We start from the raw sequence: 72,089 nt of genomic DNA, 5'->3' as shown, positions 1-72,089 counted from the left end.
TTTTTTTTTTTCATTATATATTTCTTTTTATATATATACCACCCCTCTTCCCAGAAAGGGTATCAGCAGGAAAGTCCATGTCATTTCAGTAAAATAGCCTTTTGTGAGGAATAAAGCTTCAGATATTTCAAGCTTTCAGTGACTCACTGGAAGCACCTAGGCGTCTGGTCTTGTCCCCCATTCCAATTCAAATGGAAATTTAAAATGTGTCATTCAAAGATTCATGGATCTTTCTGGTAAGGGTTAAACATATTTGGACATTTTTTAGTACAGAACACAAGAATTCAATCTGTTAGGTAAGAAAGATGCATTTTACTGAATGTAATGCTTTTGAAAGTCCTGCAAAAAATGATGCATTTGCAAATTAAGATTCTGTAGTTTTTAAAGTAGTATTACATCAAATTGGTTTGTTTAAAAATGATATAGTTATCTTGTTGTTTTTTTCTAAGAATTGTGACACAGAACAACAGTAAGTTCTTATAATTAGTGCACTTTAACTACTTGTTCTTAAGTGAACACAGACTTTTTCTCTCCCTCTCTCTCTTTGGGTTTCTTTTAATAATGTAAGAGTCCCTTCTAAATTAGTTATGAGATTGGAATCAATAAATTAAAATAAAATGTACAAAGAACAAAGTCCATCAATTCACAAAATTCCAAACCTTTTTTTTGTTCTGAAAAACTTGGCAGTTAAAAAAATAAGAGGTGTTCTTTGTTCTCTAATCTCTTCTCCTCCTGCTTTATCACTGTGTATGCTGGCTAAAATGCCATCTTTCCTATGATTATCTGAAAGATGTTTTAATTTAATCTAATTGTTTCATTGGCATCCGTTCGTCCTGAGATGCTTTTGCATACTTACCATTGAAAAAAACTATTCTTGTGTAAGATGTTCTCAGAATATGTGGCAACATTTTGTCCTGCGTGTGTGCATGTGTTAAAAGAACACTCCCAAATCGTGTTAAATAAATAAAAATGGAGAAATAAAATGTCCAGAAATTACTGTGATGTAAACAATTACAGGGTGTTTTTTTTTTTGATGAACGATAGTTTAAAGCAAGAGTTGAGATTAGTTTTTAAACTGGTAACGTCTAACTAAACTATGCAGATAATTTAATAAATTTAGCAAACTTTGCACTGTAATTGGATTATTATGTAATCAAAATTAGATAATAATGTTAATACTTTTTAGGTGTTCATTTTCCGTTTTGTTTTTTAAAGCCAAGTAAAAAACAAACAAAAAAAACATTGAAGCATGATAGACGTATGAAAGAAACTTGAGCAAGCAGGGGTTTTTAAAAAGTGTATTCAAATTTGCCTCACTTTTATTGATGGCTTTAAGTGAAATAGGTTATTTGACTAAAATTCAGATGTCACAGGTGCTTTAAATCTCTAAAATACATTTAGTTTAACATTCTTTAACTCAGAATCAAGCATTTATTATTTTTAAATTAGATGAAGTCCTTTTCATTACAGTCTTTGTTAGCGTCTTTGAATTATCATAACTTCATTTATATTGTTGGCATAGTAGTATATAAATAATTTTTACTTGATGTTATTCTTTTTTTAAGAGTGCTGTAAAACCTTGAAAAGCCACATTTTCATTTTGCCTTGCAAAGAGCATGAAGAGAGTGTGTGTTTTTAAAAAGAATTATTAGTTACGTCAGCTTGTAAGCCTTTAAAAAATATCCCTGGACAATTGATGCAAATGATTTTAATAAGCTCTAATTATTCATTTTTGGTAAAATGTGAAATTTCACTTTTGGAAATGCATTCCCTCTTTTTCATGTAAAGTGTGTGTTGGTTATATGAGTTTAAGAGTTTGAACATATAATTGCATATTAAACACTTCAAATTAATACAATCTTAATGCTTAAAAATGAAAATATAGGTTGATTTATCTGTAATGTTTTCTTTAAGCTATTCTGCATAAATATTTAGATCACAGCTTTAAAACCAGTTTTTCGTTTGTGCATCACAAAGACAAACTAAATATCTAACTGTAAATTTTTTTGCAGTCTTTTGTATTAATTTGCATCTGACTAATTTTTCTGAAAGTACTTTTCTCACACTCTTCTTTTAATGCTTTTCTTGTTTAGATCTTTGCCATCAGAACAGACTTTGCAATCCGAGAGATTCCTCAGGAATTCTTGCCCGTCTTTCTGTAAGTGTTGTGACGAATAAAAGTGCTTTCAAGGTTATTAGTAATAGCACGAATATGTCACTGTTTGACAGTGATGCATAGTTTTAAATTCAGAGCTTCCACTTTTAAAAAAACTGCTTTATTATGGAATCGGCGTGAAGGACTGTTGTTCTTTTTGTGTGTTAGATTTTACTTAGAGAAAAAAGTAATCATCATTGTTTTAAAATGAAAGACTTGAGTGTTTTTTTTTTCTTCATTCTTTCCTAGACCTACAAGATCTTTTTGTATATTTCAGATCTCATATCTATGTTGTGGATCACCTCTGGACATTTTCCCAAACCCTTTGTGGAATTTATTTTCAGTGCTATGAGAAAAACAATGATGAAGACACGCACTGAGGTGAGTAAAAATGTTACTTAAAAACAGCAGTAAAGTGATGATGATGCTTGAGTAGAGAACAATATATGATTTTGTATGTGCAGGTTGAAAGTTGTGTGCGTTCACGCTCTTAATTCTGTGTATTTGGACTTTTATGTATCTGATTCATATTCACAATAATCACTTAACAAGAAGCTAACAATAAAGAATTTGAATAAGCAGTTTCCGTTATACAGACTTTTTAAAACAAATGTGCGAAGATAACATGCACAGTTAATTAATTTAATGCAAATACAAATATAGTTTTAAAAAATAGTATGTACAAAAATGCATGCAAAATGTACAATATGTTTCCACATGTAGCCTATGGATATAAAAAAAAATGTATACATATGTATATAACCGTGAATATAAAATATTCACCTTTTTATATCTATATTTGTATATTACAAAAGCAACCGTTTCCATAACTTCATATTTGTTGAGTTTAGATGCCAGTAGGAGCATTCAGATCAACTGAACTCTAAAGTAAAATCAGAGGCGGCCATTTTGTGTTTTATCTGCCTCCATTTTGTGAAAGTTGCAGCTGTAGCCTCTCGATTGAGACGCCCTAACATTCATTCCATACTCAGATGTATTAAATTATGATGGAAATGGTCCAAATATGCTGTAACGCATACTTTCAGTAGTTATTCTTCATCTTTGCAGAGTGATGTAGTGTAGGTTTAGGAAGTCAGAAGCACTTTTAATAGGTTTCATACAGACTATACCTTTTTTAAACCGCACCAATGCATTTCAAATGTATTTCTGTATTTATAAGAGTATATAAGTAGGCTACCTGCACAGTAAATGGCTATAGATCAAATGGAAAAAAAAATATTAATTTAACCTCTTTGCGTTCTTAATGAGGAAGTGGGCCTGTAAAATACAGTATGAACAGAAATGATTTGTCTAGTAATTTCCGCAGAGTTTATTCACAAACTGTTAACATAACCGTTATGACAGCTGACAAAACACTCATAGTGAAAATGAAAAAAAAAAAATACAGCCTTCGTATCTGCGTTTGAAATCAACTCGCACAGTGATGAATAGACATACTCTTACATACACAAATGAAATTAATCACAATTGAATATGTTTAATATACGTAATACGTAAAATAAGTTTTAATGTTGTTTCTTTGCTGGAATGAAATGCCCAGTGAAAGCACAATCCTTTTATTCCCTTATACTTCTGCAGGAATGTATGTAATATACACAGTTATTTTCCTAAAGAAAAATGTACAGAAATTGTATACAAAAATCATATTTTCTCAAACCGTATAATATTAAATTCATAAATGTCTCACAACTATATTCAATTTTCTAAACTGTGCATTTAGAACAACAGCAACAAAAACAATGCCCTCATAAGGAATAGTTTTGAGCAGTTTGGACTGTTACTGTCGTGTGTGTGTGTGTGTGTGTGTGTGTGTGTGTGTGTGAGGATTAGGCAGCAGAAACTGACAGTGTGCGTATTTAAATGGATAAAAAGAAATTGAGAGAGCTTGTAAACTTGTGGGTGAGCTAGAAATGGATCAAATAAAAGATAAGAGAGAAAGTGTATGCATCTAGGCAAGGGTGAGAGGGACAGAAAATGTGTGATGGTGTCATTGTTAGTCAGACATCTACAGTGTCTGAATGGCCTCACCTGTGGATCTGGTGTCATACAATATGGTTTTACAGATAACATGACACACTCGTCTCAAATGTTCTCTTTTATTTCATTGGGATTAACCCTATTGTGGCAGTCTCTTACTGAAATCTGCTGCTCTCCTCGTGTTTTATTATTAGCATGTTTTGCAGATTATGCTCTTTTAGTGTTTCGTAATGAAAAAAATAAATGTGTATACAGATGCACTATAACATGACTGTATATATCATGTCTTTAACTTTTATTTCTGTCATTAAGTTGTTAATTACTATTGTTTTTGTCATTAAGTGATCCGTATTGTTTGTTTCCATTTTATTTATATTTATATATATATTTCATATAGTTTGTTTTCATATGAGGTGTGTGTGTGTGTTACATGTAAGAATATCTGCATAATAAATAAATGACACAACAAATTGAAAAAACCTTGAAATAAAAATCATTATTGATGATGGAACAATGGAAAGAAAGAAACCGTTACATACAATTAAACATTGTCTTTATAAAAAGTTATTAAACAAATTGTTACAAATAACAAGATTAGCTAGTAGTTCTGCTAAGCACATCAAAAAAAAGTGGGGAGAGGGGGGGTTGTTATATGCATATAACACATACTAAATTTAACTGTAGAGATGATGACACACAAACACTAAAAATGAAACGGCTAATTGAAAGTACGTCCAGATGTGATCATGCAGGCTCCAGACGTTAAGGAGTATGTTTATGCGACTCAGCCATGACGGCCGTGACAAACACTGAAGCAGAAAAACATAGTGAGTAAGTCCCGACTGATTGAGTTGCACCAGGCACCAGCCAGCAAACCCCGACCCCCAACACCCACGCCGCCCATCCTGCCTTTTATCATTGCTGAACTTGTGAGTCAGCAGGATCTAGACTGGACAGGAGCCATCTTTGATCCTTCCAGTCAGATTTTCAGACATGTTTTTGTTTCTTTTCTTTCTTTTTTTTTTTCACCGTCCCCCTCCCTCGAGTGTATTAGCTGTAGCCCTGGGCCTTGTGAGGCTCACGCCATCTGTATAAGGCCTTTTCCATGTCGGCCTGCACAAAGATGTGTCATATTGTGTTTTAACCTCCGATCACAGGAAAAAAAAAAACTTTCTGCTGACCACTGCCTACTCATTTGCTGTGTTAGGGGGTCCATGGGGGGCATGTGATGTGGTTACGAGTGTATCACCCAGTGGATAACTGTCTTCCTCTCTTACAGAAAGTCTTTGTGATACCTTCAGCAAGCACATATAGTGGAGCAGATGGTGGCCCTTATTGGGTGAGTAATTCAAGACATTGACTTATATCTGGGGGCCCATGAGCAAATGGAAAGGCAAAATGGTGTGTGCACATGGGCATATGTGTGAGTGTGTGTGTGGTTTTGGTGTGTCAGAGAGGGTGGGCGGACTGCTTAGATGTATAGCGGAAAATGAAAGAGTTAAATGAAAATAAGGAGAGAAAGTCACAGACAAATGTGCCATTGAGCTCCTTTGTTGTGTACGCTGGGGAAACCCTGTACATCGTCTGCAAGGTGTCTACCTACAGTTCCCATAAAACATCAAATTGACAGTTTGACTGTGGAAATTAGTATGGAGACCGTAAATTACAGGCCGAAATGAGATCATGGGGTCCAGACTTTGTCCGTTGCTCTGAAATTCCCATCATCTTGTTTTCAGAGCTAAATGGCCTAGATAGACGGGAGCTGTTGATGCTTTACGCCCACGTTGCTTGTTGTTGTTATACTTTCTGCAAGATCACTTTCGCAAACATAGACTAAGCTTAGTAGTGTGCTTAATGTGTTTTAAAACCATATATGCTTTCTTGAAGGCATGAAGTGGCTTGCGGATGTAACTTTAGGATTAAGGCGAGACATTACAGGTGAATGGAGTCAATTTTTTGTAATCGATATCACCATACTTTTATCTGTTGATTAATCAGAGTACATTACAACAATTGCATTCGGAAATGTTGCAAAACAGACATTATCTAATTAAATGCATGCACTTATCTCAATACATTTCCAGAACATAAATCTTATCATTTTCAAATTCAAAATTCTAGTTTCACAATGTTGTTATTTTATAGTTTAAGGTTTATACAGAGGTCATTCGGACGTTTATCTCTCCATAAATCAGAAATACTGAAATATGTTTACTAGAAGTAATATGACAAAATATGTTTACCGTGTGTTAGAAGTAAAAAGCTATTTAAAATGCGCAAATTTTTTATTAACAACATCCTCTGTTGACAAAAGCAAAAAAAAAAAAAACTCAAGTGATCAGTGATCAAAGATGCTTCTGCTAAAATATCTTAAAATATGAAGGAATTAAAATAAAGAGACTTCATGCTTAAAGTTACTTAATTTTGATGCATTTTTCATAAAATAAGACCTAATATCATTTTCATTCTCAAATAGAGTCTTAATTTATGAATGTTTAGATATTAGAAAAACAGTGTTTTTTGCAGTGTAAAGTAGAGATTTCTTACTTATTTTGTGAAACTGACTTTTAAACATTTCAATTTCAATCTACAGATACAAATAGATGAAGTATGATGAATTAAACATTTAAATGTATGTTTATCTTTTCATTAGTCAAAAAGACGACAAACAAATCTGCTTTCAAAATCTGAATTCTGCTTAGTGCCTGCCTACACTGTCTTACCTTAATGCAACCTAAATGCTTAATATGTCTTGTATAAGTTATTATTTTCCCATTCACAGGAATGATCAGTTGTGCCTCAAATCTGGTGACATTGCTCAGGTCGGGCTTGGTTTGTGGATGGAGTTTTGTTGACAGTGCAGGATGGTGATTTGGCTCAGTCATGTAATGGATCTGACGTCGTCTCTGTCATTGGCCTGTGGCCTGTGGTCCTTCTAATCTGAAGATATGACGCCCACCCAGAGTGTTTCATACGAACCGCCACTTCACATAAAGATCCCATAATGGTTAAAAGAACTGTTTGGAATACTGTGAGTGGGTGTGTGTGAGAAAGAAAGAGAGAGACAGATAAATACAATCTAACGCATCTTATGACAACTTCTAGACACTAGACCCCAAAAAAGTATTTTGACAATGATCCACAGAATAGTGCTTCTCTTTAAAATAAATTTTTCACTAAATTGGCCTCTAGGTCATTTTTTTATGGATGTACAAAATCAATTTGACACAGATGCAACCATCAATAGTTGATCATATTAACTATGAACATGTTCCACAAAGTTTGACAACCAGAGTGTCCAAGATTTTTGCCATTTTTGAACAATATATCCGTTGCTTCCTATTTTGTGAACTTAACGTTCTTCATTTGTGAAATGTTTTCATTAAAAAGTGCGCTTTTGTACTGCAGTTGAAAAGTCTGGAGTCCGTAAGATTTTTAATATTTGTGAATGAAATCCCTTATGCTCACCAAGGCTGCTTATTTGATTAAAATGAACAATGATGTAGCAAAATATTATTATAATTTAAATTTTATATTTTCAGAAACCTCTCATCCCTGAAGCATGTTTGTGTTATATTGTGTTGGTTTTAGCCCTGTGAGAAAACCTTTTTATTCTGTTAACTCTTCTGAAGACACTTTTAACATAGTTAAGATAAAAAAAAAACCCTGATGTAATTTAGCAATAAATTTATTTCACCATGAAAATAGCCAGAGAAGCTGACATGGTGTTTAACACAAACTAACAAACAATTTTACATCTTAATATATTTTAAAATATATTTTTTTTCTGTATTGGCAAAGCTAAAATTTCAGCGGCTGAATTTCTACAGCCTTTAGGGTCATGTGATCTTTCTCAAATCAATATTTATAAATATTTGTTTTATATATGTTTGGTATTTTGTAGACTGTATTTTTTAGTAAGACTTTGACCTTGACCTATATGTCTTACTAATTTATGCAGCTTTATATTTTTGTGGAAACTGTGATATAATACTTTTTTGTGACAAAGCAAAGTCTTTACTGTCACTTTGATTTTTTTTTCATTCTTTTAGAGTAAATGTTCCATGTACATCAGTAAATAATTTTCTTTACAGTATGATGTAAATTGAAAAAATGTTCCACTAGGATTCAAAATTAGGATTCTGTATTCGTACACTGTTTAGTTGTCAACTATTATAATTTTAATAATTAACTAGGACGCCTGTGTGAACTGGAAGGGAAATGACTTCATTCATCCACTAAAAGTCAACTTAAGGCGAGATACTGCTGGTAAATGGGGTAAAAAAAAATAGTTACTGATTACATGATAATTGCAACAACAAAAAATCTGTATCTAAGTTTGTATAAGTTTTCAAAAAAATTATTTTAATGTGAAATTTAATTAAATATTCACTGATTTGCATGGATTTGGGGAACAAAAATCTAAAAGCTGAATGAAGTCAGTTTCAAAATTTCAATTTTTTTTTTTTTTTTTACATATTAGAGTCAGACGTTTTTATAGAGGGAACACCATTTAGTTGCTCCATAATTTAGAAGATACTTAGAACAGACAGAAAACAATACATAGCTTTTTGGGGAAATAAAATGTATATTATCAAGCAAATTGTATATGAATAAATTCCTCTGTAAAAACTTCAGGATGTAGACAAGGATTAAAACTGTAAAGTTTGGTGTGTGTACGTACCTCCGAAGTGGAGATATACGGCTCGGTGTAGGAGAAAAAAAACTGCCTCTTAATATATGTATTGTAATTCAGATGTACATATACAAATAGAGAATGTTTTTTGTAGCACAATTAAGTGTCTTTTGGATGTTTTCTTTCTTGGATGTCCACTAGTATGAAAAAAACTATGAACAACCAAAAAGGCCATAATCTCAAATTTGACAGGTGCATGACAAAACCTCTCTCCTTAAGTATATATAAAAAGTTTATATATATTAGTGTTGCTTAAGTAGTTTAAGTAGTACGTATTTGAGCATTTATACTACATACAGACTTTTGTACTATAATGCGTATACTGTTTGTGTTTTTTGTTGTTGTTGTTGTTGTTGTTGTTGTTGTAGAGGCTGTCCACAAAATGACAGGAAGTAGGGTTATATGAATTGAGCTGTTAAGATCCACATTAATACCATCTGCTGTATGTTGAATTACAAACACATGCTGTATTGTGTTAAACCCCTGACTCTTTAAGCACCTGTGCTATGGCCTGTAGTGTTGCAACAGGGTAATAGGATGCTATAGGTGGGGATCAGCACTGCTGTTTTTGGCTTGTGAACACCTGTCTTTGGGGCAGCCCCATCTGACAATGCAACGCGTCAATCATCCCTGCCATAACTGCAACGGCACATGTAGATTGCATCAGCCTTTCACTTTGAAAACAGCTTGTTGCCTTCTTACTTTCCAAAAATTGCTGATGCTATAGGGAATTTCTTACAAATCTGTTTCCAATGAAGAACAAAAAAAAACAAAAAACACAGCATTATTTTCCTCACTTTTTGTCCACATGATGTTTTTGACCCAAAATTAAGTGGAGGGAATATCAGCAGATTTGGGTTATTTATGGACTTGTTTTTCTCTAGATGTAGTACATAGAAAATGAAGATGCATTCAAAGAACTGGATGTGATTTGAAGACCTGCTTTTACTGTGTCATTACTGTTTATCTCTCGATGTCCTTTTGTGGTTTTAACAAGTACACGCACAGATATGATGCAACTTCAATCCATCTAAACGTGCGTACTTGTGTGTGTGTGTGTGTGTGTGTGTGTGTGTGTGTGTGTGTGTAGAGGGGCAAATAGGGTTGTTGTGGTACTGTGTGTGTATGTGTAAAAAAAAAAAAGTGTAGGTAAAACTGCAGACATTTGAAAGTTTACCACAGCTCAGAGAGTTTGCTTGTTCAAGTCTTTTGTGCACGTATGTGTGCCTAGGTCAGGTTTTGTCTATTTTGTGAAAAGTGAAACACTTACATAATGGCCAGCAAACAGCTTAACATACATATTAAATATCACATAAAAAATTGAATGCAGAATGGTGTGTGTGAGGTTTAGGTTTAAGGTTGGATGATGGAAAATTATTAAATAAATGGAAATTCCCCACCTTGATAGAAATTCTAGGTGTGTGTGAGTGTGTGTGAGTGTGTGTGTGTGTGTGTGTGTGTGTGTGTGTGTGCGCGCTTATGAAGTAACATGCGAATAGATTTTAAGATAAAAAAAAAACTGTCAAAGCTCTACAAGCGAAGTGAATTTCTTTGATAAATATCTAGATTTCTAAGAAACACCTTCACTTTTCTTTTTTTTTCTTTTCTTTTTTTTTTATAGAAAAAAGGACTGCTTATGTGCCCTTTTTACTATGTGTGATAGTCTGTAGGTTTGTACCCAGAATTCCCTATTAAAGATCTTTCCTCCCTCGTTCATTTTTCCTTAAAGCATCAAAAGATTAATTTTATTTACTGCCATTTGAAGTCGTTTTTCTCTGACGGTGAAGCAAGTTAAATGATTTTTCTCTGTCCTCCTTGTTCCAGATTTCACATTTTTGGCAGAACGTTGCAAGCTATACATTCAGCTCTCTTACACGAGAGTTTACGTTTACTGGTTTTTACACTCAGCTCATAAATATCCCTTAGAGTGCATTTAGATTTACGCTACAATTATCCAAGCATCACAGAATCAAAAAGAAATAAAATGCTGTTATTTCTGGAATATGCAAGTCGTCGCTGTAAACTTTCTGGAGCAATACATTTTTTGTATTTAGTCGTAAGCCGGTGAAAAGTCATGCAGGCCTTCCTGTTGCAAGCCTGGATGGTGCGCTGCACCGTATGGCTTTATGACACAAATGTTAATGTTTACCTCTTTTACTACCTTCCACTTATGAACTCTTCTTCCTCTACGTTTATGGTCCTGCCTTGCTCCTGTTATGGCCTCCTCTTTGATTTTATAGGTGTGAAAAGATCCATCAATAATCACTGAACTTCGCTCGACTTAATTGCATCAGTTAATGTGTTTTTTCATTGCTCAGTAATGTGATTTTAAGAGCTGTGGAAATGCATCCATCCGTTGAGGAAAAGCAGTGTATCTCTTGAACAGTAGGAAAATCATATCACTGAATTGGGCAAATTTGAGACCCATACAAAATGTAAAGGTATGGCTCTGGATTGTGTTTTCCTTTTGTGTGTAGTTGATTTATAAATCAAGTTGAATTAACAGACTCTTGCATATGATTTTAAAGTATGTTCTCGTGCTGCTTGACAAGCGGGGTGTGTAAGTATTGTTTTTTGTTCACACGCAACTGTTTGTGCTGTTATATAAAATAAACTTTATTTACTGTATTTTATTGGTTTGCATTCTTGCTACAATAAACGCATCTTGTTATTGGCATCGTGTGAGCATTTTATGAAAGTTAATTGTGCGTTTGGCCTGTGAAATAGTGTTAATATTGCCTTGGTTGCTCTTTATTGTGAGAGTTGCAAATAGGTTGTATTTTAGTCTTTAGTTCATGTTTACTTATCGCATGTAGACACGGTGGCCATGTCATTTTTTCAAAAAGTATGTAGACGTTAAGTGATGTGAAATCTAAAAGGACTTTCTGATTATTTTTTTTTTTTACGTTAGCAGGACTGATGCAAGTATGGGAAGTGCTTTCACTTCTCTTTCCCTCACAAAAATGAAACTGGGTAAATTCTTTATTTCATTTTTTGAGGTTAGGCAAATGTGACTTCATTCACACGTGCGAGACGCCGCTGAACGTTAAGTTTAAATATATAACGGACTGGATGTTGACCTTGAATTGTGTGGGAAAAACATTTTTAAGCAATGTACAGCAACAAATAATGTAACCTTATTATACCTTATTTGCGTTTTTGTGTTTTGTATAATTTTTAGTTTATATTTTGAGTGAATTTGCTTGATCAGGATCAGCTCTGATTAACTCGCTGGCAATCTCTTGAAAATACTGTTAATTTACTATTTTCAAAGCAAAGTTCTATGAGACAATATTACAGATAGGAAAATAGCATAAAACATTTGTCTAAAGAAAAAAAGGGAGTGAGAAAAACTGCATCCTATCTGTGAGACGTAAAGGAGACGGAGACATTACCATTTTAAGATTAAATGCCTTTTCGCGTTATCTGCCAAGAATTTTAAATATACATGTAGGTCTACGGTTCTGTATGTATTGTATTTCACGACCAGGTCAATGGCCTTGGCCAGGGTGGCCTTAAAGAATTGTTTAAATGAAGAGCAAACATACGATGAGATGATGAATGTCTGTTTTCAGTCCGGTCAGTGTGTGTTCTGTTATTGCTGTATGGATCTTCCTGTCTTAAAGTGGGACGTCTATAAAGTACAACTGTTGATAATGGAAAATCTTTTATCTTTGCAGTTCAGAGTTATTTTATGCATTATGTTTTGGCAAAGTCTCTGACAAGTTTAGCTGATTTGTGCGGGCTTAATAACCGTGACGTCAGTTAGTTCAGGTCTTGCCTTATTTTGTGGAAGTACACTTAACCAAATTATCCATTGTGAGGCGTTATCGGGGGTCCTGAAGCGGCTTTTTGCTGCATGCGAGAGGAGAAACAGAATTTAAAAGTCGGAACAAAACGTGAAAACAAGCAATTACTGGAATGGAAGCGTGTCCTTGTTCACTCAGTGCAAATTATCTTCAGACTATGCATGATTTGACATTACTGTAGTCTAGTAGTACTGATAGGCTTTGATTTCCTGTTTAAGACTTTTCCTTTGTCTCAGATGGAGTGTGGCTTATTGTTCTGTCTTATATTAATGCTACTTATTGTTGTTATTTCCTGATTTGCAGCCTAATCGTAAGTGAGATCTGAGAACTAATGCCTTGCCCAGGGCAGGCTTGCTTGTAGATATTAAACCTCTCCATCTATGTAGGATTACTTTCAGATTTTGTTAACCAAAAGGATAAAGTTAATAGTTCACCCCCCAAAATTTTTTTTTATTCTGTGCAACACAAAATTAGATATTTAGCAGATTGTGCAAGCTGCTCTCTTCCATACAATAAAAGTGAATGGTGACCAAAGCTGCAAAGTAACATTTTCAGAAAATAACATCCCGTGGCTTCAAATGACCTTAAATATACCACATACGTGCTACTTTTATGGTGTTTTTACCTTCTTAAAGCTCGACAGCCTCTGGACCTCATCTACTTTCATTGTATAGAAGAAAACAGATGAGATAATCTGCTAAACATTTTTGGAAAAAGAAAGTCAAATAGGTTTAGGGTATTGTGTAGTTAGTTAAATCATACTGAAACAGTCTGTGGTCTCACCTCATTTAACCCCTCCCATTGATGATATCATCACTGCTGATTGGTGAAGACAGGTGGCTGTTTTCATTCAAAAAATGCTTTTGTGTGTGTCTTATTTTGTGCCTATTCAAATACGGTCTTGCTGCTGTATTGATAGTCATGGACTCAGTATATGAGTTTAAAATGATCGCCAGCTAACTGATCAACAGAGGATGCGTCCTTTCTCCTTGCATTTCCATTTGACAGTATCTCCCGCTGTTCCTTAAGAACATTTGTGAATGGTCACATTATCAAAACAAAGAATATGCAGATGACTCTGTTTTTAATTAAAGTACTTTAACCCATTTAATCCCAAATTTTTCGCAAGACATGAAAATATCCAAATGATGTGTCATTAGTCACACTTTGAAATAATAATTATTTTTGCTAAATCTATTGGAAAAGTGTATGAAGTGTTTTATGCTCGGTCACAATTGTGACCGGTGGGTTACGGTGACTAATGAAATCACATGTTTCTGCAGTTTTAAAAATTGTTACAATCTTACAAGAGCCATTTTAAACTCTTTGATCACATTCTAGGTTTACTATTATACATAAAAAGAACCTTTAGATTGGACATTGGTAAGAACACTGAGATAAAAAAAAAACAACTCCTCTATCAACGCATTTCAAAATTGTTACTTTTTTGTAATTTTTTTCAAAATGTTCAAATAAAATTTTTAAATCAATGCTATGAGTATCACAACATCATTACTGTGCAAAATTTGTAACATTTGAAGTTTTAATTTAGCGCAATATTTTGGCAGTGCAACATTTTATTGACATTTTATTTGTTTTACTAGCAGCTGCAACTGGATTATATTGCAAAAAAAACCAAACAGTTCAGCGTTATCCCCCCGGTCACTATTGTGACCATCAAGATGTTTGCTCACTCTATGAACACACTCAACAAAAATAAATATATGTGAATGCATATATTAATACTAGAGACCCTAAAGATAATGTGTACCAAAAATCTTTGTCACATTTGTTAACATACTTTACTAGTCCTTCGTTTTGGAGCTTTGATGCATCTTTTCAAGGTGCAAACAGAAAATAAACAGCTCTAGTCATGTGGCAGTTTGCACTAATGATGTGAAGCTTCACATATTTAAATGAGACCCTTTATGCACTAAAATGTCAGTCAGTAAGGTTTTTTGGAGCTTTATGAATGAAAAACCTTTTTATGGTCGCTATTGTGGGATAAAATGGGTTAAATGGGTGACAAGAAAGAAAAGAGAAGTACGCCTAGAGAAAATAGTGGATGAATGGCAAAGATACTCCTGACCGGAGAAATGAAATCAAAGCTCTGAACTCATTCCAGTGCTAATAGGAGACATTTCTAACTGACCACCCTTGCTATTTCTAGGCTGCTGATGGGCTTAAAATTGTTGTCATAAATAACTAATTTGGTGTTGAATTCCTGGTATGGAGGAGTTAAATTATTTCCCATTTCTGGAAAGCATGGAAGGCAAAGTCACCTGTTCTCAAGGCATCACTGGACAAAGACACCATTGAGTTGAAGGTCTCAGGGTTGAGTCCCCATGGAGGGTGACTGGGTGGTGACCAAGCTTTTCACTGGAATGTTAGTATGAGTTATCTTACTAATACTGACCGTAATAATACGCAAGAAAATAATCGGCCCTTTATTCTCAGTATTTGCGAGTAGACAGATACCGGATCAGAGTCACAAGAGGGTGAATAAACTGATTGCAAATCAAGTTACGCCATAGTGTACTACAGAAACTAGGCTTTTTAAGTGTTGAACAGTGAACAAAAGGTCTTTAATTGTCTTACTAAGGCTTATGCAGCAAGACAGAACAGAATCGATCAATGACTTATTTCATTAGATGTGAGCGAGGTGACAGCTTTATCTGCAGCTACTGTTTCTCTGACCTGCCCAAGGCCTCGTGTTGAGCGGTAAGCTGAGCGAGTCATTGCAGCCCCATCCAGCCGGGAATCTGAGTCATGGGGCCTTTTTACTGCCTTTTTTCAGGTAGACATGTTTAAACTGCACAGGGGGGCAACTGTAGTGAAACTGGTCAATGTTAGTTTGGAAAGGGGGATTTTTATTTTATTTTTTATTTTTTCAGTTCAAAAGAGTGCCACATTTACAGCATTTGCATAGCGGCATATGGTGCTTTTGCAGGAGTTTTTCTTAAAGCCTGAGATAATTCAGAACCAAACGTGAATCACCTGATTGTATATTTTATGCATTTAGGGGAAAATGAGGGGCATTTTGTTGTATTTTGTTCAGATCTCTACATAAATGCGAATATCGGAGTGAGCTCTGTTTATGAAGTACATAGTTTTAAACTAAGGTTTTTTTTTTTTAATAAACCCTTTTTTTTTTCTTTTTTTTTGCATGACCCTACAACAGGTGTAAATCCCTTTTCTTGTATGCAAGATGATTTATATCAGAAATGTTAGATTTTAGAAGTATTTTAAAAGTTATTACCACTTTTAGAAACATTTAAATGTATTGATTTTTACACAATAAACTGTGTATATTAAACTATCTTCCTATTTATTTATTGTGATTATCAGAATGACAGGAATTTGTGGAGAGGGAATTGATTCAAAGAATGTGTTTTTTTTTTTTCTCTAATATCTTGATGCAAGCATATTAAAGTTTCTATGCACCTGCATATTTAATGTTCGCATTAATGATAATGATTTAATGCCTCTGAAATTACAAAATAAACGTGAATAACTAAATAAAATAACAAAGCAAATTACTGTAATAACTTTCAAGAAATTAATAGTATAAATGAAATAATGCAAGTATAAATGCTAATGTAAGCTATATTCAAATTGCACTGAACTGTTTTGAAAAATGCCAATAGGACTAGGAATAATACCGTTGTAATGTAAAACATTTTTAACGATAGTTATTAGCTTTGATTTCTGTTTGTCTGTTCGGCTTTGACTCTTTGGGTCACGGGTGATTGGTTAGGTGACATCCTGTTGAAGGTGAGCACGGTTTACCCGCAGACCTAGAACTCGCAGGATAACTCAGCCTACAGCTGCTTCACTGTATGACTGTACAGAAAGCATCGTTTCTGTGCGGTTACAGCTCTGTAGGTGTGTGAAGGAATCAGAGTTGTATAGCTCTTCTGCATGTAGCAAAAGAAAAATTGGGATTTTGCATGTACAGGTGAAATGTTCATTTATGACATCCTTAAAATCTTTATTATTGCTCATATTTTAGCATTTTCTCAATTTAGTGCAGTTCGTCTGTGCATATTTATTATTAAAATGTGTCGGCATGCTTACATGTTTGTATTGATATATTTATACGTAAGCGGAGCTCTGCTGCTGCCGTGTGTGTTTCCGTTTCAAAACTCTTGTTCTTAATCATCACTCCCGACAAAACGAGTCTCGTTGCACGAACCTATTTTTCATGCTTGTTAGTGAGCCGCAAGTGCGTCAATATTGGATGCCATTGTGAGGTTTAAATATCCTGTTTACTTGTTTGCACACTTTTCATTATCACAAAATTGATCTTTATTGAGCTTAACTGTTATTTATCGCTTATTTATTAGTCAGTGTAGTCTTATTGACATCTAACTAGAGTGCGTTTGCAGTTATGCAGAGGGTCACCAGAACAGGTGGATTGCAGACTCATCAGCCAATGTATCTCAGAGCCATGCCAAAGCACCAGTGTTTCGTGATTAAGAGGAAGGGAAGGGCATTATAGGGTGGGCTGTGGCAACACCAGCTTTCTCCCTCACATCCTCCTGAACCAGACACCCCAGCTTTCCTTGCACCTCTAGCCCAGCTGTAAGCAGCCCTGCCTGGCCTTGCCCGCACAGTCATCCTGGGCATGTTTGGTCCTCCAGTGAGTCAGTAAGCAGTCCACCCATGGTGATTGTGTGAATTGTGTTGATGTGTAATCAGAGCTCGCTTTGAGGATGGCTGACGTCTGACTGGTCTCTCGTGCCTAAGCTTGTTGCATGGGCACATCGGAATGATTTGTTTATGTGAAGTGGAGTTTTCAGCTGATATTTTAGCAGAAGTGTCTTTGATCAATGCTGCTCTGCTCCAAGACCAAGTGAGCGGCAGCTTTTTAGGCAGCGTTTGAGGCCCCATTGGGACATCGCCGAAGCAAAAGCTGGTCCATAATGTTTCAAAACAATGTTCTGTGAAACATGTTTTTGATTTAAATTTGATCTGTCTATCTTTATTATTTATTGTAGTATAAATAGCAGTTTTATAGTTATGCAGAGCGTTTGTTTGATTGATTGATTCTTAACATTTCTTTTGTCTTTTTGTTTTTTAATTTGTAGCGCTTTGGGATTCTGTTTGAATACAAAGTGCATTATAAATCATTTTTATTATTATTATTTTTATTATTATTGTCAGGGCTTCTACAGTATTTATGTACTTCATTTAGCATTTGATTTGTCTGTCTATCTGTACATGTATGCATCAGTATTATCTATATACATGTTTGAATACACACTAAAACACAGACACACACACACACACACTCTTTTATATCTGTCTATCTATCTGTCTCTTCATTCGCCTGTCTGTCCATTGACAAATAAAAATTGGACTCTGTCCTATGATGTGACTTAGCAAAAATTTAGAAAAAAAACTTGAGACAAATAACAAATAACAAAATAACATGAGAAAAATTATTATTAGTTACAAATAGCATGAGAGTTTTAACTTTTAGAGTTTTAAGTTTTATTTTGTTTTGGGTTTTTTTGTACAACATAGGACACAATGATATGTCAACTACCCACATACATACATCAGTATTATATATGAATTTTTTTTTGTTTTTTTTGCAAAAGCACATAACTTTCATGTCATTCTGTTTTTGTGTTAGTTAACTGCATTTTTTTTCCTAATCAAAATAACCCAATTACAGTTTGATTGAGGCTAATTGGAATGCACAATGTAAAAACATGATTTTTGAAAGCTGTCAAAAATAGTGCTATTATATCTATTTTTGCAATTGGATTTTTTTGGTATACATGTTAACACACACACACACACACTAGTGTGTCAGTGTTTCTGTCTATATGTATTTATAATACTGTTTTATTATTATTAAAAATAGAATTGTTAAATGAATGTTTAGGATTTAAATAGGATTTAAAAGAATGAACATTTTACTCAGTATTTTAATGTGGACTGTGTTTATTCTTATTATGGTATAATGTATTTAGCTTGGCAGCTTGTTATTGGCAATCTTTTGAGTTGAGTCTCAGACTGCCATTTTGTGTGGTGCGTACAATTGCTGCATATGTACACTGAAAAAATACTCAGAAATTGCTAGTACATTTCACTCATAATTACAAAGATACTCCAACACGTTTAAATATATGTGAAATTCGAAGGTAGAGAACTGAAATAGTGTTCTAAAAAATATATATTTTTACATTGATTGCTCTCATGAGGTTGTAATGAGGTTTCATGACTGCAGATAGAAAGGTGGCATTGGATGTTTCATCTGATTTTGATTGTAAATGTTTTGGCTCTCTAGTGGAGGTGTAAGCATGTTTGTGCGTTCAAGGTGACAAGTGTCTAGCCGGTGTGGTGGGAAGTGACACTTGTATGAGTGTGCTATAATTACTCTCGTCTGAGCTAGCATTGAGACCCAGAGGGGAAGAGATCAGTATTCCCTGTCTCCCAGTCCCGTGCTGATAAGTCTTTTCCAAAATAGGAGTGATCTCACCCCTCTCTTTCTGTCTTCCTCTTCTCCTTTGTTTAGTCTGTTTTTTTTTACTTCATTCTTACTGTTTAAACATGGGACTGGCACAGCTGGCGGAGAAAACAGGAATGAATGTGAGCACGTAAAGCTGTGTGTGTGTGTGTGATTAATACCCTGAGTTCGGGGATCTCCATTCAGGACACGTCCTCATGGTTTGCTCATGAGGTCATTGGGAAAGATCCTCATGTAACATGGAGCTAGTTTTAACTGACACTAAGAATCAGAGGTGAACGGCAGTGCAGTTATCAGTTCCTCCACAGAGCGTTGCCTTCTTTGTTTTAAAATACCTACACTGTAAATGATTAGAAGAAACTCATCAAGACCTTTTTTAAGCCTCTCGCATCATTAGTGTGTACAGATGTGTCACCATGTGTGAGAAGCGGTAGATGTACCCTGGTGTATGGCCTCCACCCTTTATTTAAAGATGGCTGTCCTCATCAGCTGGAGGCAATGTTCCCTCTAATTTTTGTTCCTGCTGAGCGCAACGTATTTTTATTGGGCGTGTCCTTCATCCACCTGAACAGAGAAATATATAACATAGAGATTAAGATTAAAATCATTTAGATTATTAAAAGGGCATATAATATAAATGTGTAATTGTTAATAATGTGCATTCATAGACTTACACATTTGTACGAATACATTTCTGTGTGTTTGTGTGTTAAATACACAATTCATTAATTTATCTTATTAATGAGGCTTTAATATGAATGAATAAATTTGCACGTATTATAGTTTTGAAAATTTACATGATTAAATGCATAAAGCCTGATATGCATTATGAATTTAGATTTTGACTTAATTTTGTTATTAATTATTGCTAATTTGGATTTATAAAATGTGATTATTTAAAAAACAAAATTTCTTGTTTTTCCTCGAGGAAACTCAGTTTATCAAGATAAGTTTTGTCAGGCTCATAAAACACACAAAATAGAAATGATGCATTGCCTCTCTGGATGACTGAAATTCTCTCTAGTAATGCAGTTTTTATCTTGTGAATTAGTCAGCCCTGAATATTTACTTTTCCGCACTAAAAATTAGTGGGTTCGAGTTTGAAATACCATCTTTCTTTTTTTTTTTACTCTATGTAATCTCAAAGGCATTTATATTTTTTAAGTCTACAATCTACAATCTGTTGGAAATGTTTTTTTTTCTTTGCATTTGTGCGGGAGCGACATCAGAAGTGTGTGACCGTGCACATGCACAGCTCAGAGGGAGCATTGGCTGGCAGCTTTAGAGGGGACCTGAGGTCAGAGGTCACCTGTGACTCAAGGCTTGAGGAATTCAGTCTCAAGGAAATGAATAGCATGGGGAAAAAAATAAGAGACAGAAATTGTAACAGCTACAGGAAATGATAGCTCATTAGAATGTTGTCAGATGGTGACTGAGAATTATTAACTGTTTTATAGAGGGACTAGAAGTAAAGGGAAGCTGGAACCTGTTTACCTCCAAAAATCCCCATGTTGTTCGCTGGGGAACACAGAGCCATGAATGTTTTCACCTTCCTGCATGCTGATCCCATGGTTCTTCTTGCATGATGTTGCTTCTGGGTAAGGTTTAGTCACCTCTCCAAAGATTACAGTTTGTAAAACACAAGTGTTGACAGGTAATTCAGTTAATGGTGTTACAAGGCCTCATTCTGTTCTTTGCGTCCATTATACTGCTTCAGCTTACACACACACAAATGCATCTTGCTCCGTTTATTTAGATAAAATGAGCTAACGCAACACAACTTTTAAAGTAAATTTTAATACATTTCTATACATTTATTTAATGCATTTGCAACAGGATCACGTGAATCATTTTCATGCACTCAGACAGGGGATTTCCGCTTCCCAGCATGCTTTGCATGGGACCGAATGGGAAAATGAAATGTTATAATTCTGTGTTTAGCCTATTAGGCGTTTTCGAGCAAGATAAAGCAATGAGGGAAACTTTGTTTGTTTATTTTTTTTAAGTTTTGAGATTTAAATGAACTTTTATTGCAGTATGTTTTAGTTTCAGGGCTTACTTTAGTTTGTTGCATTCACAAAGCTTCGTTTATTAAGAAAACCGATTTCCTACTGTCCACATTTGAATTAATATTAGCTAAAGTGTTGTTTTGAGTGTACTCGCGTACTAATGTGTGTAGCTAATCACACGGTCTTCCTCTTCGCCGCCATGCCTCACTCCTCAAGTGCGCAAGCCTGTCATCTGTCCTTGGTGGGATAGCTTCTGTTGCTCTTTTCGTCTTTTTCATTTTTCCCACTGGATCTTGTTGACGTTAGCAAAGACATGAAGCACGCTGAGTCAGAAGCTTGCACGGTCAAACAGGCCTTGAGCCGAGCTAGCCTGCACTGTCATTATATCTAGATTTTATATCGTCGATGACCGGCATCTTCATCATCCTGTTCTTGAGTATCATCATCCTTCCCTGCATGTGTTTGAATCATTTTCCATTTCCTGTTGCTGATGTCACTCAGCAGGGAGATGGACAGACACAAAGGAGCCAGCGTACTAATGAAATGACCTCAGATACCCCGGTCCGCTCACCTGTGCTTTATCGCTGGACATAACATACCCTTAACTTCACTTAAATGTGACTAATCAATACTAATCAATATGGCAAACCTTGATAACTTTGTTAGCTTGCTGCACTTATTCTAGCTTGAGTTAAACAGGCATTGTGTGAAGACTTGGTCTTGATCTGCTGACATATGCAGAATGTATAGAAGTGTAAATTATATTTGTCACTTTTGTTTTGATTTTATTGTACTGATTTCAATTGATACAATAAAAAGAAATGATACCATATGATATGTAATAAATAAATAACTTAAATTTAAAGTGCGTTTAAATTTAAACTTTAAAGAGAGATTGACATGTCGAGTATACTAATATAATCCTAATTCAATCTAGATTTTATTTGATTTAATATGATTTGAATTTAATTGCTATGTTGAAGATAACATGTTCTAAAAAACAAACAAACAAAAAAGCTTTACTTCTCCTTGTTGCAAGAAAGCCGTTACATGATCAAATTTGATAATACAATGATGTATGGCTTTCCTGTAAATCCTGCTTAACCGAAATAACTGATATCACAAAGAAAATCTTTTATTGATTAATTGACTCATCAGTTGACTCCTGAGTTGTAAATAAATAACATACAGTTTATTAGCCATAGTTAATTATTGATTGTTATTTCTATGTCAATATTTTAATGAATGCACATCAGTTGCTCGTATGTTGTGCAATGTTATGTCTATGACTTTCATAAGAAAGGTTATAAAGGAAATTACGTACAATAAAAGATGGAAAATTAGAAATTGAAATTTTAATGCAATTACAGCAAAACAAGTCAACATTGTGGAGTGCACAGAATAGTGTTACACACTTTACATTTAATATAAAAATGAAGGAAGGGAAATATACACAGTATGAACTGTAGACTAAAGATTTATTCAATATACATAGTATGCACTGTACAGTAGAGGTGTGTTTGCAATTGCACATTTAAGCTTCTATTTCACAGTTAAATAAAAAAAAAATCTAATCACACCTTGATTTAGAGGTTTTTTTTCTAATTAACACACATTTAACAGCTTCAGCAAAGCAAACAGTAAGCAAATGATTGTTTGCCCAAAATCCACTTTTATTTACATATTTGAAAAATAATTAAGGTTGTCAAGTTGAAAATTTGACTTCAAATTTGAATTTACTTTTTTAATCTTTCAAGCGTTACACAGTTGCAGACGTATCAATAGTTTTGTTTTACTCACAAACAGGAGACAGAGGCAACTGTAGCATTAGTTATTTGTCAGTTTAATTTTTTACAATTACTTGCAAGAGCAACGTATTACAAATGTTCTTATACAGTTATGGAAATATCTCTGGAAATAGGTTTTTGGAGTGTCTGTTCATTTATGTCATTTAAGTAAGCAAGATATACAGATTTTTTTTTTTTTTTTATCCGTTTTTTTATTATTATAATTATTAGAAAACACATGCAGCTGAAAAACTATTGCATTCCATGTCTCTCCAGCATTTACATGTCGTAACATCTCAAAATGAATTTTCCTTCCTACTCAGATATGCACAATAATTCTGGATCTGACTCTATATGTTATTTTTCTTCTGATAACCTTGTGATATACACTTTCAGCAGAAATAATACTTTCCCACCGTAAAAGCTGTTTTCACTCCAAAACCATGCCAGATATATTTTTGGAAATATTTCAAGTACTCACTTTTATTGCCCCCTCATTGTACAAATCGCATGGGTTCCACCGTGAACAAAATATGCTCTTAGCAAGCATTTTCCAAGACACATCACAACACATTTTGCCATCTAAAAATGTAAATATGACCAGATCATGCAATGTTGACAGTGAATATCTCTTAGTCCGGCATGTTTTTCCAAAGAACGTTCCAGAAGTGAAAATCCTTGTTTTATGGACATGGAGATAGTCCTCATGTTTTAGTAGCGTGCTTCTGACGGTTGGTAGGAGTGTAATGTCTGACTCGTACAGGCACTGACTCACCATGGCTCATCGGACAAGGCTCGATTGGAGCCCGCCAATTTCTCGAACACAAAGACACAAGTTTTTGATCTGACTCTTTGTTCTAACGCAGCAGCGTTTCGCTTTACCTGTACTGCAAAAACCCCGCTGACAGAAAAAAAAAAAACCTAACCATGGTTTAGATCTGACATTAGGCTTCAGATGTGTTAATGCTAGCTTCCCTGAGTGTTTACAGTTGGTTGGATTTTGGTATGTTCTCGTCTGAGGTGTGTGGGTGTTGGTTTTAATGGTGGATTTTCAGTAACGTCCTTATAAGCCTGCATCATTTAGCTTCTCCTTTTGCACTTTTTTGATGTGTTTGCGTTTAGTTAACCCACATCACGGGTGGATGATGATAGTGTGTTTGGTTAATGATTTAACAAAATAACCGGTATGAGCTCATCTATTGTTTATCCGTGAAGTTGCACTTTCAGAAACTCCAGTGGGCAGAGGGGCTTGTTTGCGTCTGTGAAACAAAGAGTTCAAAGAGAGCGTTATCGGCCGCATGACTGTGTAAAGTGATAAAACAAAAGTCCAAATGTGTCAGAGAGCATCAGGAAATGTAAAAGCAAATTAAAAATTGAATGTTGTTTTAATAATAAACGCTTCGATGAACCTTGCTTTATGTTTAAGATATAATTTATATAAATAAAAATATTGTTAATTAATCTCATCGACTTGTTTGGGAGGGGCCATTTGCTATGCCAAGGCAATCTCCTTCTCTTTTCCTTTCCATGTGATTGTGTGTGTGTGTGTGTGTCCGTGTGTGTGTGTCCGTTGGAGGGTGGCGGGGTGGGGGGGAGGTGTAGGTAGTGGCTAAATCTCATAAAAGGGTTTCCTAATATGGGCTGTCTCTCACAGAGCCCCTCCTTCCTGCTTAAAGTGGGCGGGGTTTATGCACTCTCTCGACCAGTAATCACAAAGCACTGGCTTACGTCCTCATTAATTGGCTGAAACCAGTTCTTACAGGAACCGCCAGTGATAAATGTGAGAGTTCTGAGAAATCATTCATTTCTTCCTTCAGCCTGGCTGAGGGACATTACAAGGGAGTGTGGATGGCTCCCTGTGTGAGCATGCCTTCAGGACAAGCTTTTTTACTTCTCGTGTGCGTCTCTCTCTCTCTCTGTTTTTTTTTTTTTCCCTCCATCATTTTTTTAAGTGCTTAGGATATGTAGTTCCCAGAACAAGCTGTACTTTACAGTCTTTTTTTCCTCCCTTATTTGAGTTTGTCTTTGGGGATAACAGAGCTCGGTCTCTATCTCCCTCTCTCTGCGAACGGAGAGAGGAGAAGCGGGGTAAAGGAAACTCACTGACCTTTCGGAGTCGGTAAGTGAAATTTATGTGACCTCTCTCTCTTTCGCTCTCCCTCCCTTTCTTTTCCCGGTCTCGTCCCCTCCTCCTCTTCTCCTTTTCTGTCACAGAGCTTTTCCCCTGTTTGGCGCCTCTCTACAGAAGCCTTTCAGGGAGTACCTTGAGGCCCAGAGGGCAAAATTACAACACCGGGCGGGCGGGCGGCACGCAGAAGAGGCCACCCCAATCGTAAGTCCCATCACTCATCTCTTTCACTCAACCTTTAAATTTACCTCAATCCCAGACGTGGCTTTTGTATTATTGTATATTTTTCCTCCATTCCTCCTTTTAATTTATTACGCGCACCTCTATTTCTTTTTTGTTCCACATCCTAATTACCTCCCTGCCCTAATTATCGCTTCGAGACTGGTTTTATTCTACCGTGTGATTCTGTTGAGGTGTTATTGTTTGCATGTGGCAGACCGTAGTGTCAGGGGCTCCGCGTGGGCCGTGCGGTGGTTGGTCGCGGGGGCCTGTTCGGGGTCTGGCTGAGGAGGGATGCTGAGTCATACTCCGAGCTCTTTGAGTGAACCGGACACTCCCCCGCGTCACACTAACTCTCCCCCCCCCTTCGGCAGCCGAACCCTGTTGAACCCAGCGCAGGCTGCCGGAGACGGGAGGGGCCCCTGGGAGTAAAAGAAGGAGGAGGAGGAGGAGGGTTGGGGGACGTTGGGAAGGGAAGCAGCAGGAGGAGGAGGAGGAGGAGGAGGGGGGAGGTTGAGGCTGTACTCTCGATTCCTGCTGCCGCCGTTCCCTCACAAGTGCGCACGGAAACAAAGAGCTACACCTTTTTTTTTTTTTTTTTTTTACCTTCGTCTGCCCGTATGCGAATCCTTGGTTTCAACTAAAGCGCTTTTCCAGCTCGTGTGTATGCGTGCGTATGTGTGGGAGGAGGAAATGAAAGAGAGAGAAATAAAGAGATGAAGTTGCACAATGAGAGATTACGGATGTTTCTGGAACAATGTTCCTTTTTTCTGGTAACTTGAACCTCCTGCTGTTACTTAAGGAAAGCTGCTGGCTTGTTCAACTGGCAGAAGGAAACGATGCCACTGTGCGCGTGTCACTAACGTAAACCTTGTTTTAAAGAAACGAGGAGGGATTGGAGGGAAATGCATGTGGAGTCGAGTGATTGCTTAACCTGAGATGCTTCTGATGAGTTAATGCATTGAGGATTAGGCGTAATTGACTGTCTTTTTCTCTCTTCTTACAGGTTTTGGAAGGTGGTGATCAGCATGGTTTGTTGCATCATGAACTTATGGCTTCCAAGAAACGTAGAGCAAAACCAAATCAAGGAACCGATTTTAACCCCAAATTGAATAGCTTCCTCAATCTCACTGCTAGAATAGTTTTTCAGTTTTCTTTTTTTTTTTTGCAACATGGCTATCGGTTAACATTTTTACTTTTTAATGTGCTTGCTTAGCTGGTGGTTTGCGCTGAGATACTCATGTTCTCAGCTCTGTCTTGCACAGGTTATCTGATCCCATTGGCTGAGATGGTTAAGGTGCACCGTGGCTTATGTTGTGTGTGGTCTATTACATTTAAGGGACTGCATTAATTTAGTTTTTAAATGAATCATGAGTCACTTCGTGTGCTTTGAAATGCAGCAAATTCCAGTCTATAGTGCTCAACTAATTCTAGAATTTAGGTTGGCTATAACAGGAAGTTAATGTAAAGTAGCAAGTAAGTGACTTGTTAGATGTTATGCATATTGATTAGTGCTTGCATTACTTTACTACTTCTGAGCGAAGATCGTCTTGCGTTCTAAAAGCTTGGTGAATCATAATGTTCCCTTCGTCTAGAGTTATTGTTTTGTTTCCAGAGATCCAAAGAGGAGAGGGAGAAGGTGTGTGTGTGTGTGTGTGTGTGTGTGTGTGTGTGTGTGTGTGTGTGTGTGTGTGTGTGTGTAACCACATGACTCACTACAGGGCCACTCCACCAGATGCAATAACGCATTCAATCAGATTAAGAAGCGCGTGTGTGTTCGGGCACATATGTGCGTGGGCGGCTGCCACGTTTCGCGCGTAGCTCCTTATCGCTCATATTCTATACATCTGAAGAGCATCCGGTCATGCTGGAGAACGCTCGCTGCCGGATTGGATTTGACTAACAGATTGTCCGTCGGTTTGAAAAGGTTAGTATCTCGCCTCTTTTATACTGTCTAGCAGTTTAATTTACACGCAGGTATCCGGTTTAAAACGAACGCATTTTAGTCGCTAGCGCCGCGGTGGTCTCCTTAATCTATCGCACCTGATTCAACTCACTATCGGTGGCTCCGTGTCCTGAAATGGGTGTGTCGGATCTAAAACGTGGAGTGTTGGGGGGCTACCAGGACGAGATTGAGAACCACTGCGCTGGTGGCATAACACAAGGCAGCTAGGCAAACGTCTTGTCCGTCGCTTCTTTTCGCGTCTTTTTTTTTCTTTTAATTGCTTGTGAAATGTTTTTTCGGTGCCTTTTTGTAACGCTGCCCTGGTATGCGAGTCTGGAAGCTGCAGGCGTATAAAAAAAATGGAACAGTGTGGAGTTTCTTTTGCCGTTACCTTAAATGAACCCTCCGCTGAACTCAATGCACTGCCCGCTGCTGGCGTAGAGGATGAGGCAGTGTTGCCAGATCTCGTGAGAAAAGCAGGCCAATGGAAACGCTCGATTTTATTGATCTGCATTAAACATTTAGATTAGTGTTTTTAAATATATGAAATAACAAATTAAAATAAAATACGTTTTAATCAGATTGTATGACATTATGAGCACTGTATGATGCGTGCGTTAACAAAATGTTTCATAAGAGTATATACTTTTGCCAAAAATAAATATCACATGCAATATATATAAATAAATGTAAAAGTTAATGTATACAAAAGTAATACTAACTTCTGTTGATAAAGAAAATGCTAATTGTACTGGTAAATTATATGAATAAAACATGGTGTGTTTTATACAGTTCTACATTCCAAACAAACCCAAACCCAGCAGTCATATTCGACTCGATGTAAAGGGGATTAGAGTACGAGGATATGGCAACACTGCTGAGAGAGAGCGAAGGGGAGCGCGCGAGAGAGGCTGTGTCTCAAAATCCAGCGAGACGGTCTTTCTAACGTTAGAGCGCGACGATGATGCCCCAGAAAACGCTGTCTAGGTAGTAGCCTCGCTGGGATTCGAAACACAGCCAGGGTGAGACAGAAAGGAGAAGCTGCGTTCGATTATCTCACACAACGCTCCGTTGAATGAGGGGAAGAAAGCGGTCGGTTCTTCCATAACGGGATTTAAATCATTATATTGTTAGAATTGATGACCACGCCCCTCTTCCAGCCCCACCCTCTCGTCTCATCATTGGTAAGTGAGTTAATTCTTCATTATGTGTCTTTTATTGGTGTGGAGAAGTCTCTCCCAGTGTGTCAAATAGCTTATCAGACTGGTGTTGGCTGTTACATTCGCCCGGCGACAACAGTCTGTAGGCTGTCTGACATTTTGGGCTTTTTCATCCCCTGTAAAGATCTTCGTTTTTTTTAAAAATCATTTTGGTATTATTAGTAGTTGTCATATTTATAACCATTTTTCTTTTCAATACCGAGTAATGTTTGCCTCGTGATTGGCGTCTAATTTTAGAGTGGTCGTTATGAAAGAAATATTTCCGATGTGTGTGTTTACAGAGAGTGTGATTGACGTGTTTCTGCGTAGCCTTTCTCGTTAAAGTGTGTGTGTGTGTGTGTGTGTGTGTGTGTGTGCGTGCGCGCACGTTCAGCACTTGGTTTTGTCCACTTGAATTTCTTGAGAATCCAGAAAGAACACACCTTATTGCAACACACACTGTTATGACAGATCTTTTTGCCCACCCCTTCATTTGCACTTGCTCTTCTCTCTCTCTCTCTCTCTCTCTCTCTCTCTCTCTCTCTCTCTCTCTCTCTCTCTCTCTCTCTCTCTCTCTCTCTCTCTCTCTCTCTCTCTCTCATATAACTGCTCAGTCGTTATCTAACATGTGCAACTGGTATTTGTTATTAAATTAAAAAGATGTTCATTCAGCAATTCCTGCTGTTTTTATCCATTGTAAAACCACAGGGTGATCTGCTTGGCTTTCATAGTCGAGTCGTATCATTTCCTCTCTAACTGTTCAGAACATCCTGTACTTTAGGGAACCCCCTCTGCCATTCATGTATGTCTGTGTATGTGTCCTGAGAATCAATAAAGATTACTTTAATGGCAGTCTGTCTCCTGTTTTTTTTAAGCTGTTTTGTATATTTTATTATTTGAGTTTTTTTTATAATATATTGTAAGCTTGTTTGTGCACAGCAATAACACAAGCAACAGTACTTGCAGACCAATACATGTGATTTTTGGAGGAAATTTGAAGTTAACACAAATTGAAAAGTGTTTTTTTTTTTTTTTTTTTTTTTTTTTAATAAATGTAAGGTAAGTTTAAAGATAAGGTAAAACAAGAGCAGTCATAATAATTATATACGTAACCTACATATATGTGAAAATAAAGATTAAAAGTTCAGGAAAAAATAAATGTAAAATTAAGTTTTGTAGACATCAAAGTTTGTTTAATACAAAGCAATAAGTCATGCAACAGTAATAGCAGGCAATCTTTGCTACAAGCTTCAGAAATTGATAACGTTTTAAACTTCATGTTTAACAAAACATGAGCTACATATATACATACAACATACTCACATATACACCAAAAAAAAATGCTTACCTTTTTAAAATATATAGGCTAGTTAAACAAAAAATCTGAAACTGCATTAATAGCCTAATTCCTGCAAAGTCATTCCTTTGAGTAGCAATTACAAAAAACGACTCTGAAAATATGTATACTATATAATATTATATTCGCCCTGTCAAAATGAAATAGTTGTCGGGTGATTGTTCTTTTAGTGATGTGATTCATTTAAGACCCATCACGCCCACTACAGTTACGAGCTTCGCCCGAGGGTCCGCCAGCACGCAAATCACTCAAACGGGTTTTAATATTTAAATAAGGCTTGACATGTTCGGTTGTAGTTTCTTCACAGCCCTCCTCCATCCCATGACCACTCTTTTGTGTAGATTGCACAACAAGGTCAGGTGTTCCTGCTTAGCATGTGACCAAACGCCACACTTTTGAGGGTTTAGTTAGAATTGAACGCGTGCATGACTTACCTCGAGCAACCAGCAGGAGGCGCAGGCGAACATTTTTGGATATTATTTTCAATATATATATTCTATATTTAATATATATTCTTATTATAGTGTATTGTTTTTTTGCTTTTGTTTTTTTTAATATGAACCCATTTCAAAATGAGCGCATTAACAGTTTTGAAGGCCTAAACTGAAGCGGCCTCGGGTTTTAGTGCACGCGCCCCGTAGGTCACAGATCTGAAAGTAGCAAGTGTATTCATAATTAAAACTTCGGCGAAGTTCAGGTGAGTCAGGGGCTTTAACCCGTCCCATGAATCAATGATGTGCTGTCACCGAACAGGAGAGCGCTGGCACGCCCAGGCTGACTCAGAAGCAGGTGTAGACGTTACCTGACGCAGATACCGGGTATCTTTATCTCTCCCGAAACCCGCAGGTATGTATCAAACTAAAAGAAGAATGAGTTTGATAAACTGTGCACTTCCTGCTCTCATCCTAAACAATATGTGTCCACAATATACATCAGGAGGCCCGTTTTTTTTATATAGCAAACGGCTTGATGTATTGTGTCAGACGTATTGTGATATGCATTGTTTAGGTGTCAGGTTGTGTAAAGTATGAATGAGTTATTATTCCTCATTTTCAAAAACATACAGCTTTGGAAAGCCCCTGTAACTATAATTTGCATAGTGCTTTTTTTCTGCTAGGAGCATACGCGACACACAAAGTGCCCATTGTGATCCATTCATGTGGTTTTTGAAGTGGGGAGCAGAGAATTGTGGCCATCCAGCACTTTTTGACAATGTATAGTGTGTGAGCTTGCGTCTTTCTTCCAGCCATGCCTTTTGGCGAGCCTGCTGACTTTTGAACGTTTTAAGTGGTTCAGGATAGAATGAAAGGTTGAAATGAATGGAGTTGCCCTTCGTGATTAATCGAACATTGGCAAAAGGATCAGATTGTTCTCTTACATTGATATCTTACATTGATACCCTAACAGATCTAAACGGTAATACACCCAGGCCTAGTTATTCTACACAAGATCAATTTTGAACCTGGACAACAAATCCAAGATCAGTTATATGGGTCTTTATTTATTTATTTTTATTTTTTAAAGACCCTTATAAAAAATTAGATTCATACATTATCCAAAAGATGGATAAATAATCTTTCCATTGATGTACGGTTTGTTAGTCGGCTGAAATACAGTTTTTTGGAAAATCTGGCATCTGGAATAAAATATATAGTCGCCCAAATGAAGTTCTTAGCAATGCCTATTACTAATTAAAATTAAGTTTTTATATCTTTACGGTAGGAAATGGAACGCGGTCTTTACTAAATAACTTTTAAGAAAGAAAAATGGATCATTTGAATCCGCGCAATGCATTGTTGGCTATTGTTACAAATACATCCGTGCTGCTTATAATTGTTTTGGGGTCCACAAATATGTTCAAAATATTTAACAGCTCTATAGGCTGTGTGTATACGTAAGCTACTGAAAAAAAAAGTGTGGGATTTACTAGACGATTAAAACAGACAATTAGCCTCCAAAGAAACGGCAATGACACAGGACTTAAGCAGAAGGACTGAAATAGTGTTTTACAACGTAACGTTATTCCAATATTTTAAAATATATTTTGTTTTGTGTACAACTTTCTATATATCCGCTATTCGGGTGAAGAAACGTGTAGTGGTTTCATAATTGAAAAAATAAGCACATACTGATTATGCACTAGCTTTATCCGGGATCTTTAACGTTATCAGCACGCGCTTGATCAAAACCAGGTCTTTTGTCGACCTCTACTGGCGGTGCTGCGGTACTGCGCGTCAAATCCGCTTCCTATACGCGTAGAGTGACGTGTTTTTGTATCCCTAGTACAGCCACTGACCTCAGCTACAAACTTCCGGAGTAAAACACAACACGTTCGTGTGTTTAAATAAACAAAACGTCGATTTAGTTTGTCGACAGTTGTTTTCACGCGTTCCGGAGCATGCGCGCTGACGCTCTGTGAAACCCGCCGTTCCGCTCGCCGTGATTATCGTTCACCGGTAGTTAATCTCCGTAGGAATACGTCGCGTACCGGAGCCGGTTATGGCGTCGGCGTGTCGTGCCGGACCATGAGGTGTCCGCGTTCGTCGTTGTCGCAGTATTTGAGCGCGTAAAGAGACCGCGGCCATGGCTGGTGTGTTTGATATCGACCTCGACCCGCCGGAGGACAACGTGTCAGACGAGGAGCTCGCCGACGGGGTATGTGACCGGTCACCCGCTCGTTTTCAGTTTTTCCGCATCGCCGGGACCGGCCTGAGGATCGATCAGGCGCCTCACACGCTTCAGAAACACGGCATAGAAGTATTATGGCCGTGCTGTGGTAAACTATTAGAGGACGATACCGCGATGCTTTAATAATATTTGCCGTGGCGATGTGTCATAATTATATGGTTTAAAACATTTTACAGAGGATAGATTCACAAAGAACTTACAAATATGTATATGACAAAACATGACATTACCATTTGTAAGTGGACATGTCGGTTGTAATACGATTTTAGAGTCTAGCTTCAGATGTTTGAGCTAGCTTAAGGTGGTTTCTAGCTGGTCTAAGCTGGACGTCAGCTAGTTGAACCTGGTTATTAATATGGTAATGATGGACCAGCTATAAACCACCTGAATTTCTTAGAACATATTATTCGGGCACAATAGTCAATGACCAACTCAGAGCAGCTAAAAACATAACTGTGCGTTTAAGCTAGCATATAGCATCAGGTGTATGAAGTTTGTTTAATGGGCTGTCAAACTTTTGTGACACACTTCAGATTAATAATAAATAGTGAAATAAACTTTTCAATTTTTTTTTTAGCTGCAGTTATTTTATTTTTTTTAGCAATGTATACCTTAGAGTGTAAGTGTTCGGAAGTTGTCCGAAACCGCAAAAAAAATCCTCTGCAGGTCCAGCTTGCATTGGTCTGACATTCTCTGTGTTGTTAGACGGAGTCTTGTAATGCGATAACAGCGATCAGTGACCTTGATACTCTGGTTGATGGAAAAGAGCCAGTGTGCATCATTCACTGGTATAGATTGAGCCTTAATGGCTGTGTCAGATCTGCACACTGTGCATTTGGAGGAAAAGCTGCAGAGATCCAAAAAAAAAAAAAAAAAAACCCTGCAGTCCACACCTCAAAGACTCTGTAAACCTACCATAAACACTAAAAGCTTGTTTCTGTCCGCAGGCTAAGAGTAATGAATTCATGGACCAGTGCGGTGGCTTTGAATTGTGAGTATGTCTAAGAGCTACTTGACCTTTAAACTTAACCGTGTTTGTGTAATTTGACGATGACTTTTTAATTTAGCCCCTCAAAAAGTGAAACGTCCTAATTAAAAATGTGAATATTTTCATGTTTTGGAGCAGCATGGAAGACTGCGAGAAGTTCGAGATCTCGGAGAATAGTGTGAATCAAGGCACGGAGCAGATCCGTCCGGAATGTTTCGAGTTGCTTCGTGTTTTGGGTAAAGGAGGATATGGGAAGGTAAGCAAGACGTGGGCCCTGTTCCAGAGTGCTTTGTGTGCGCTTGCAGTCCTATGGAATTAGAACGGGCGCCTCGTGCACGTTTCCGTAGGGTGCGTCATTTGTTATTTAGCATTCGGAAGGGTGCTTTGCGGATGCCCCTTTGCAGCCTTGCACTTCTACCCAACAGTCAAAGCGGCATTGCGTCACAAAAGTGAAGACTCGGAGGAAGGTCGTGAGGGTTTAGGGCAGTGGTTCCCAACCTTTTCTTGTTTGAGGCACCCTTGGAAAGCCTTTCAAAAATTCCCGGCACCCTTATAAGGAAATAGATAGTTAAAAATCTTAAAATCTCCGTAGCTTTTTTATTATTATTTATTTATTTGTTTCATTTCGAGAGTTTGCATGCAACAACACCTTATACCTAGTCCTAGATGATATGAGAATACTGTTTACACCAGTGGTTCCCAACCTTTTCTTGTTTGAGGCACCCTTGGAATTTTTTCCCCGAAATTTTGGCGGCACCCTCAAAAGATCTCACGGCACACCGGTTGGGAACCACTGGTTTAGGGTGTGATTTGGGACAGGGTCTAGAAGTGCTACTCGGTGGTTCTTCCCTGCATGTGGTGTAGTTTAAATGCATAATATGGGCAGCAGAATATCATAAATAAAGGTTTTGAAAGAAGCTTCTTATGCTGTATTTATTTGATTTTAAAAAATACAATAAATATGGTAACATTGTGGTGTTATTTGTTGTCATTTTATTTATGGTCAATTTTGATAAATTTGATATAAATTTATGCTGAATGGATATTCGTTGTTTCTTTGTTAACAGGAAATACTTTTTTTTTTTTTTTTTAAATGCTGCATGTAATTTGTTTGCACTGAGGTCTTAATGCTTTTGTTTTTTGTTTGCAGATTTTTATCGGTCTTTCAGCTTTTATATTTTAATAGTCCTTTTCTGTTAAAAACAGGTTTTTCAAGTTCGCAAGGTATCAGGGGCAGATTCTGGGAAGATATTCGCCATGAAGGTCTTGAAAAAGGTATAACCCCCTAAAATTCCCAGTAATCTCATTTCTCTGAAAGGCGGTATGGGTGTTTCCTCAAGCCTGGTCCTGCTGCTTAACAGATTGTGTTGTGAATAATGTCTGAGGAATGTTTCGTCATTACCTCTAAACAGTTTTGATAATGATTGTATTTATAATTTAATTGTTTTTCCTTTTCACGAAAGCTAAAATATGGTTGAACAGTCAAATCACAAATTCAAAACAATTAGATCATAGCACTGTTGCATTCAATATATTACTTTGCTTAAAATGCTTAGTTTAACATATTTAAACACAAGATCTCATAATAGCTAGCCTTAAGGGCATAATTTGGCAAGACCATTTTTGATTGGCGTATTTGGTCATTTATAAACTTGGAAAAAAATATGATGTTGTCAAAGTGTGATGAAATCTTTGGCTTTGTTCGTATCATTGCTTACTAGACTCTTCATTTTACGCTGTAGCTGAACAATCTTTAAACCACTCTAAAACAGGAGGAGTGCAAGCGATGGCTGTGTTCTGAGGCCGTTTAATAATTTTGAGACTGTTGCTGCATTGTTCTCTGTGGTTTGCGTTATTGAAATGCTCCGGATTCCATTCCCAAATTAGATTTGCACACGTCTGTTTATTGCAGCTACAATAAAAGCATTAATGACACCAGCCTGATGAGTTCGCGGCTGTGATTAGGGGTGTTACAACCCTCCGGCGAATAGATGTTCTCGGGAATGAAATGTACAGTCAGCGCTCATGGGCTTGACATTTGCCTAAAAACACAACATTTCTTAATGTATTCTGTTTCAATAGGCCATGATCGTTCGCAATGCAAAGGACACTGCTCATACGAAAGCAGAAAGGAGCATCCTAGAGGAAGTTAAGCACCCCTTTATTGTCGACCTTATATATGCCTTTCAGACAGGAGGCAAACTTTACCTCATCCTGGAGTACCTAAGCGGTGAGTTCTTCTTTCTTGAGCTCAAAAGTCAGCAAATGTATATTATAAATAATCAGTAGATTTGTTAAGACAAAAAAGGGAAACGAGGCTTGTATCTGGGATCAAATTCATGTTTTTGTAACAGGTGGAGAACTGTTCATGCAGCTGGAAAGGGAGGGGATCTTCTTGGAGGATACCGCCTGGTTAGTGAAGCTCTATCAGGGTATAGATCGTTCTGGGGTCAAGATGACCCGACTGCTATCGAGATGAAACGCCTTTGTTGTGTGTAAACATTGATCTTGTGCAGGAGGCTTTCAAAGTTCAGTGATCTAACAAATGTAGTTTGTACAGTCAGCCCAAATGCTGCTTTGATAGTTTGTATATATGTATATATATGTACATGTAAAAAGCCTGCATGCTCCTGCATACGTTTTTTTAATTAATTTCAAATATATTTTTTTATGAGTCTTTATATATGTCTTTTCCATACCACAACAATTCATTGTAACCTAGAGCTGTTGAGCTTCAAAAAGGAATAAATCACCTTGAAAACGAGCTGTATGGCTGCTTATATGGGGAAATAATACAGAATTAATTACAAATAAACAAATGGAATAAATGCATTATAAAAGAGTATACAGGTTTAACAAATTGTACATGTTTGATAAACAATTTTTTGGGGGGTGCATTATTTGTTTAATAAAGACTTTTTTTTTTTTTTTTTTTTTTTCAAATGAATAGTTTTTGTGAGCAAGTTAATTTCTGAAAACATTTATTTATTTATAGTTATTTATCTATACCTTAATTTGTTCATTTATTTATTTGCTTACCTCTTACTGTCTCCTACCAGTTTTTACCTGGCAGAGATTTCCATGGCCTTGGGTCACCTTCACCAGAAAGGCATTATCTACAGAGATCTGAAGCCAGAGAACATCATGCTCAATAACAATGGTAATAAAACACACACACATACATACCCCGCTGTCCTTTTATCCCAGATTGTCCTCAGACTTGCACCACTATATGTCCTATAAAGACTGTTCTCCTCTGCATGTGCTCATTTTATTGATGTGCCCATCTCAGGTCATGTTAAGCTGACAGACTTCGGACTCTGTAAGGAGTCGATCCACGATGGTACCGTCACACACACCTTCTGTGGAACCATAGAGTATATGTACGTACAAACCCACATTTTTCACCCAGTTAAATAAAATCAAAGTAGTTTACTCTGAAGTTCCTCTGAATTGGCTGGTTGTACTCAAAATTTCTGGACAGCATTTTTAGGCTAGAAAGGGAGCTTCATGGGTTTTTTTAATAACTTGAACTTCATTTTACAAGAGCAGAAAAAAATCATGTTTTCAACGATGCGGCCTCTTGAAAAAAGTCCATACAGAGCAGTTCATGGAGGTCAGAGCCTCCATCAATCATGTCAGCCAAAGGCTTATTTGGGGCCTCTGGTGTCAGTAAGGTCAAAGTAAAAAAAAAAAAAAAAAAAAAAAAAAAAAGTCAGCAGCACAAAAATGGTTGGTGTACTGGGCTTTTCTCTCTTCACTTATTCATTCTGTCTCTCTCTTTTTGTTTCTTTTGACTTCTCCCTCTTTCAGGGCACCAGAAATCCTCATGAGAAGCGGCCATAACCGAGCTGTGGACTGGTGGAGTCTGGGAGCTCTGATGTATGACATGCTAACAGGAGCTGTAAGTGTCCCATCTGTCCCACAGTGCTTCTCCATGAATGTTGTTCCTGAGCTTAGATTATATATATAATTTAATACATGGGCTTAATGGGCTTAAGGTCTGAACTCTGTGGTGGCCAGTCCATGTTTGAAAATGATGTCTCATGCTCCCTGAACCACTCTTTCACTATTTGAGCCCTCTGAATCCTGGCATTGTCATCTTGGAATATGCCTGTGCCATCAGGGAAGAAAAAATCCATTGATGGCAAACTGTAGCAACAATGTTGCTTGGTTAAATCTAGGTGGTGGCTTTTTTTTTTTTTTTTTTTTTGGACGGGCAGTGTATAAAGTGTCTTTTGAATTTGTGTACAAAGTTTACCCAGACTGCTCTTTTACCTCCAGCCGCCATTCACCGCAGAGAATCGGAAAAAAACCATAGACAGAATTCTAAAGTGCAAACTGAACCTTCCACCTTACCTCACCCAAGAAGCACGAGACCTTCTGAAAAAGGTACAAGTCCTAAAGTCAATCAGATTTCACGCCAATGTGTAATTCTCATATTGATCATTTTATGGGGTTGTATATGTGTGTGTTTTATAACTAGCTGCTGAGAAGAAATGCATCAACGAGAATGGGAGCAGGTCCTAGAGATTTTATAGATGTCCAGGTATCTGACCTTTAGAATAAACCCATTATCATAAAAGCAGAAGATTACATATATTGTGGTTTTATATATTCTAAAAACCAATATTATTCTTTTAGACCCACTCCTTCTTCAGACACATGAACTGGGATGATTTACTGGCTTTTAAAGTTGAACCTCCCTTTAAGCCTTTTTTGGTACGAGACAGTGTTTTTTTTTCTCTCTGTACAATCAACTGTTTGTCTGTCTCTTATTGCGTGTTTAGTGTTATTATTAAAGAGCTGTTGATGTACAGTTTGATGATAACTTCTCACAGATCTCTATTTTCTCAGCGATCAGCAGATGATGTTAGCCAGTTTGACTCCAGGTTCACTAGTCAGACTCCCGTGGACAGTCCTGACGACTCGACACTCAGCGAAAGCGCCAACCAAGTCTTCCTGGTCAGTTTGTTTTCCTGGTCACTTTTGCGGATAAATGTATAGTTACATTTATTCATAATGCACCAATAATATAATTTGTTTATTAGCCAATATCAGTTAAAAGGAAATATTACAAATAGGATATTAACAATTGTATGGGCTATTATACACACTACCATTCAGGGATCACAGTATTTTATGCTCGCTAAGGCTGCGTTTATTTAATAATTGATTTAATATTGAAATATATTTTATAATGTGATTTTATTTCTGTGATGGCAAAACTACATTTTCATCAGTTCGAATAAACAGCTTTTACTCGAAAGAGAAATCTTTTGTAACCATGTAAAAGTCTTTTCTGTCACATTTGGTCAATTAAAATACATCCTCGCTAAAAAACAAACATTTGTTTCAATAACCTTACCAACCCTAAACGTTTGAACGGCACTGTACATAAAAATAATAAACAGATTTTTATTAACAAAGATGTTCTTCAGACAAATAGAGTAATATTACTCACCGCCAATGTTTTAGTGTACGTGACACTATAGTCCAAACAAAACAAGAATCTGACCGAAGCCTTCAAATTAGTTTATACGCCATTTGATCTTAATTATTATCAGCATGCTGTGTGGAGCACTCAAGAATGTGTACAAGAATCATTTCTGACTTCCGACCTACATTTGAGTGTGTGGTAAATTGGTTCTTTTTGTAGGCAAACTTACGAGAAAGGGATAATGTCTCTCATCTGGTCTGTATTATTACTGTTTAACTGTTTTTTTCCAGCTCTTAGCGTAACATACTTTTTTTGGTTTGTTATAATTGCACATCCTCTACACTCATCTATTGTTGTTTTTTTTCCCTTTTATTTTGTCTACCCAAACTTTTTTTTTTTTTTTTTTTTTTTTCATTTAATCTCTTCTCGGATGTCGTCTCTCCTCAGGGCTTTACGTACATCGCTCCATCTGTGCTCGAAAACATCAACGAGAAGTTCACTTTTGAGCCAAAATCCCGTTCACCTCGCAAGCTTCTGGGAAGCCCAAGAACGCCAGTGAGGTAATGTGTTTTTCTCATTCCAGTGAGTTTGAAGCGTGTGTGTAATAGTTATGTCCAGTTTTATGATCTTGTCTATGAGTTGGGTGAGGAAAAAAAAAATATAGACGTGTTTTTCCAGGTTTATCGTGATCTGCTTTTGAAGAAACTGATTACTTTTAATAAATATCAATAACCAATACACATTGATACACTGTGTTTCTGTAAGGAATGCTATTGATTTCATTTATCTGGGCTTTATGTCCAAGGTTGTGTACATGCTTTAACATGCTTATGTGGCCTTGTTTATCCTGGGTTTGCGTTTGTAATGAGTCGGGATCCATAACCCTTGATGCTATACTTGCTTTTTCCAGCCCTATGAAGGCTGAAGGGGAAGACGGTTGGTCTCGAGGTCCACCCTTCCCAGAAGTGCCCTCAACCACCTCCTCTCTCCTGCCGCCCACTGATACGCCCATGGAGGTGTCTAATGTGGAGCAGATGGACGTTAGCAGCAACATGGAGGTGTCAGCCCCTCTCCCCATCAAAAAACCATCAAACACGGGCTTGTTCGTGAAACCGGCTCAACCAGCAGGCGGCAGGAGACCCAAGCATTTAAGGATGAATCGTTGATTAACATTTTGTATTTTAGGAATTTATCAAATTACCCAAAAGGCCTTTCTGCACCCAGTTTGTGTCTCTTAAACACTTGCCGCACCAGTGTGCTTCATGCAAGCATGCAGAGCTTGTCCAGAACAAAGCCTGTGACCTCTCTCTGCTTGCACTACGGTGAGGTGGTCTGCTGCTTGCTTTGAAAAAGAGAGAGCACCTTGCACTTCGGACGACTCTGAGCATGAATTTCACAGTTTATCTTTTATATACCATGTTCATACAAAACATAAGGGATAACGCATAGTATGTTCTGTTGTATATTTGAAGTTTGATCTGGGACGTTGAGTTTTTTTTGTTTTTTGCTTGATTGTGTTCTCTAATAGTATTTATATGGATAGTTCACCCAGAAAATATACGTTCTGTCATGCACTCACCTTTACGTTATTCCAAAAAGATATAAATCGCTTTTTTTTTTCTTCTGTGGAACACAAGATTTTCTCAGCGTTTTGCTGTTTAGGTTTTGATTTTCATTATGTAGGCAAAAACTGTTGAATTGTGCTCCAAAATGTCTTCTGTTGTGGTTCACAGAAGAACAGAAATCCTGTTTGGAAAGACATGAAGGTAAATGATGACACAATTTTAATTGTTGGGTGAATTGTCTTTTTATAATGGCGAGAAGAACCAGGACTGCATTCTGAAGGATTTGCAACATTTTTGATTTATCAATCAATGTTAGGACGGCAAGAATCGCAGATGTAGGAAAATTGGAGAAATATAAGCAGAATCTATACCAATGATAAACTATGAAGTAAAAATATAAGCTGTTCTTTTTTTTTTCATCAGTGTTAGATGACCTCAAGGCATTATTCTCCTAATTAAGTATAAAATTCATACTTTCAGGTATGACTCTACCTGCATTCTGAGCATCAAATCACTGTTTTTCTGACCAAAGAATATTAAAAATACTAGATTACTATATAATACTGGACAATTCCTCATAATACAGAGTACAGTTACTCTTTCTAAGCCACATCCAAAAAATACCAGTAATACTGATACGCTGTCAACTATCTGAAAACTATTGAGTTTAGACAAAATAATGTCATTTTTAACCTTGGTATTGTAGACACCAAGGCGAGTTTTGAAATGGTTTCCATATCAGTAATTGATTTTTTTTTTTGACCCATTTTTTTTATTTTTTAGATGCCATATAGTTTTGTAAACTATGCAAATGATTTATTCTTTATATAGTCAAAAATGCTGTTTTAGCCGGATTAGTCACATGAACACATGCCAGCCCCCTTTAAAGGTTATTATTTAGTACTTCTTTCTACAATGGTGTTGGAGTCAAAACGATTAAATTATTCTCTGGGACTTTAAAAATACTGGGACTTAAATATGTTTTCAGGATGTGCGCTGTACAATAGAAAACCTCTGGATTATATATTATTGTTCTATTGAATTTTGATTAAATATGCTTGGATATATGTGGTTAAGGGGAATGAAGATGTTCTAGATCAATATAGAGTTATAAAAGTGTAATAAAGTGGTAAATCTAAAACAAAAAAAAACAGTATTTCATTGCTGTACATAGACATGATTCTTCATGAATGTTGGTGCTCTTTCCTTGTATTATACAGTATGAATAGTATGATGTGACTCCTTGAAGTGGTCGACACTGAATCTGCATCTTGTTAAGAAGTGCTGTATGTCAGTCATCTTGGGTGGTTCTCTGTATCATGTTTCACAGGCATTCCTGTGCTCATAGAAGTGTTATTGTTATCGATGAACCTCTGTGCGTGAGGCTGCGATTGCGTTTGTGTGACCGCATTTAAACCAATTTCTGAACGACACACTGTTTTCCCACGGGAATGTAAAATAGGCTTGTTTTCTGTTTGAGAACATTGTTCTGGCGTGACGCTGTAACCTGTTGATTGAATGCGATGTTAACCTCACATCCTCAAGCTCTAATTTCCGTTGTGTAGATTGTAATTGCGGTTGGACATTAGGAGGCCATTGCTCTGATTGAACTGTCTGGACTTTGCAGCAGTTTCCATCAAGCCAATAATTGGGTGTACTATGCACAGGAAGCATGATTGTGAATATCTTAAGCTGTCAGATACCGTGCCTACTGATAAACAACAGCCTGCTGTGCCGTGGCAGTTAACAGCCAGTAATGGCTTCATATGTGAAAGCCTTTGATTTTGAAATCTGTGCGAGACCAGCAGCTTAATTAAATTGCCTCTTAACTGGTACTTTGACTGGGGGAAGCATCCCATTTTGCCTTCTCATTCACAAATATCGACCGTTTATTCTATGCAATGCTGGCTGAGAGAGAGGGCTCTGTAATGTTGTGTAAATGGCTTTATGTATCACTTGTGTCAGTCTGAGGAGTTGGATATTGACCATGAGCCCAGTCCATATAATCACTAGACTCGTGGCGCAGTCATGTTGGAATATTAAGATGTAACTTGGTGCTATGTGTTGATGGTCCGGTTTTTTTATCTTCGCTATTATATGTCCTTTATAAAAACGTAACGTGGTGTGTCGTTGCGCTTTAGAGATGAACTGAATGTGAACTTCAGTGAAATCAACGGTGCTTCAGGTTAGAGTTCTAAAGTGAAAAGAAAATGCCTGTGAAAAGAGTTGAGATGCGGATCTGGTTGCATTTCGCATTTTAAATGCAAATGCTAGACGTTTATTAGACAGTGGCACTTTGGTTTAAACGATGAACGGATGTAAAGTACGAAATGGCAAGATTGTTTCTAATCTGGTGTTTTGTGATTTGCTCGCTTATTTGAACATTTTTCATTTAATTTGAGTGAATTCTACGAAATCAATAAAGTTGAATTCGAGCATTTACCAAGCAGTCCTGAACTTAAATAATTTCAGCAACACTTTTTTTTACTAGTTTGAAAAATTTATTTGGTCAGATATACTGGATAAAAATACAACTGTAACTGCATACTGTATGATGGTACTAAAATAGATATTTCCTCTTCAAAGCTTTGGTTTATTACTACTTGGGTACAACATTAGAAAAATACCATGTATCTGTGAAAGGCCTGAATTACAAATGCATTTAGCACGTACATTATCATTTTAATAATTCAAAAGCCACTGTATCTTTTTCGATCACAAAAAAAATCACATGGTTACAAAATTCTAATGCTACATCATTAAATAAATCAGTAGTTGATGTGCGATTACCTCACATTCATATTATTACCAAAGAAACCAGAATACTTCAACGAGAAAGAAAAATCCAGAACTCTTTGATTCTTTAGTTACAAAAACCACGGCATCTGACAAAAGGATTGTACAAAATGACCCAGTATATATGAAAAATAAAACCAAAATAAAGTTAAAATACATTTAGGGACATGGCAAATGAATTTCTGCTACAATATGTGTATTTTCCTCCATAAACAAGATGAAGAAATCCATTTGTATCCGCTGTATTCTTCCGCTTACGCTCACAAGTTAATTAGTAAAACCAGGAATAACATGCAAAACCGCAGAGGAATATAAATTATGAACACTAAAAAAATAAGCTTCCTCATGCGATGATAATAATAGTTATAATAATAATAATAATAATAATAACATAATAATAATACAAGAGCTGGTGAATGCACTTGTCCTTATGACAAGATACCTACATTTCAAAAACTCTCAAACTAGAGCCTTATAACAAGTGCTGTTTGCTCAAAGGAGATGTCTGAGAGGGATAATCCACATTCTGTGGATCCACTGCTGGTTTAACGAGATTTCAGTAGATTTGTAAGTAAGCTGACGTTGCTCCGTCCTTCCACTTGTGCACTTTGTCTGTGATGACAGTGCGGCAGAGCGGGCAGGTTCTCTCCTGGTTAAGCCACTGAGCGATGCACTCCTCACAGAAGATATGCTGGAGACAACCAAACAGTGATTATTTGACGTTTATTCACATGCATGATGTGACTCTGCGTAGTGCTTTTACAGGAACAAGTGTCATGTGCCAAAACAAAAAAGCTTGAAAAGCTCATTGGGCTTGAACTGTGAATACTAACTGTAGTGAAATTACCGCCAACACATTTATTAATAGAAACATAAATAATCAAGTATGATTAACTAATGATGTAGCTTTGTAAAAGTCATTTTTAAATTAGATTGTACAAAACACACTGCTGGCTAAATGTTTTTTGTGTATATATAAAGGAGAGGTAGAAATAATAAAATAAAATCATTTTAAAAATAAAAAAAAAGTTAAAACATTTTAAGTAAAAAAAAAAATTATTTTACTTGCATGTTGTGCAAGTAAAAATCATTAACAACATTAAAAAACAAAAGAATTCCTTGCATATAGTTTTTGTTTCCAAAATATGATAATTATGTGGCTATAGAACTGCTAGAATATTAAAAACAATACAAACTGACAAATGTAAGGAACTCCTTTTATAAGAGTTTAATTGCAAAAACAGCTAACTCCTACATCTTTCAAAATTCATGTTTTTTGTTATCTTGTTTTTATTTTTATAAGTTAGGTGTATTTTTCTAATGATTTTTTAACATAAAAACAACCACAGTTTGACAGAGATTAATTAGAATTCACAATGAAAACGGTTAAACACAGAGTTATCAGTGTTGTGACATGGCTTGACATCGGAGGTCAAACCCTAGAACCACATTCTCACCTGACACACGAGGACCCGGGGCTGCTTAAAATCAGCCTGACAGATGGGACAAATGTCACCTGCCTCTCTAACCTGAGCAGGACTGGCTGGAGCGCCGTTCACCTTAACACACGCAAGAAGATCATACATAAAATGGGTATCATTTCCCTATTAGTCGTGCAGAATACTAATATTTCAAATTGTGTACAGCAAAATAGGACAAGTAAAAAAAAATAAAAAAATTACCTCAGAACTGAAAAAAGTCTGTAAAGTTTTTTGCAGTGATCCTGACAGTCCATACAAAGCCAAAAGCTAAAAGAGACACATAATAAAAACAGATTATTGGGATGTCTTCTAATAATGTATCAGCTTATTGTAATGGATATGCACACCTTCATTATGAGGTAGAGCAAGGCTAGCAGGATCCCCAGAGTCAGCCCCACCGAGGTGTCCATCTCATCATAGCTGACCAGATACCGGAACCAAAGCGGGACAGGAGCGATCACTTGATACAACTGACCCACTTCCTCTATGAGCATGTACCACTGACCCTACGGAAAGCAGGGTGGATACGTTGAAGATGATGTTCATTGCAGATTCAGAAGAGCAAGATAAATAACATGAAAAATCATGCTCACCCTTCGCCGGTATGTCATGAGCGGGGAGGGGATGAGGAGAATAAGACACTTGAGCCCCATGAAGAAAAACTTCAAAATGAAGTTAGTGACACCGACACTCCATAAAACCTCCCAGAAGTTCTGAGAATCTATTGTAGCGTTGACAAAAATGAGGCTAAGGAAAGAAGCAGAAAATTAGATCTACGTGCTGTGTGCTTGTCGTACGGTGGACATTTGGTCATTCAATCCATATATTACACTAAATGTAGTACGTTGCATGTAGTGGAGAAGTGACGAAATGTGAAGCGCTTACCAGCGATAAAGTGACTGAGTGTGAAAAGTGTAAAACACGAGGAGACTGGAGGATGTGAGGAACAGCAAGAGCCAGACACAGTGCAACTTTGTCCTTCGGTCCTTTACACAGGAGGGGCGGAAAAAACGGATTATTTGATTCAATATGTATATTTGACTAAATTATGTACGTTACACAAACAACTAAAAATACCATTCAGAAGATTAGTGTCTTATGCTTGCCAACTCTACATTTATCTGATTCAAAAAATACAGTAAAAACAGTAATACTGAGATAATTTTATTACAACTTAGCTGTTTGCAATTTTAAGCTATTCTCACAGCCGAGGCTTAAGACTAGTATGTAAATCTAAGCTATTTCAACTGAAAGAAACTGATCTTAAAACACATCAGTGCCTTTGTTTTGTCTTAAGATGCACAGCAGTAATGCTTTTGTCTAAGGCGCGTTTATAAAAATGACTTAAATGTCGTGATTAAACCATGACCTAATCCAGACGGGCCTGTAACATTTATTTCTTTGATGTCAAAGCTGAATTTGCTTTCTTGAGATTTGCTTTCTTGAACATTTCTCATTATTATCAATGTTTAATAATTTTGTATTGCGTTTTTATATTGTGCTCTTGGTGCCAGTAGACTTCTACACGTGAAGTTCAAAGTACACAGATCACAGCAGAGGAGTTAAAATCACTGAACTTTAACTCCCCTGTTAAGCATCAAATGATATGGCAGACTCACGTGGAGAAACACTTGCGTTTGAATGCTTTTGTTGACATACATAAAGGTGGTAAACAGACCAACTGCAACAGCCAGACCTACAGAAAAAACAACACAGAGGTGTGACAGGGGTCGTGACCTTTACACAGCCTAACCTCTGCACTAACAGCTGTTTTCACTAACGTACCCAGGGCGTGCTGGATGACTAGTTTCGCACAGAGAATGACTATGAACGGAAGACTCTTCTTGAGCCAGCGCAGGAGGTAGCGCAGCTCCGATAACGAGCTGCTGGATTCTCCGGACTCCAGGTCCGACTCGCCGCTGTCGGACTCGTGCTCGTGACTGTGCGCGTGCTCGTGGCTGCGCGCGTGTCCGTGGCTGTGCGCGTGCCCGTGGCTCGCTGCCCTCGGCCTCCGCGAAGTCGCGCCGCGTCCGCTGCCGATGGAGACCCGGACCTCCGCGTCCGTTTCCGGCCTGCCGGCACTTCCGGCGCCGGGCATTCGGGCGAGCAGCTCCGGCTGCAGGGTTAATGACAGCCCGTTGCCTCCCTGCGGGCTCGGATCGGCTTGCATCGGATCGGGGGAATCCCTCAGTTTAAACGCTCTTCTGGACTCGCTATATGTTCCTCTGTTGAAAGATAAACCAAATCAGGCAAACTCCATGTATACAAAAAGGTGTTCTATTATATTGTACAAATACATTTTTTTAAGCTTCGTGATCGATCGGAGGGGGTTTCTTTCAGTAGCGAGCGGGGGGTGTGAAATAAAAAAAAACCGGAGTGGAAAAGTAAAAACGGGGGTCTTGTGGATGTGACGGGGCTCTAGAGGCGTTAGTGTTTGCAACCAATTATGTTGAAAGAAATATATATATTTTTTGCATTTTGTCTCAAAAAAGTTACTTAATTTAATTGCTTAATCATGCTATTGTGATTATCAACATATACATACATATATATATATATATACACATATATACACACACACACACACAGATAGATAGATACATAGATATACACAACTGACGTACGTATTGGCCAATCACGTTTAGCTACGTTATTCTTGAGCTAACGTTTCATAGCGCAGAAATAATCGTACTCAATGTAAAATCATCACTACTACATCGCTGTAAAACGTTGGCCTCCCCCAACTACTTAGGGCCCACCCAAAATGTAAATTATTGACGTTCGAAACGACGCCAGGTTCGCTCGCGTGATAATCCTGACACATATGTTTACATGATTATTCAAATGCCAAATATAACGCATGTAAGAACCGCTCTAAACTTCGGTGTTAGACAGAACATATTCGCTAGTCGTAACTGCATTCAATCAAGAATAATATATCGTCTCTAAAGGTTTGATCTGAGGTTCTGTTTTTTTTTCATGACAGTCTCTGCTCTTTAGTACTTAAAGGTCTTAATAAATAAATAAATAAATACCTGTCATACTGCGCGCGGAGTTTCATGATAAAGCTCCGATCTCCATTTTACAGGCTATGGTGGTGTTTGAACGATCAAAACAAAATGGTTAAATAAGATAATAGTCAAAACGTCTCATCGGCTAAAGGAGTTTCGTTTCAGCTTGACATTGTTCCGGGAGCCATCAGGCCTGGCCCACTAAAGGAACCGGTGACTCTGCTGGGAAGCAAAATAAAAGTCAACAAGACTGTCTCTTGATTTCAAAATAAAAGCCCTATTCAGGCAATAATTTACTCACATTTACGTTGTTCCGAATCCGTATTTATTTTATTTATTGAGATCTTAACCAGACAAAATGAATTATCCAATCACTATTCATTTAATTTTTTTTCCGTCTAATGAAAGTGAATGGTGCAAGCAAACCTTTAGTTGTTAATATTCTGGTTGACTGATAATGTCTCAAGTTGCCCTGATTCCAGTGATTGTTATCTGTTTCTTTTTTTCCATTGAAGGAACATCAGCGTGATTCCTTTGCTGAACTGGCTTTAACTTTTTAATAATAATATATAACCTTTTCCTCCCTCGTCTATAGATAAGTCATGTCTACATTAGAAAATCAAAGTCCAGACCGAACACTCATGTCTGCAACACTTTACCCCACAGCATGGCGTCTGTCTGTTTGCTCTGAATTTGAACATGTGATGGTAATTTAGCATGCTCTCCAACCCTTCAAAATAGATTTAGCCTATCATCTTTCTTACTCTTTCCCGGGTTGTCTCACAGCGTTCACTTTGCTGTTGCTCAGTGTAGGTGTTTGTGATAGTTACTGTGGACCTAATTTCAGTAAAAAAAAAAAAAAAAAAAGCCTACATGAAACAAATGTATTAATTATTTCACAGTGGATAAACGAGTTCAACTTGTGGAAAGATAAATATGTAAAAATGTTTAGCCACATGTGATGGAATTACAGTTTTGGAATATTTAAAATAGTCATTTATAGTCATTTATTTATGTATTTACACACTTGTGTGTGATATAATATAATATATAATTATATATAATATATAATTTTGTTCAGCAATATTAAGTTTGGTCTAATTTTAAAGAAGACCCATGGCAGATTATTGCTGAAGTAACAGGTTAAAAGGTTAAAAAGTGAAACAAAGTTTAAGTTTAGGAAAATAATTTATTAGCAATATTTTATATAAATATTTATATATATTTTATTACACACAGAGAATGTTTTTGTTCCAAATTTGAGGTTAATATCTCTTTCAGTAAAATGTAGACAGATATTAAACAGATATTACAATTATAGTTGGATTATTTATCAAACTGGCTCTATAATACGCAGAAGCAGAAAACAGTACTATTGTACTATTTTTTTACAAGATGGTGCCATTGTTTTAGGTTTTGGTTGTTGTTTTTTTCTCAATGGTGACATTTTTGTCCAAAAGTTCTTGAGATGAACTTTTTTTTTTTTTTCATCTATAGTGTAAAATAGATGTATTAAAGGAATAAGGGTGGCATGTTAAAGTTCCTACAAATACACAGCAAAAATGTCCATAAGGTTGCGCAAGGTCAGTTGGATATACACTTTGCCCACATTTTTCCCTGAGACTATATTAAATATGTGTTTCACGGACACTGTGTAACACACATGCTTAAATATAATCATGTCATTAAAAAACTCATAACTGCCTCATACTGATCTAAATGTATGGGTCATTGTGTGTATCCGAGCATGTTAAATGATGCTTTGGGATAATGCAGCTTAATTTGTGGAGGAATGACTTTAAGTATCTTGTTGTACATTTAAAAGATGATAATGTGAGCTAGGAGTCTTGTTTTTCAGGGTCTGCTTACTGAATTATCAGATATTTTCCAGCACTAGAGATAACAGCAGGTCTTTCTCTGAGATATATTGTACTAAAATACAGATCTACTGGATTGAAATTATAATTCCTGGAATCACAGGGTTCCAATATTTATGACCATCATAGCAGATAAAGTAATTGCATTAAACATTGCATACACTGCAAAATATGAATATATTCCACTGTATTTTTATTTACCTTTTTTTTATCAATGTCCTTAAATAAAGATACATTTACTTGTATTTGCTTACATTTACAACTCATTTTAAATGAATTTCACAGATAACAAGACTTTTTTTTATCTGATGTAATTTTCGATTCCTAAGTAAATATGCCTTAATTTTAGAATCATTAAACATTTTCACGGAAAAAAATAGTAAGGAAGATTATCACTCTTGCAGTGCAATCAGAAGATCCAGTAAAGTTAAAGTCATTCTGGTGTTCGTCAGCCAGTTTATTCAAACATTCAGGGTTTTTTTTCTTTAAATAATGAATTAAAAAATAATGGAGATCGTATTTTTCAACTCTGAGGTGTTTCTAATGCAAATGCTCTTTAACATTTAACCTCTTTAACTTTTAACCCCCTTTTTTTTTTTTTTTTTGCTCGATATTAAAAATGTCTTAAATCTTAAATGTATCTTCATAAAACCTGCAGAAATACTGTAAAGAGTATAGCATCTTATCAGGATAATCTCTCTCTCTCTCTCTCTCTCTCTCTCTCTCTCTCTCTCTCTCTCTCTCTCTCTCTCTCTCTCTCTCTCTCTCTCTCTCTCTCTCTCTCTCTCTCTCTCTCTCTGTCTCTCTCTCTCCCTCTCTCTCTCTCTCTCTCTCTCTCTCTCTCTCTCTCTCTCTCTCTCTCTCTCTCTCTCTCTCTCTCTCTCTCTCTCTCCCTCTCTCTCTCTCTCTCTCTCTCTCTCTCTCTCTCTCTCTCTCTCTCTCTCTCTCTCTCTCTCTCTCTCTCTCTCTCTCTCTCTCTCTCTCTCTCTCTCTCTCTCTCTCTCTCTCTCTCTCTCTCTCTCTCTCTCTCTCTCTCTCTCTCTCTCTCTCTCTCTCTCTCTCTCTCTCTCTCTCTCTCTCTCTCTCTCTCTCTCTTAAACAAGGTTAATGAGGTCACCCCCTCTCCTTCACTATCATGTAATCATGTTACTCAAGGCGGAGGCTGTCGTCCGAGTGAATACAGCAAGCGTAGCTTAGCTTAACTTGACAGATAAATTGCTACCTGTCAGATATGAATGGACATATCAAGAGTAGGGAGTGGATACAGCGAGGAGTGACAGACAAACTGCCTCTCTCTCTCTCTCTCTCTCTCTCTCTCTCTCTCTCTCTCTCTCTCTCTCTCTCATTTTTTACATCTCTGTCTCTCCTTCCCGTCTTATTTCAATAAAAATATAAGATGAGCCCATAAACTATCTATTTGACTTTTAATGTACTGCGTTTCAGTTCGTCTGAACTCGTCTTTTCCTTTTTCTGTCAGCAGATGGCGCTTCATAGCAAGGAGTGATTTGAACAAAGGACCGACTGAGGAAATTTCTATATTGTTAATAAGAGAGAAGTCCAGTGATAAATTTAGAGAGGTTACATAATGCGAGCGATTTTTGTATATACTATATATTTTGAGATTTCAACCTTTTTTTCTGAGAGACAGAGTCATTTTTCTTTTCGTTTTACACTATAACATTTTAAACATTTAATTGTTTTATTTCCATTCATACGTTTAAAATATTTATTTATTGCTGTAAAGGTAAAATATATTGGACCACGAGTGTATGTTTTTTGATAAAACTGATCAAATTCATTGATGTAAGCTGACGTGAACTAACAATAACAATTGTTGCATCACCAGTTCAGCTGAGAGGCAAAACATACAGTCAGATCAGTCCAGCTGAAGTGACTATAACCTTGAGCTGAATGCTGAATATGATTTACCTCGCTTTAACTATCTCATCAGGTTTGCCAGTTAGCCATTCAGTGTGTGAACTGATGATCTGTGATTGAAATTCAGCTGCAATTTTCAGCCATTTAAAAAAGCCGAAGACGTGTTTGATGTCGTTCTTTGTCTGAGTGTAATGTCTCATTTTCACCACCATACACTCACACTCTCTCTATCAGAGCTCTCTTAATCAGCTTGTAGGTCAGTTACCATGACAACCTGATCTCTCGTGGATGTGGTGCTTCATGGAGAGGAAGATGATCACCTGCCCTCAGGTGTGCGTCTGTGTGTGTGTGGTTACATTTTGTCAGACCCCCACCGACAACCCCTCTTTTAACATTTATGATTTTCTCTCATCTGAAATGGAGATTATGTGCATCTGCCCTTCAATGAGGTCACCAAATGGCTTTTAGCAGCATGAAAACATGCTTACATAAATGCCACATCTCTGCCGTATCATACATACATCTCAGTCATCTCCATATTTCATTGACAAATCTCTTGGAGTTGTTATGTTTAGCTAATATCCCCTTCTGTCTTACAAAACAGCATTGTAATAATGATTGTTGCACATAAAGGATTATTTTCTGTAGTGTCATTTGTAGAAAGTATACAGTGCAGATGGATGGATAAACAGATCAATGGCTGTAGTTACAAGACGGACGGATGGGTGGCTAAATGGACAGATAAGTAGTAGTAGATAGGTAGATAGATATGTTGATGGTTATAGATGATTGATAGATAGATATGTTGATGGTTATAGATAGATATGTTGATGGTTATAGATGATTGATAGATAGATAGATAGATAGATAGATAGATAGATAGATAGATAGATATGTTGATGGTTATAGATGATAGATAGATATATAGATATGTTGATGGTTATAGATGATAGATAGATAGATAGATAGATAGATAGATAGATAGATAGATAGATATGTTGATGGTTATAGATGATAGATAGATATATAGATATGTTGATGGTTATAGATGATAGATAGATAGATAGATAGATAGATAGATAGATAGATAGATAGATAGATAGATAGATACAAGTACATTTGTTTTCTGTGTACAGTCCTAGTGATATGAGGACAGATGTCTTTATGCTGTCTTTTTGTCCTCAGGGAGTTTCTCTTACTCTCCCATTACTCTCGAGCGCTTGATCAATGGCTTCAACTTCACACTGCAGTTATTAAGCCTAGACTTTCAATTATTTTACAGTGCGTCGTCAACACATCTCCCAGAGATACACAGTACAGCAAAGCACCTTTGTGTGCACATCATTATGCGTTAATTAATGTCAGCTTCCTGTACTTTAAATGTACATACATTAGCATATATCACACATGCTGGGCCGCCTGCACAAGGTCGACTCCTATCGTCTGCTTTTGACTGACTTCCCTCCAGAAGGATTCTTTGATGAAAAGGAAGCGGGCAGCGTGTCACAGCTGCTGCTTGACCTTTGGATTGTGGCAACGCAGATCCAGCATTCCAACACGAAATATGAACATTGCCGTGTCTGAATTAGCAGTCAGATGTTGGACTAATAGGCATTTCCACGAACAGGGTACAAACAAAGCTTGGAAAACGCAAAAGTCATTTTACAGCAGGTACTTAACCTTCAGAAGATGATGATTGCCAACCTCAGGAAGATGATTGTCACGCCACATGTTATATGAGACATTTTATTTTATATTAATCTTACATGGCATTTTGCAGTTTGTGGAATTGTGTTACTAAACCCATACTTGTGTGATTTCACTATATCAAATGAATAAATAATAAAATCAAATAATAAATAATCAAATGAAATGTATTTTAAAAGTATTATTAATTAACAAATATAATAGTGTTAAAAGGCAGTTACTAAAAGGATAGTTCAATAATTCTGTCATCATTTGCTCAGGTTATTTTAAACCTGTATGAGTTTCTAAAGTAGAGCATAAAAGTAGAAAAGCTGGTAACCAAACAGCTGATGGCAGCCATTGACTTCCATATGGAGGAAAAAAACTATGAAAGTCAATGGCTTCTTTTGTTCAAATAAACAAATAAAGTTTACTAAAATATAAAATAATATATATTTTGTCTCTTCACGACAATGACGTAAATATCAGTTTTATATATTATCAAAATAACTTTTTTTTTTAATTTAGCTACTTTTCTTACAGGACAGGCCAAAATCAAAAATAGTTTTTGCTGCAGCAAAAAAAAAAAAAAAAAATAAATAAAAAAAAGACATATATATATATATATACACGCTAACACATAAAAATGTTGCAAGACCAGCATCTGCAGATTCAGACTTTTCCTATTGAAACGCGCTATCAGTGCACATACTGAACTCTACTTTCCCTCTAAACAAGCCAAATTAACTTCATTAAAATATGTGTGAATGAACATGCCCATGGGGAAAAAATATGCAAACACTGCAGTATGTATAACAAGGGATCTACAGTGTAGCAGGGGACTTGTGTTACTCTCTATAGACGACGTCACTTGTGTAATGTCTCTTTTACAAATCACCGTGCATTTGAGTCAAGGGTCATCCTAGATCGTCTTCATACCTTAATGTAAAAGCTCAACTACATGGCTGACAAACGGCCTTATACGTCAGGCGATAAAGGACTCACTAAGGTTATTTATTTATTTGAAGCATTTTACCTCACACTTTAATGAGCAATAACTCATTGTGATATGATATTTGCCACCGCTTAATTGCACATGAATAATTCAAGCACACTGATGACAACATTGCTGTCTTCCTTCATTTTATAGCGCCTGCTGATAATGCAGATGAGGTTTGGAAGCATAATGCTTATGAATCTTATGAATGTAAAAGAATCTGCTTTGGCTCTATCAGCGTGGATGGAAATCCAGAACCCCCCTGATCAAACCTTCGCTGTCATAAAGAGCTGCTCTCCCTCAGTCTGGCTTTGCGCAATGGCTGTGTGGGGAAGATAATCTCATTTAAAGCATATCATCGTGAAGACTTCTCATTTCAGAACACTTACGGTCTACAGCATATGCGTGTGTGTGTGTGTGTGTGTGTGTGTGTGTGTGGGTGTGAGCAGTCAGCCCGTCTTCTTCAGTCTAATAGGTGTGATTGCTTTACAAGACTGGCTTAGAAAAAGTACTAGGACCGTTTCTCTTTCGTTCCCTGTAAAAAAAAAAAAAAAAAAAAAAAACATCTTTCCTCTCCTCAAGTGAGCAATTTCCTCCTCGGTATCTTTAAACCATTCTGGTCAAAGTGCTTTCCGAAGATCTTAATAAAATAATTTTTTTACAGCATGCCTGTTAAATATTTAAACGCGACTTGAAATATTTTTTCTTGATAATGAAGAGTAAATAAACAGATTTGTCTAATGTGAAATATTTCTTTTTGCAATATTTCAATGTTTTATCACATAATGATATAGAATTATATGCGAAAGATTGTTGTTAAATAATTTCCTATGTTGCTGTATTTCATATTAATACAGCAAGTGAAAAAAGGGAATACAGCAACCTTGAAAAATACCTGGAAATGCAACCATTTAATACATAATTTAATATTAATATGTTAATATTCATGCTGGAAATACAGTATTTGTTAATGTATGTTATTGAAGCAATTTTATCTGTAGATCTGATTAGATGATATCATATTAATAATAATAATAATAATGTTTTCACATTTTACATCTAAATAATAACTATAATGTTTCTAATAAATGTACTACCACTACTAATTATTATTTTTGTTGTTGTCTATGGTGTTATTATCAAATCTTTTCTTGTGTTGATGTGTTTAATATTGAAACCACAAGTAAAAAAAAAAAGCTGGCAACAATTACATATATAATACATGATTACTTAATACATAATTAAGATCGATTGTAAACTCAATCTGGAAATATTTTGTTTTGATAAAAAGAATAGCTCCACCTGTTGATCTGATGAGAGTGTATGTAAAAGTATAAGTTGACAGCTGTCTCTTGTGTAATCTCTCCATCTTTACCCATAATTCCCTCCGGCCAGTAGCTTGTGTAATCAGACTGTTGTGGTCATATGAGTGTGCAGGTCAGTGTGTGTGTGTGTGTGTGTGTGTGATTTAAGAGAGTCTAATGTGTTTCTCTTGTAAGGGATTTGATGGGCTGGCGTGTGTGAGGGTTCAGGAGGGTTAGTGTGTTCCTCTGTAACTGTAAACCTACTTTCAGCTGCTGCAAACTGTCATGCTGCTATTCAAGGGGTCTGTTGATGTGCATGCACCTGTGTGTGTGTGTGTGTGTGTGTGTGTGTGTGAGTGTATCTGAGAAATGATACAAGAAGGTCAAACTGAGGTTGATACAACAAATCGTTGTTGGTCTCATTCCTAATGTCACGGCTACAAATCAGCACACAGTTTACAAGTGCCATCAGACAATATTAATATTTTCACTTAATTTAATAATTTATAACTGATTTATATACATTGCTTTCCACTTTAACTGTCTGAAAAAAACTGATGTGAAAACATTTTGTATTTGTGATATACTGATATTTACAATATAATAATGTGTATAAGTATAATTGCTATACACTGAAAAATGTAACCTGAATAATAATAACAATAAAAATAATATTATTATTAATTATTATTATTATTATTTAATAATATACTGTTGTATTCTCTTATTTAGGATTTACACGACTACTATTTATATATTGTAATGATTTCATAATTTCTTATTTAATAATTCATTGTTGTTTTATTTTATTTATTTATTTTAATTTTAATTTTAAGTTCTTCCTCAAACCAAAAGGTCACAAATATAGTTTTGTTATTTAACAAATATAACATTTTTTATATATGAATGTTTTAAAAACATTACTATTATTATTCGTAGTAGCAGCAGTAGTAGTACAGCTGTATAAATAATAATTTAATTAATTAATTAATTAACGTGTAAAATATTTGACTATAACAACAACAATAGTAAAATAATGCATTAATGCAATAATGCAAAATAATAATCCAAACACCTCAATATAAATCATCTAAACATAATCTGATGAAGATTATAGTGGATTCTGATGGTGGTGATGATGGTGATGCTTTTTTTTTTTTATAAGCAAAATTTGATATACATACATTTAAATGTTCATGTCAGAAGCCATTGTATTATGTATTGCCTGCTGAAATACAGAATTACTTTGTAATAAGAAGGCTTTGGTTTATGGATAAATACATCAGCTTAGGGAAAATACTGGCAACAGTTTATTGTGGTCCGTAGTATAAAATGTTCTTGTATTGCCACTAAATTTGTATATAAGCACAATCATGATGAGGAGAGAGACTTATTTTGAAGCAAGAAACAAAAGAGCGTTTTCTGCCACAAGCCACAACACCGAGAGCCAACTCCTTGAGCTCTCTCTCTCTCTCTCTCTCTCTCTCTCTCTCTCTCTCTTACACACACACACTCTCTTACGCTCTCTTTTCACAACCCATTTCTGTCAGAAAGTGCCCTGGCGTTTATTCTCTCCACCATGCATGCGTGTGTGTGTGTGTGCGCGAGCATGACTCCAGAGACATGCCACGAGTGTGTATCCAGAGAGTAATCAGGTAATTGATCATACAGACAGGTAATCATTGGTGTGCCAGACTCTCTGGCTGCGAGTGGTCGGCCAGCATTAGGGAAACATGTCCTCAAACACAGCACACAGAGAAAAACAGTCAGGCAGGCCGGCGGCAGCTAACGCTGACGGAGAATTAGATCGAGGACACATTACATAAATAGAATCCCTAGAATGTTGCCAGAGAATTGCTAGGCCTCAACAATTCTAAGAATTCTACATGCACAAATTGCAGTCAAGTTCTTATTGATGAGAATGATTCATAAAGCGTCTTTGACACCTTTTCTGTGTAATGTACCGAGCAGATGGCTGGTGAACCTAAAAAACAACCCCATTTGACTACGCTAATATTTGTTCCATGAGATGTCACGCACTTTTTTAAAACATTTGCTCGGATGAACCAGAACAGAAGGCGAGGTTTTATTGGAGGAATTGCAGAAGAGATCTTGAGAGAGCTGCTTAGACCCAACAGTGATTTACATCGATCAATATGGAGGTTTATCTTAACAGCCGCGTCAAACATTCCCGTGGATGATAATGCTTTATGTTGTGGTATCTTGACAGTCATTAAGTATTACACGTTTTACTCCTTGAGCAGGACAGGACTGTAATGGAAAATGATCTCACCAAACTTGAGTGGCTGGTAAAGCTGCTTTTACTTGTGGAGCGATACTCAGCACACCCCGATGGCTATGATATGCCAATGTGAAATTTCTTATGTGCGGAAAAATATGTAAATAATGGATGCTGTATTTCGGCAGAACCTGATATTTACCCAGACCTCTCCATCAGTTCTTCTTCTTCTTCTTCTTCTTCTTCTTCTTCTTCTTCTTCTTCTTCTTCTTCTTCTTCTTCTTCTTCTTCTTCTTCTTCTTCTTCTTCTTCTTCTTCTTCTTCTTCTAATAATAATAATAATAATAATAATAATAATAATAATAATAATAATAATTAAAAATAAATTAAAATATTTTTTTAAAAATATATAAATAAATATTTAATTAAATTTTTATCCTGATTGGTAAAATGTTTTTGTAAAGTTACTTCAAAAACAAATAATAATTAACATTTAGGCAGTCATTTAGGAAACAGTAGTAATAATAATTATATAATAATAATAATAATAATAATAATAATAATAATAATAATTATAATTATAATAAAACTATGTGATATAAAACTTGCATTACTGTTAACAGTCATAGTGTATTATAAAACTTTTTCAATAAACGTAATAATAATAAAAATACAATATGCATTATTTCTTTAAAATATTATTTAATTTCTTAAGTAAAATAGTTTTTAATTTTGAATATTAAACAAAGTTAATTAATATTAAATTGATTAAATACATTTTTTATTTATTTTAGTCATTTGTACAATAATTGTAATTATTATTATTATTTATTAAACGTTTGTGTTAAACATACTAATACATGTGTATTATTACTGTTATTATAAATTTTTTGCACCTTTTATCAACAAAATATTATGTAAAAATTGAGTATCTAATATATATAAATTAATATTAAATTAAATGTTTAAAAACTGGTATCAATAACAAATAAATGTTAAGATTTAGATCATTTAAGTCATTTAGATTGTCATGTTTGTATTGAAAGATGTATTTTAAGAGCATCCTCACGCTGACATTTCCCCTGCGGCCTTAAGCATTAAAGAAGAGATCCACTGGTTTCTCCATCAACCCACATTTGCCCTGCATTTTTCTAAAGGTAAGTGACAGAAGCAATCTCAGCACATACAGTACAGTCAGCCTGCTGTATGCCTTATTTACGAGCAGCACGAGTGCAGCACCGTGTCCCATTTGTTTCTTGTCATTTCACTGTCTGTATAGTTCAGATGCCTTTATGTTCTTTTAGGAGTGATCGGGCTCCTGGTAAAGGGCTTTCACTCTTACTGTCGGAGGTGAGGATGTATTGTGCGCACCATAAAAGACTTAGTACGAATTTATAGTGTATTCCAGCTACTAGTTGCACTCATCTTCACAGCAGTGTTTGTTCCAGCGCTAAAGACGTAGATTAGAAGCAAGAAGCTAGTTTGTTCAGGGTTTTATTAATGGAGGCTTGTATATCAGAGGACTGTTTTTCTGTGTAGTTTTTTAATCTTATGAGAGTTTTTCCTCATTCTCTCTCTCTCTCTCTCTTCTGGCACCGGTTCCCACCGGGAGCATGTTCTTACAATATTTGACTGCAGGATAAGATCACTGTCTGCCAAACGGAATTGCCAAGTCTAGCATGAAACCAGGGCTATGGACTAATCACAAAGTTGAAAAGCAACAAAAGAAAATAAATAAAGAAAGCAGCGCCGCCAAATTAATTTAGCCTCAGCATGCCGCCACCGCGCACAGGAGAGAGTAAGACTTTAGGGTTCGATAGGAGGAGAAATACGGGCGAGAGAATGGAAGATACTGAAAAGGAGGCAGAGAGAGAGAGAGAGTTGCTCCCTTTGTGTCTGTTCAGCGTGAGACGGGGGGAGAGGGCACCGGGGGGTCGTGCTTGTGTGTGTTTGTGTGTCATGAGAACCCTGCAGACGCTGCCCGCCGGGGGTCTGAGACAAAGTTGAAAGGAGTGATTCCCTGTGTGTTCAGAGAAGTAGCACACTCTTCATTAATTATGTATTTCTCCCATAGAAAGCCTGGCAAACTCGCTCAGACACCCAGCACTAAGCCGGCTTCCTGTAGCCATAAAGCAAAAGAGAAAATGAGGAATCGGAAATTTCGGAGAAAGTGACTTTTGTGACGTGTTAAACGTGGGCAAAACAACGAGACATTGCAGTGCAATACAAGACAGCTGTGTGTTGTGACTTCCGTAATTATTCATTTAAAAATATATAAAATATAAAAATTCCTTAATTCAAATCATTTTATTATTTATATTATTATCCATAAATAAAATGGAATAAATAATTAAAATTATTAAATAAATAATTTTATTTCTGTAATGCATGATGTATTAATATTTAGGTCATTTAGGAAATTTAGGAGAGTAGTAGACCTTTATATCTAACATATGGCTTTATTTTCTCACAGTGGTACAATTTCACTTTTATCTAATGCTGTTTTTATTTAAATTAATTTAATTGATTTTTAGCCACAGAAAATTACCTAGCCTGTACTGACTTTTTCAACAACAACAACAACAACAACAACAACAACAACAACAATAATAATAATTATTATTATTATTATTATTATTTGTTTTATATATATATATATATATATATATATATATATATATATACACACAAACTTTATTATCACCACATTTAATATTATGCTATGTGCTTCATAATTAGTTTTAAATATTTAATATTTAATATATTTTTGACTGTTAAAAGTGTAGTAATATTGTAATAATAAATAACTTTTAAGGCACAGAAAATGACCTAGCCTGAATTAATTAAGACAATTAATTAAGAATAAACACTTTTATTGTAATAAATTGTTGTGCAATCTTCTTTTTTTTAAAGTATAATGATATAGAAACAATGTCATGTCTACACACACACACACATGCACACACACAAAAATAAACAAACCAATAATTAGGTTCTCATGACAGATGAGTTGTGCAATGCAGATTCACCATGCAGAAGACATAAACCTCAGTGCACCACCAACTAGCTGGAAAACAAAATGCCGGGAAGATGAATTGTGCCCACAGAGGACGTGTTTCACCATATCCCTGACATATTAAAACTATTTGCTTAGAGGTTTTTAGAGGTTAGGCTATTCAAGATTGTTCTGCCCATAGCTGAAATATGGGTTGACTGCCGTTCCCGTATCTCTGAGCTGCTCTTCATGCTGGAATGTGTGTGTGGAAGAGCCCTCAAGCAAACTATTGTTATGTAATCAGTCTGTGCGATTGAAATCACCAGACCCACATTAATGGTTTGAACACGATCCGGAGATCCTGGGAGTGGACTCATGTTCAAAAGACAGGCCGAACACTTCAGCTGTTCCTCAAAACTCTTGCAGACTGTGGTTCAATCACACACTGATTACACAATGTTTTTGCTTGAGGGCTCTCAGACTCGCAACTTTCACAGAGCTGGGGTTTATGAGTTGTATGTTTTGTGTGGAAATGCATTTGAAGGAAATATCAAAACATGATACACACCCTGATGAAGCAAATGTTTTATAAATAACTCTGAAATTGAAAGGAGAAAATTATAGAAATTATAGAATTATAGAAAATTATAGAAAGAAATTCCAGACATTTATAAGAATATAACTTTTATAAGAATTTATAAGAATATTATTATTATCATCCTTATTATTATTAATTATTAACATTATTACTGTTTTTCTTGTGCTACTATTATTATTTGTAGTAGTAGTAGTGATAATGAAATAAAAACAATAATTGTTGTTGTAATTGTTGTAATATTATAATAAATAACCATACATAGTAATTCAAATAATGTTTATTATTATTCTACATATCATTTATCATTACATTATTATTTGTAATTAATAATCACAAGTTATTTGTTATTATTATTATTATTATTATTCATTATTATTATTATTATTATTATTATTAGTAGTAGTAAAACAAATTCTAAAATAATATTTCTTGTTATGGTTGTTATTGTTTTTGTAATATTATAATAAATAATAATACTTATATAAATAATAGTTTTTATCATTTTAAATATCAATTAAAATTTAATTAAATTTTTTTTTTTTTAAATTATAAATTAATAAATGATCAGTGCCAATACTACTAGATCTGAGTGTGTCAATCAGAGACTGGAAAACTGAGTCGGGTTTTCTGGGTAATAAGAGAAAGTCTGAGTGGACACCCATGATGTACGGAGTTCCACAAGACTCAATGTTTGCACCGCTGTTGTTTAGCCACTAAGTCAAATAATAAGAAGCAAATGAACTATCACAGATATACAGATGATAACCAGATTTACCTAGCCTTATCCCCATCAATTCCCTCCACCAGTGCACTGATTAAATGAGCAGATGGATGTGCCAAAACTTTCTTCGGCTAAACAAGTTCTCAAGCTGAATGCATACCTTGGCTCTAGTGGGCAAACTAACTCAGCATACTATCATCTCAAAAACATTTATGTAAAAGGAAATAAAAGCTCTTGTAATAATAAAACCATTGTAGGAAATGTGCTATCCAAATAAACTTGCTTTGCCTTCCCTAAATAATAGTAGTCAAATATAATTTTTAAGTAAAGTCCTCTATAAATTATACATTATTAGTAGTAGTAGTATAAGCGTTTACATTTTTTTCTTATTTGTCTTATTTCGACATATTGCAAATATAAATAAATGATCATAACTGTTGCTTTTATTACGTAAGCAGGTAAAGTTAATGAAATAACTAGAACGAGACAGTAAAATCAAATTTCATATCATAAAGATAAACGTAGATAAGAAAGACACACACTTCCATCTATCAAGTAAGACTGAATTAGTATCAAAGGTGACTTTACTCATGCAGTTATTAAAGCAGCTTACAGTACAGGGCTCTGCTGCAGCGCTGATATGAGCATGCATTATTCATAAGCACTGAGCAAGTGTGTAAATTGCTTTACCGGGGAGCATGTATAACAGTTTATGGTATATCTCTCCATGGCTAATGCTGTAATACCCATATTGATTCCGACCGTTTTCAATTTTACACACGTGCGCACACACAGCGTCAGATCGCACAACCATGCCACACTGAGCATATTACTATTTATCATCAGTGTTTATCGCACACTTGTCGCACTTTATAGCTCTTTGTGTTAACATCCGTTAAATTGTGTCTTTTGCTGTTGCGCTTTCACTCGAGAAGTGTTTCACTGATAATGTGTGTGTCCACGTTCGGATAACAGCCGGTCTGTCACACGCTTCCTCCAGTTACAACTCCATAAATGCTGTTAAAAACTCCGAGTGCAATCTGTTTTACATTAACTCTACCATATTTCTGCAGCAATTTCACGTCGTACACAGCAAAGAAGTGTTACATTTAGAGCTGTGTTTGCCGTTACCCTAAATAATACAGCAGCAACTTTTACAGGTTGATAAGGTCAATAATGTTAAAGGATTAGATGTGTTTTACTCACCTTTAAAGCATCCTAGGTGTATATGACTTTCTTCTTTAAAATGAATCAGCTCTATCTATGATTTCCCATTGTTTTGACCCTGCCAGTTTTGTCCATGTTTTTGAATAAAGCTTTGCAATCAGATCCACACGCCTTTGGTCTTGTCAGGCCTGTAACAGTAAGACCGAAGGAAATCACGTTTCTTTATTTTCCGACATCCGACATATATATATATATATATATATATATTTATTATTTTTTTTTGCAAAACATTTTTACTTTTTCAAAAGTAGCTTTCATACAAGCTGATGTAAGTACTAATATTTAAAAGGTTTGCAGTATAATACACACCAATACAAATCATTTAACTAAAGGAGATAACAGAATAACCAAATTTTCAATAATAGTAATAATAATAATAAAAAACAAAACATTTACATTTTTTTTAACAAAAATACATTGAATTCTGGGAATGTCAGTTTAGGTTTATTCACTGAAAATGATTAGATTTAAAAAATTTACTTACAAAAATTTTACATTTAGCACCATGTTACTCTATAATGACAGACATTTTTTAAAATAAATGATTTCCAAAAAAAAACATTTATTGTACTCTGTGCTGTTTCATTTTTATTAATTGTGAAATTTACTATAGGAATGTATAGTTTCTTTTTTCAGTGTACATGAAATGTCCCATTATCTGTAACAATTTTTCCCCATCCAGAATGAGAGCTTACCTTTCATTTTTAATATTTCTTTTGTGGCTGAAAATCATTTTTAGCTGGACGTTTGGGGTTCCCATCGTATCAGCCGTGTAAATGCCTACATAATCATTCGGCGTGCGTCTCATGTCGAAATACTGTACAACTGTGGTCAGATGGCCAACCTGTGGCCATGTCCTCTGTGGCAGCATCCCCCCCCCTCCTCCTCTGACGCCTGTCCTTGAGGATAACCTGGCAAGGACACGACTACCCACTGCTTCATGTCTAATTGGCAGCCCCTGTACCCAGACTCAAGGTGGAAACTGCAGCGTGTGCACGCTTTGATTTAAGAGCGGGCCGTGGTTTTCATTTGTCATTGATTCTGTCCTTTGAGACGAGCGGAGGGAAAGCAGGGCCAGATTGTGTGGGTGGCTGATTTCTCAGTGTCTTGTTGCTTGTGGACGTCTCAGCATGTTTGGACTTCTGCAGGCTTGCTGAGGTGATGCTCACGGGTGTTATTTCTGGATTCCACAGAATGCTTGATGCGTATCTGTTCCCGAGTCCCTCGAGAGACACGTGTCAAAAATGTCAAAAAATATTCTAAATTTGAGGTTCTGCTATTTTAATCTTTTTTCATTTGACATCTTTCAGTGCTTTTACTTTATCTGTCATGTGCGCTGCAGATTTGACTGAATGTCAAAAGGATTTTAATCATAGGTGCTCTGTCCTCTGCCTGAACATCTGCTGGTGGAGCGCGGAGGAATATGTCTTGCCTTCCGTGTAAAAGGTGACAGCTTTTTTAAAATAAGTATTTCACACGTTACATGTGTTTGTATATGTACACTGTCACTCAAAAGTTTTGGTTTAATGCTTCAAAAAAAAGTCTCTTATGCTCACCGAGGTCTTTATTTGATAATATAGCAAAACAGGAATATGCCATATAATATGCAATATAAATTTAATTTCTATTTGAATATAATATAATGAATCAAATGGTTCAGCAAAGCTTTTTTGCATCAAATGGTTGTGTTGCTTAATATACAGGCCTATACATGCACACACACATACATATATACATATAATATTGAAAAATTGTAATACTTTTATTTCAAGCTTCTTTTGATGAACGGTACCAAAAGCATTTATTTTAAATAGACATCTTAATGCATACTGTTGAATAAAACTACTAATTTCTTTAAAAAAGTAAATAAAAATAAATATATATTTGGTAAAGTTTTATTTAGTTTTATTTTAATTTGATTTCACCGGAACAGAAAGTAATTGCAAAATATTTATTGTGGAAACAAAGGCTGTCTTCAAAGCAAAATTTTCCAGGTAAAAGTATTATTTTTAAAATTTACTTTGGCTTTAGTATAATGAAAAAAAAGGATTTGACAAATTTGAATACTTTTTTTGAAGGTTTTTTATACATTAATATATGTACATTTCTACATGATTAACCCTTTCCTGAAGTGGATCAGTAGACTAAAAAAACTTTTGTGTTCTCTCAGCAATTGCTAGTAAATTTCACGCTTAATTAAATTACAGAACATAACTTTAACACAGAATATATTGAACATAATTCCGGAAATTGTAATGCATACTTCAATAATCTTTGTTTTGTGTACGACATCAATTTTTTTTTTACAGTGAATATTTGGGGGTGGAGCGAAATGTTTGAAAACCCCTGCCCTAAAAAAGCTTAGTGACAGAGCTTAGGGAAACATTTCAAGCCTTATAATTAACTTAACTCCATGCGATACTAACTTTACAGCGGATTTGTGTAGGTCCAACTGTTTGTCCTTTGACTACAAAACGCGTTTTTGCGCCCGTATTGTGTCAGACATAAGTGTTGATGTGTTTATTGGTAGGAACTGCAGAGGAATGACAGAGTGAGCTGCCACAGAGGAATCTGCAGAGGTCAAAGTCTGTCTGCGATCCATGGGCTGTTTCTGCTGACTCCTGCTTTTCAATGGTGCTACTTACAGACTCCTCAGACGGCAGAAAACACCGCTGAAAGGGAGGGGGAGAGGCGCCTTTCATTAACTCTCTATTCATATTGAATTTATTAATCTCATGCTGTTTCTGCAGCTTAACTAAAAGAAGCCGCGATACTGCCGCTTTTCATCCATCTGCTCGTGGAGAGAAGGGAAGGGAGCGGGTACGAGAGGGAGAGAGGCGACATGATTTCTAACAGCGCTGAAACGGCAATAGACTGCAGAGAGAGGGAAAGTGTGTCAGATTATTTAGCGGCAGGGATGTTGGGTTGTAGTTGTGTGTCGCTGGGAGAGGCAGCAGCCCTGCAGAACACCCCTCCCCACGTCAGGTGCACAACAAAAGCATCTGTCATGTCTGCATTTGTGTACAGGGGAATGTTCCTGCTAATCTCCTGTGTGTTCAACAGTGTTTTCCAGTCTTGCAGCCCTGGCCTCTACTGTATACCACAGCAGTACCACAAAAGCAATCCTGGCTAAGTGATAGATCCAGACGGAATCTGGAAAAAAAAAAAAAAGTTTTTTGATCTGTGGAATTCTGCAGAACAACGTGTCAAAGATTGCTGATACACTGCCCTCTAATTTCTGACTGTATGCATACGAGTCAATGAAATTATGCTCATCTTGTGTCCCTTCCGTTCAATACTTGTTTCGTCATCAGATCAGATTTGGAGAAATTTAGCATGACTTGCTGACCAATGGATCCCCTGGAGTGAATGGGTGCCGTCAGAATGAGAGTCCAAACGACTGATAAATACATCAGAACAATCTAAGAGTAACCCACACAGCTCCGCTCCATCATCTTGTGAAGCAAAAGGCTGTATGTTTGTTTAAAAATATCCATCCTTAAGGTGTTTTCAGAAAATTTTCATTTCATATCCTTTAATTAAAAAACCAAAAACTAAAATAGTACTCATATGTAGCACGAATTGTATACACCTGCATGATGAGCGTCTCTATAATTTCTGAATTAAAATGTATTTTGAGGATTTTGTGTGTGCATAAAGTCAGAAATATTTTGTATGATGCATGTGTCCTGATGTCATAATAATAGAAAACAACAACATTATAAAACAAACCAAAAATATTATTTTCCTTGTATGATTTTTTAGTTTGGTGTTCAAATTCTGCAGAATTCTGATAATAGACAGACCTCCTAACAACTGGCTAAAAACTCCCAGTGTCAGTAAGTGTGATTGTGCTATCTATCTATCTATCTATCTATCTATCTATATATATATATATATATATATATATATATATATATATATATATATATATATTTTATCTTTCTTTTCTTTTTTTTCCTTTTCTTAGAGCAACAAAAGAGAAGGCTTTCCCAGAGTTCAGCTGAAAAGGTATTGACTGACACAATCTTACACGGTTCAGGGGAGGTTTATGGTCGGAGGCAGCTTCCGTCTGTGGTCAGCAGGTCCTCTCTGCAAACAAAAACAGCACTGGGCATTTTCAGAGATGAGAGGGGCAGAGATGCTTGTTCAATCCTTCAGTGTTTCTAAACAAGGACATCCAGCGGAGAACTCAGCCAGGGCCACAATTACCCCCTAAATGACCCATTCAGTGGTTTGGAGCTCTTACCAAAATAACCGTGAACCCTTACTGTGTACTCTGGTTGAGCTTGAAGAGCTAACAGGGTATTAGACTGATTGTAGTGCTGGGAAGAGCAGAGAGGTCCTCAAAGACCCTTGTTCAGGGTGTCTCCGGTGACTGATCCACACCTGCAGTGATGGGAAAGAGAGCAGCTGAGATCTGGAAGCAGGAACCTTCATCAAAAATAATGATAACTCACTATGATGAAGCGTTTGACCAAATGATGGAAGTTAATAAAATTATTATCATGACATTTAATTTAAAGGTAAACTTATTATTCACAAAATGAAAGAAGTCTCCTTTTATTACCAAAGCTGCACTTATATAATCAAAACATAACGTAAAATATCGTAAAATTATATTGTTTGCTGATTTGATGCTCAGGAAACATTTACTATCACTCAAGTGTTGAAAACTGATTTTGCAGCTTAATATTTTTTTGGAAACGGCGATGCATTCAAAAGTTTGGAGCAAGATTTAAATATATATGTCTGTAAGTGTGCATTAGATAAAAGCAACAGTAAAGATATTTATATTGTTCAAAAAATGAGTATTCACAATCTTGCTTCGTGTAATTTGAAGTTGATATCTAGCGTGTTTGTGTGATAGTAAATGCATATATTTTTATGTATGCACTGAAAGAAGCAGTCAGACTGCTCCTGTATTTACACACGCAATGCCCTTTTTGAACTTCTGAATCCCTCCTTGACTCCACTTTTGCTGAAAGGAGCAGGAAGGATATCACCACTTAGCCTGTGTAAACAGCAGGTCTGCTGTTGAACTGTGGCCCTGCAACTCCTATTGACACACATTCCACTGACCACTGATGAGTCCCGGGTCTGCTAGCGCGTGTCTTATGTGCCCCGCGTGACAACGTGTGAAAGTGTGTTTGTGTGTGTGTGTGTGTGCGTGCGTGTGGGTATCAGACAAACAGCGAAGGAGGTGGCGAATCAGCTTTGCAGAAAAGACAGTCTAAATGCACTGGCATGCTTATTGATAAAGATTTGCGTAAAAATAATTGACATGAAATAGTAATAAAATATCGTTAAAAATTACGATAAAAATGAACTTCAACATTATAAATATATGCAAAATAATAAATGAATAATCAACTTTTTTTTAATAATTAGGTATGTTGAAAAAAAGTTATGTAATGGACAAACAATGGGAATTTGCCATCTATTCTATGTGAGACATGACCTTGTAAATAAACGCAGCCATCTATCCACCTAATTCTCTTTGAATCCATCCTTCCTCTTCACATCAAAAGCCTTTATAATTTCACCTCTGACAAACATGCATTATCTAAAGTAAAAGTGTTTAATTTACTGGACGTATTATTTGAATATTTGTACAAATCTATAGGCCTAATGTAATTTATTGTGAAGCACCAATGTAGCTAATAGGTTGTGTGCTCGTCAATGAAGTTTTCATTTTCTAAATGCACTTCAGCCAGACAAGCCCCACTACCATTAGAAAAGCAGCAAATGAAGCCGGCATCTGATTATTATGTCTGTGGAAATACATCTCACTTAAACCCTCGAGTGAAAGTAATCTCATTCAGTCAGCTGCGTGTCTAACTACGCCTTATAACACTGTACTATGTATTTGCGTACTATGTGTACTATGTATTTTCTTGAAAAGAGAAAAAAATATTTCCCTTGTTATGGAACCACTTAAAAATGCAAGGACACGTTCAAGGAGATGCTCAACTGTATTGCGCAGTTACTTCAAACGATTATGTGTGAAATAGTTCACATGTGTGACTGAAATTAGTTACGATTTTCTTTTAATAAAAAAGTGTCTTATTTGAACGTTTTGACAATTGATACGAACAATGCTGGTGCAAATAGTCACATAAATATATTGAGTTTGAATGCAGTCTAAAATTTATTTAGACACCTTCATCATTTCTCACATTATCACAGTTTATTTGCTATATGGTAAGAAAATATGTCAAAATATGTCAGAACAAACTGATAATGTCTTAAGATAACTTTGATAGAAAGGTAATGAACTAGATTGAATAGCTGTCAGCTGTTACTGTGCAAAAACATGGTCCGGTCAAAGTGTCTGAATATCAGTTTTACTGGTAGTATTATACATCAGTTTACTTTATTTTGGTATGTTAACTTTAATAGTTTAATGTCTAAAACGAATGCGTTATTACCACTTACAGTCTAAATATCTAAATGCATAGCCTATAAATCGTTGTACGCGCCAGAGCACCCCTGAACCACGAACGACTGATTTACATTTTAAAGTAGTATTATTAAAAAAAAAAAAAAAAAAAAAAAAGTTCAACAAAAGGCAAATACGCATGGGTTTTCCAACGACTAAAACAAGTGCTCGACATACACAGCCTGGGAATAATTTGGCATGAAATGAGCACTAGGTGGCGCAGGGCTAATGCGTGCCAATCGTAATTGTGTTTGCTCAGCGGCGCCCCTAGCGGCGGCGCCCGTCGCTCGCAGTGTTGTTACGCCCCTCATGACCGCCGAGCAGCCAATGGGCTCCGGGAGGCAGAGTTCTCCCTGTGGCCGCCATTAGAGAAAGGAATCCATGAATTCAAATGGAAACCAGCAGGAACACAGACCGAGTATACGCTTTTAAATGAAAATGAGCTATTTCATGTAGTTTCTCGTCACCTTTCGACGCTTCTAACGCGGAATGTTTTTCGTTTTTAAACCGCTTTCGGTGGGGATGGAGGTATAAGAGAGTCGTTTTTAAGCTAAAACCGTTTTTAAGCCAAGGGGGAAGGGGGAGAGTTGCCTCTTTTTGCTCTCCTTTTTTTCTATTTTAATAATACATTCCTCCTCTATTTTTACATGTAATCTATTCCCCCACAGCCTCGTCGACGGTTGAGGCCGTTCTTTTTTTATCTTCTAATTCGGACTGAACGCGGGAGGCGCGAGCGATCGAATGGGGCTGTTGAATTCCATTCCCCCACCGATTGTTTAAAAATAATTCCGTTCACATTCGACTCGAATTCGGAGAAACGTTCTTTTTCTTTTTCCATGGAAAGCCCGATGATGGGATGTTCGAGCGCGCAGTGAAAGGATGAGTTCTTGTTTCGTACCGAACGGGGCCAGCTTGGAGGACTGCCATTCCAATCTATTCTATCTGGTAAGAGATTTAAAAACTAAAAGGAAAAAGCAGCCATTTTTAGCCGCCTAGCATGCTAACATCAGCTCCAGTGGAGAGAGAGAGAGAGAGCGAGCAAGATCAGGGCCCAGTGTATGTGTGTGATTCAAACACACGCTGCTTGTTTATTTGCTTATTTGTAAGCTTTTCTAAAGGGATTACATGTTTGTGGTGTTTTGCACCACACGGCTTAACGCAAAACGGCGGCGTGTTTTGATTTTACGTATTTGCACGTAACGAAGAGTGTTGGCAGAATGAAAGTTAAAGTTTCTTTTTACCAGCACTTTGTGCAAGTATAAATTACTCCGCTCTTTTTAAAAAACGTGTTAGTTTTGGGAGTTGTGTAAAACGAAGGGTTTTAGGCTTCGGTTCAAACTCCATGTTCTTATGTTCGGGGGTGTTTACATAAATGTTTACACGCTTCTCTGCAGGCTTATTTTGGGTCATTCCCCCGAAAAGTGCATTTCGTGCCTGTCTGTGTGTTTGGCAAATGAAAAACGTGTTTTTAAAGCACACTTTAAAAACGCAAGCGTCATTATCATTGCTGTTGTTTTGTTTACATTTTAATATTTTACCTGGACTGGCCTGTGTTAACTTATTACTTTCTTAAGTAGGCCTATGTGTTGTTGATTTAAATGTAATTGTATACCTGTTATTGTTGTAATAATAAAAAATAAGAACAACAACAAAATATTATCAAAAAGTTTTATCCCAACTGTTTCCATATTAACTGCCCATTACTAAATTGATGTGATGTTCCATAATTCAGATTTTTTTTTTGTCATAATGACACAATTTTTTCATTTAGTATGTCATTAGTCACGATACCTTAAATTGCAGCTAAGCAGCTAATTATTAGTTATTTGTAGAATAATCTGCCTTCATTTCCCCTTTACAATAATAAACATTTTGCAGTGTCATGACCTTGAGCCAAACTCTAGAAAAAGCAAAATTAACTTGGAAAAACTTTGACTTTTGATTAAAGGCATAACTATGTTACAATACATATTAAAATTGAGGTGACATTAAACAATCTATCAGCTTGCTTAATGATGCTTAAAATCTTTTTTTTTTTTATGGAATCCCTTTTTTCCTGATAGTTTTAACAGATTTGATGCATTTGCATTAATCGCGTGAGCAACGCATCAGTTGTTTGGCTTAAAATAACTAGTGCTGGGTTTGGGGTTTACCTCATGTGTGCAATAAGAGACATGGGGTTTGAAATAGATGGGGCATTCCTGGAGCCTGCAGGCTTGTTTACAGCGCTTTTCAGCTCCCCGACACACACACAAACACACTTACACACATGCTGGCTTCCCATTGACTTCTATTGTTCTTCGATTAAGCTAATTATAATTCCTATGGACCATCTCTGCATTTTTAGATCCGAAAACAGATGTTATTTGTTCG

At 36.2% G+C, this 72,089-nt stretch overlaps 3 protein-coding genes and 1 long non-coding RNA gene across 7 annotated transcripts in view; 3 read left to right on the top strand and 1 right to left on the bottom strand.

Annotated features, from left to right (window-relative positions):
- Window positions 1–32,048: 32,048 nt before the first annotated feature.
- rps6kb1a (ribosomal protein S6 kinase b, polypeptide 1a) lies at window positions 32,049–42,906 on the top strand. Of its 4 annotated transcripts, XM_043249940.1 has the most exons (15): window positions 32,051–32,438; window positions 33,419–33,462; window positions 33,598–33,715; window positions 34,666–34,734; window positions 35,542–35,689; window positions 35,814–35,871; window positions 36,519–36,619; window positions 36,752–36,842; window positions 37,273–37,363; window positions 37,744–37,851; window positions 37,946–38,008; window positions 38,104–38,181; window positions 38,317–38,424; window positions 39,347–39,459; window positions 39,810–42,906. In XM_043249940.1, exons 1-15 carry the CDS (start codon window positions 32,367–32,369, stop codon window positions 40,063–40,065), a joined length of 1,518 nt encoding a protein of 505 aa, XP_043105875.1. In that variant the 5' UTR covers window positions 32,051–32,366; the 3' UTR covers window positions 40,066–42,906. The 4 variants fall into 4 exon arrangements, 2 of the variants coding, with proteins under 2 accessions (XP_043105876.1, XP_043105875.1); XR_006251870.1 differs by lacking the exon at window positions 39,810–42,906 and having other exon boundaries at window positions 32,050–32,438; window positions 38,301–38,424; XM_043249941.1 differs by lacking the exons at window positions 37,946–38,008; window positions 38,104–38,181 and having other exon boundaries at window positions 32,050–32,438.
- A 36-nt stretch (window positions 42,907–42,942) lies between these two features.
- Window positions 42,943–47,977, bottom strand: rnft1 (ring finger protein, transmembrane 1). Its single transcript, XM_043249942.1, has 9 exons — window positions 47,777–47,977; window positions 46,527–46,966; window positions 46,361–46,437; window positions 45,627–45,727; window positions 45,335–45,488; window positions 45,089–45,247; window positions 44,943–45,008; window positions 44,718–44,819; window positions 42,943–43,951 (listed from the first exon to the last, which is right to left on the bottom strand). Exons 1-9 carry the CDS (start codon window positions 47,800–47,802, stop codon window positions 43,817–43,819), a joined length of 1,260 nt encoding a protein of 419 aa, XP_043105877.1. The 5' UTR covers window positions 47,803–47,977; the 3' UTR covers window positions 42,943–43,816.
- A 17,342-nt stretch (window positions 47,978–65,319) lies between these two features.
- On the top strand, window positions 65,320–68,755 carry LOC122353057. Its single transcript, XR_006251956.1, has 3 exons — window positions 65,320–66,747; window positions 67,040–67,113; window positions 67,245–68,755. It is a non-coding gene; the product is annotated as an uncharacterized LOC122353057 (long non-coding RNA).
- Window positions 68,756–70,071: 1,316 nt separating this feature from the next.
- The window catches only part of med13a (mediator complex subunit 13a), a 52,923-nt gene continuing 50,905 nt past the window's right edge, over window positions 70,072–72,089 (top strand). The window contains exon 1 of the mRNA XM_043250187.1: window positions 70,072–70,661. Coding sequence (XP_043106122.1) covers window positions 70,596–70,661 — 66 coding nt within the window. The 5' untranslated portion in view covers window positions 70,072–70,595. The remainder of the gene's footprint in view (window positions 70,662–72,089) is intronic.

The sequence above is a fragment of the Puntigrus tetrazona genome, chromosome 10, assembly GCF_018831695.1.
Source record: "Puntigrus tetrazona isolate hp1 chromosome 10, ASM1883169v1, whole genome shotgun sequence".
Taxonomy (NCBI): Eukaryota; Metazoa; Chordata; class Actinopteri; order Cypriniformes; family Cyprinidae; genus Puntigrus; species Puntigrus tetrazona.
The sequence above is the reverse complement of the archived record's forward strand: the minus strand, read 5'-3'. Positions and strand labels throughout refer to the sequence as shown.

What these genes read in the sequence shown, in the direction of transcription:
- rps6kb1a (XM_043249940.1), top strand. Translation starts at nt 32,367, where the DNA reads ATGGCTGGTGTGTTTGATATCGACCTCGACCCGCCGGAGGACAACGTG. An exon ending in GAGATTTTATAGATGTCCAG is followed by an intron (nt 38,009 to 38,103) that starts GTATCTGACCTT and finishes TTATTCTTTTAG; the next exon opens with ACCCACTCCTTCTTCAGACA. An exon ending in GCGCCAACCAAGTCTTCCTG is followed by an intron (nt 38,425 to 39,346) that starts GTCAGTTTGTTT and finishes GTCTCTCCTCAG; the next exon opens with GGCTTTACGTACATCGCTCC.
- rnft1 (XM_043249942.1), bottom strand. Translation starts at nt 47,802, where the DNA reads ATGAAACTCCGCGCGCAGTATGACAG. An exon ending in AAACGCAAGTGTTTCTCCAC is followed by an intron (nt 45,728 to 46,360) that starts GTGAGTCTGCCA and finishes TCCTGTGTAAAG; the next exon opens with GACCGAAGGACAAAGTTGCA. An exon ending in TCATGACATACCGGCGAAGG is followed by an intron (nt 45,248 to 45,334) that starts GTGAGCATGATT and finishes TGCTTTCCGTAG; the next exon opens with GGTCAGTGGTACATGCTCAT.